The sequence below is a fragment of the Camelus dromedarius genome, chromosome 2, assembly GCF_036321535.1.
Source record: "Camelus dromedarius isolate mCamDro1 chromosome 2, mCamDro1.pat, whole genome shotgun sequence".
Taxonomy (NCBI): Eukaryota; Metazoa; Chordata; class Mammalia; order Artiodactyla; family Camelidae; genus Camelus; species Camelus dromedarius.
The window spans coordinates 25,640,154-25,712,242 of record NC_087437.1 but is presented as its reverse complement, the minus strand read 5'-3'; the positions used below and the strand labels follow the sequence as shown (position 1 = coordinate 25,712,242).

Below are 72,089 nucleotides of genomic sequence, written 5' to 3'. Positions count from 1 at the left end.
TGTTTTTTTTTATAAACGGATGAACACTGGATGATATTCAGCAATAGGGATTCAGCAATCCCTCTTACCTCCTCTACCTGAAGACCTAATGGAATTAGAAATATTTATTAAATTTTGAGGTTATAATTTCTTCTGGTCCTTTGTGTAGGTAAGTATGAATGAGTGTATAATTCCTATATGGCATTTTTGTTTGTTTGTTTGGTGGGGAAGGGGAGGTAATTAGATTTATTTATTTATTTTAACAGAGGTGCTGGGGATTGAACCCAAACCCATATGGCATTTGTAATGGAACACATTTACATTCCCATGTTCTGAGCCAGTTTTGAAATATTTAGATATAGTTGTTGTATTTTTTATAAGGGACAGTTTAACTCTAGAGTTTTATCTTTTACTTTTTTGCCTCTGTCACCTTTCCCTCCCCCACCTTTAAAGTAATGTTACTAGTTTATATTGGTTTCCACTAGACAATTTTGCAAGGAAAACTTTTACCTACCTCATAACTATCAGAAATACCATCACCTTGTAGATTTGATGGCACTCTTCCTTTTATGGGCCCCTAAAGCAGTCATGAGGAATGGTCCAGATTACTTGTTAACCTGCTTTCTGAGGCTTTTTTGAGATCCTCAAAAATTTTATCCAGATTGTTCTGAAAAGTAAGTTTATAGAAAGTCTCTACTTGTCCATCAAATTCTCGTCAGGCATCTGTGTTCTGGATTTCTAGAGTGTAGATACCATTGTTGTCACATGATGAAGTACTGAAAAATCAAGTTTGGGGAAAAGATATTTTGTAACACTATCTTCTGCAATAGGATTATAGAGAGTATAAAGGTAATAAGTTACTCTGATTACCCTTATTCAACATGACTTTCTCTCTTCAACTTGTACTCTATTTCCAGACTTCTTTTCTACCCTTTATGAGGGCAGGGTGCACAGTTTACCAGGTGTCCTGGCCGTGTCTGTAACTGCCAAGAGATGTTTTGGCAGGTAGTTCCCTCTGATTGTGGCAGGTTAAATTACAGTATTTTGAATTTAATGTACACTATATTGATGAGAACTGGGTTGGTTGTTTAAAGGACTGAGATTCATCTCTAAATAAACTACTTTATTTCCTGATAGGACATCCTTTTACTATTGTGAAGATACAAGCAATGTCTACTTGTGTTAAAGATATAAATGTAAGCAAAATGTTTTTAAAAATAGATGATATTCTTTCTTATAAACAGAATGCATTAGAAGCATTATTGCATGATTATTAATGATAATAGAAGAAGGTAGAGAATATAATTTATAAAAACCAGAAGGTACATTTTGAAATATATCTTATTTTTATTATATTAGCACATGAAATGATGAAGATACATGGTGGAAATCTGATTCTGGAGAAGGTGAAAGTTCTCATTTCTTTCCTGTGATCCACTGCATATCACCTTTCAAAATACTCCATACTTTGTGCCAGGTTCTAACTTGGTTAAAACTTTCACTTAAAGCTATTTGTTAAGGTGGTTTTGAGAGTAAATAAAACAAAAAGAAATAACATAGGACTTAAGTGAGCAAGCGAGGGACCTAGTTGGGTGATAGGGAAACTGCATCTAAGGATAAAGTGAAGATTGACTTTCTAGTGGAAAACAAGGGAAAGGATTAATTGGCTTATCCCAGACAGAGGGCAGTTCTTTAGGAAGAATGCTTGAGGATATGCTTGGCAATAAATGTGACAGCTAGCATGGTCTCTTTACAAGTTGACTTTATCTGAGATTCTGGAAGGAGAAAACCAAATTTGCCTTTATCTCGGGGCCCAAAGGCAAATGCATGTTTGATGCCCAGGCTGTAAGCCCAGTCTATAGAAGAGCCTGATGTCGGGTCTGTAAAACATAAGCAGTAAATATTTAATTATAAACAAATGCTAACATTTTTCTTGAAATGGAAATTCACTGGTATAAAATTAGCAATAAAAATAATTATGTGTATGGCTAATCGCAGTAATGAATGGGAGTAGTGGTCTGTGTGGAGTAAGAACAATCATGGCTTTGGAATCCACCACACATTTTAAATATGTGCTGCATTTTCAAAATTCCATTTTTCTTGGATCATTTTAAGTCTAAGTTGAGTTTGTCTCCTGGGTGCACATTGTCATAGATGGAGATGGTCTGAGCAAATGCAAGCAACCGAGGAAACCAGCTGTGGGGGGGGGGGGGGTCACTGGTCACTGAAAACCTACCAAGGAAACCTATACATACAAATGATGCAAAGTTACATTCTTTTTAATAGTTCAGGCCTCTTTCCATTCATGTTGCTAGGGTAAACTATTTTATAGTTAAAAGACCAGGAAAGCTTAAACCACTTATTTAAAGGGTATATTTAATCCCCTAATCCAACTTTTGCATGTTCATTTTTAAGAATGTTATTTGTTAAAAAGACTGAAAATATATGCACCTAGAGATTATATACATATAAGATTTGTACAAGTGTACATAATACTATAAACATACTTATGTATATTTTGCTTTACATAATACAAAAACTTTTTGTACATAAAATTATTTATGTTTTAGAAAAAGTAATGAATTTAACTGATACTAAGATTTTAGGTTTGAAAGACAAGAATTCAAAGCTGTAGTGAAGAAAGAGAAGGAATATTTTGGTGGAAAGAGATAGGGTTGGCTCTAAAATTATTCAAGAAATCTTTATTAAGCCTTTAATATGCATAGTGCACATTCCTTGGCACTGTGGAGGGTGGGTGGTGCAGGTTGCAACGATGAAGATGCTAATTGTGTCTTTGGGAACTTACAGTTGAGGAGAGAGAAGTCAAATATGCAAATCAAGAGACATGGCAGAATATAAAAGTACCATAGAAAAGGTATAATATTTTATGAAAATTTAAAGGGAGAAGGAGATTATGCCTGGTGAGGAGGATGGCATTTCATGCTCAGTACTTGCTGAAATACCACCTTCATGATGGAGTATGTATTTGAGTATTTTTCCATTTGGAGATTGAAGAAAGGCATTCTGGCCAGTGAACTACAAGGACAGAAAAGCATGGAGGCATTTTTAGAGACCAATGAGATCCAATTGGACTGGAACAAATGGAGCAGTAAGAGTTTGTGGGCAAAGCTCAGAAAACCTGATAAGTCAGGAAAGATGTTTTGTTTGGGAAGCAGTTATAGCCATTTCAGTGCTGTACTTAGGACAGGTTATCTGAACTGGAAAAAGTAGAGACGAGCTAGCAAGTATTTAGAAGTGAAAGCCTGAACAAGTGTAGATACACCACATTGGGAGTAGAATTGATTGGGCTCTATGTAAAAAACTTTGGAATGGAACAGTTAGAAATTTGATGCAAATGATTGAGGTTTCAATCTGGGTGACTGAAAAAAAAGCCCACAGATTATTAACAGAAACAGGAACTCATAATAGTGATGGGGAAAAGAAACGGTAAAGGAAGGAAGACAAAAGGATATATTCAGCATCAATGAGACATTCAGGAAAGAGCTTGGGAAAATGGATTTTGAAATTATTGGCATCATAGGTGAAATTGGCTTGCACACATCCAGGATCATTATGTCTTCTTGGTGGATTGATCCTTTTACCATTAATGTTCCTCTTTGTTTTTAGCAAATTTCTTTGTTCTGAAATTTACTCCATCTTGCATGGTGATTTAGAGTGTGCTAGACATTTCAGTAAATGTGGCCAGTTTCTAGCTGTATCAGCTTTCCATTTGACGTTAAGTAAATTGCTGTGATTTCAAAGAATTAAAGAATATGGGTATTTCATTTTGATAAATTTACTTAATGTGAAATTTCTTATGATGATTAATAGTGGTAATTGAGAATATATGTAATTTGTGATTTTTCATAATTGTGTGATGTTTTTGAATGTAATACATTTTCCTTTATGATACCATTTTTGTATCTTTGAAACCTTAAATTTGCAAACAAAACCTATATTAAGACAAAATAAATACAACATTGAAAGCTTTTTACTTGTAAGAATATATTATTGTACAACTTAATTTATTGAACATACTACTTAGCTTTTTGTTTATCTCCATCTGTACCCTCTAAAATATGTGTATATATTTATAAAATATAATAATAATCACTTGCTAAATGCCAGGCACCCTTCTCAGTGCTCTATGTATGCTAACTCATTTCACTAATTCCTGTCACAGTCTTATGATTTAAGTACCAATTGCTGTTTTACAGGAGAGAAATTTTCTCACAGAGAGATGAAACAATTTACTCAGACACATAGCTAGATGTATAAAATAGATAATGAGGATATACTATATAGCACAGGGAATTATAGCCATTATCTTATAATAACCTATAATGGAGTAAAATCTCTAAAAATATTGAATCACTATGCTGTACACCTGTAAGCTAATACACTTCAGTTTTAAAAAAAGGGCACATAGCTAGAAGTGGTTGAGTCAGGGATCAAATCCAGGCTGCCTATCTTCGGAGTTTGTGCTGCTAATCATTGTACTGTACTGCCTACCATATGTGAATCTATAGTCCTCTCAGTAAAAAGTTTTCATTGAGTTTTACAAGATAATTTTTTTGTTGACATCTTCTTAAAATATTAAAAATAGGAAAAAATCTGCCACTCTTTTCAAGGCACATTAAGTGCAGGGAACTCACTGTAATACAGTCAAAATAAGTCAAAATAAAACTGAACTGATTAGCAATCTGGTTTCATCCCAAAGAAATCCACATCAAGTGACACTGGTGACTTAACTTGTGTGTTTTTTTAAAAAAGTGTTATTGCTATGCATTAAACATAGTAACCTGCACTTTTATATCAACACTAAACGAAAATTCTATTTAAAGCAAGAACAGGAGCTAGAGATATATGGGCATAAACTGAAATATTCTCTTTGCACTTTTGCTGCCCTTAGTATAATCTAAACTTGAACGTCTTTTAGTGGATACATATTGGGTGTTGTGAGCTACAAATTCAAGGGCTTGATTTTCTCCTTTTCAAAACCACTGTAGAGTGGTACAGAGTATAGAAAACAGTACGGAGTTGACAAGGGAGAGCAGAGCTAGCAGTTCTGATACGTGGGGAAGGCAACAAGAAAGCACATTAAAATTAACTTTTTAATTCATGATGTGACGCATATATGGATGACATTACTGATGTAAGCTCCCTGGTCCCTATCAGTTCAGTGAGCTAGTCTTGCTAACTAGATACTATGTTCAGTTATTTCTAAGATGGTAAAGGATTGGATATGCTGCCAATATGCAAATATAAGCATTTCACAATCTTTTAATATCAATTTTTGCTCCATCTTAATATTGCTGCTTTGTGGCAAAGTAGTTGGTATACAGTTTGTGGCCGGAAATGCTGATGTTTGTTCCTGCTCTGCCCCAAAGTGATAAAATCTTTCTGTGTCTCAACTGTACAGTCTATAAATGAGGGATTTAGCTCAGATCAGTGGTTCTCATGCCTGGTTTCATCTTAGAATCACTTTGACTACTTTAAAAAAATTCAAGTGCCTGGGCCCCCACAGACTAATGAAAGCTGAAACTCTTGGGTTGGGACCTGATTGTGTGCATATTTTAAAAGCCCTTCAGATGATGCTAATGGGAAGTCAGGCTTAAGAACTATGAACTAGATCATCTCCTAGGAAACTCTCTGGTTCAGATTTTATGGTTTTAACTTACTTGCTTATTACATTCAAATTGCAAACATACTTATATTTTCTGGAGGTCAGAGATCTCTCCATAATTTGGGTTTTAAAAATGCTCCCCCAGTCATTTTCTTTTGTCTCCATTAAATCAAAGAGATAAAAATATTGGTAAGTGCTCGATGGTTTCCCCAAATCCTGGAGCTTGTTAAGTGACACTTAGGATATTGGAATGACTAAACTTTAATCGTGAGGTGCTCCTATTTTTTTCTGTTCTTACCAAGTCAACCACTTTGCTACCCTCTGCCTCTCATGAATGTTTGATTAACATTTAATCAGCTTTATTAAAGCAGTCACTCCTAAAATTTTTGAACATCTATCAAGCTGCTGCAGGCCCATATGGAAGAGGCAATTCTAAATCTGAATTGCTTGAAAAAAATCTTTTAATATAATATAGTAAAGAAGTTTAAAATACGACTACACAGTTATGCAGAATACTAATTCCTCTTCTCCTGTCCTCCCATTGTGAAAGTGACCCATGATAGCATGGAGCTGTGTCATCTTTGCTTGTCTGTTCCTCCCAGTTACAGTGTAGCCCTTTGAGAGCCGTTATTGTGTCTTTACTCTTCTCCCCTGTCTCTCAAAGCTCCAAGTGCTGGACTATTTATTAGGTAGGTGCTCCATAAATTCCTGCTCATTAAATGACTGTGATGCAGTGCAAATGCGTAGCTCTACTATGCACATAATTTGCATTATATGCAAATATACATCATATGTATAGTCATACATACATATATATATATATATATATATATATAAAGTGTGAGAGTAATAATCCTTTGATGCCCTAGCTACCATTGCAAAGCTTGTTCCTGTTTGGAGCCCTTTGTTCTTTGCTACCAAGTATATCTGTGTGTTTTTCCTGCTTATGGTATAGAAGTTGCTCATACATCATATTGGGGTGCCTTATCTGGCCCTGCTATTTCTCAGTATCCACTAAGTAGGGTGCCATTTTAAAGTAGTGTTCTGGTCTATCCTCTGGTTTTTCTACTTTGCTCGTGTTTTTTTTGGTCCACTCCTGTAGCTGGGTATATCATCTTTTTTGAAATCGTGTCACCCACTTGTATGTGTAATGAATCTCTGGCATGGCTATGTTGCAGCAAGATCTATTTGGATGCTGGAGATTAGCTGTGTCACTGTACTTTCTCTTCAGCCCTTTAAAGCACACAACCGGTTGACAGGTGATTGCTGTTAAAGTTCTCTGGGAATGGGACTTGTCTGGTTTTTTAAGTCATTTTTCCAATTCCGCCATGGGACCTCCAATAAATGGGCTCCGGAAGTTGTTTGTGATGAGTAAAGCTTTTTCAAATTCCATAGCAATTGTTGAGGGTGTAGACTTTTAGTTACAGTTTATACTTTCAGATTGGATTAGGGAAGTGGTTTATAAAGTTTGGCCAAGTAGAGTTACTGCAAGAAATCCACAGATTCATGTGCGCATATTTATTTTTTCAAACCACACATTCTAAAAGTATAATGGAAAATAATCATGTGTGTTTTGTGGTGGTGAATTGTGCATGAAATGTTTAATAGTTAAACAGCAGTCTTCGTGCCAAAATTGTTGGATATTGTGGCTCTAGAGAGTGATACCAGCTAAGTCAGTCTAATTCTATTGTGGCTTTAATCCACATTCACTCCTTTTGAACGAGTTAGAACACTATTTTCACTGAGCAGGTTTATGGGAATTAATTCTGCTATTCTTCCCTGACCTGTACTAGACAGTGTACGGTCTGAGAGGAGATCTGAAGTGTTATCCTTGCTTTTGAGGAATTAAATTTTGTTAGGAAGTTGATGTTTCATAAGCAGTTTCATTGGAATTTTCTGTGAAGTCTGGGCCTGAGAACTGAAGCTTGGAAATGGTTTGGAGAAAAGATGATTTTTACTGAAGTATTTCCAAACTAAATTCAGTGAGATCTGAGCAGAAATGATCCCATTTCCCAGGGTCTGCATTAATGGTCTTTGGTGAAAACCAAATGAACTTCTTTGTATTAATTGCAAATAGAAAGGCCTGGTTATTTCAGCCACAAAAACCAAACAGGAAAGCAGTATGCACAGTGGCAAAGATCGTGGACTTTGGGTTTGTTAAAACCTGGGATTGAATCCCAGTTAAGCTAGTAACAAGTGCTGCCCACCTCATAAAGTGTGGTGAGGATTAACTGAGGTTGTGAAAATCAAGCTAAGCACAGGGTCTGACTTGTAAGGAATCTTAGTCAATAGCTGAAAATGCAAAGACAGTTTAAAAACAGTGAAGAATAAGAAATGGTGCTGAGACACTAAAGCAAAAGAACCCAAACTAGAACCTTGTGACCTCCTTTCTTAATCCACCATGTAGATTTCAGCTGAACCCAACAGGAAAGGGCTGAAGAGAGTGACAGGAGACTGGTTTTACACGATCAAAGTGGCTGAAACTGTTGGCCTGCCCATTTTCCCACCAGGAGCTAAGGAAAAGACTGCGTTGCAGTGGGAATGAAGCCAAGGGAGAAGGAGTCCATTTAAAGTTAATGGTTAAAAATAATATATTAACTCTGCCGCAACTAATTCTTGTTAGTTCCTGCGAGGATAAAATGTTAGTGGTGGTGGTGAAAACAGGCAGGTGGAAGAATTAAACTGTAAATCTGTCTTGGTATAATTACTTCCATTGACCTTGTAACCCTGTAAAAGTTCAATATAATTTGTTTCTAGAAAAATCTTATCCTCCCAAAAGGGTGGAACCTCTCCCCTAGATTCATACAATCTCTTGTTTGTTTGTTTATTTATATTGAGTTGTAGTCAGTTTACAATGTTGTGTCAGTTTCTGGTGTACAGAACAATTTTTCAATCATACATGAATATACATGTATTCATCCTGTTAAAACTGAAGTTTAAATTAGCAATTCTGGATGTTCTAATCCTAATTTACAAATTCTGTAATTTTCTTAAATATCTATAAAAAAGAATTAGGGAAAATGACATAGCAAATGATAGGAGAAACTTACAAATTGTTGATGCTGTTGGGCCAGAGGTGTAGTTTGTTTCATATAGAGTTGATAGCACATTGATGCCAATCTTTGCAGCTTTGGCCTGGAGAGAAATAGAAGTTAGAGTGGAGTAACAGGGTACTATGTAATGCCCTTACTGGGGATTAAAAAAGGCAGCTTACTGGTTATTTGTCATTTGAAGATCAAAATAAAATAAACGATTAAATGAGAAATTTATTTTCAGTAAGAGATACCTATTGTTATTGTAAAGCCCTCTAAATGTGAAATCAATTATATACAATAATGTCCTATCTCATTTTGTGTTTCTGCCCTTTATTTACACTCTCTCCTCTTTCCCTCCTTTTCTTCCTTTTTGTCTTCTGACTTTCCTTCTCAAAAAACATATTCTTCCTCTCACATTTTTTGGCTTCAGATATTTTTCTCTTCCATGCCTCTCCTTCGTTGGTTGTCATAGGTTCCACACTGCCACAGGTCTTTCTCCACATAGGATTTTAGAAGAAATGCAGAGGGAAGAAAATTTTTTGACTCCTCTTTAAAGTCGTTCTGTTAAATTAGAGTTTCTCTTCTAGAGTGGAATCTCATCACCTTTAATACACATTAGTGTTCTGTGCTGTGAGAATGAATATTTGAATTCGTTTCAATGGAGTATAGTAACTAACATATTTATACTCTAAGTGAAGATTTCTTTTTGTCTATATGTATTATGTATATAACCAAAAAAAAGTTATTTTCTTAATCAATTTAGCTGTTGTGTAAGGACACTTACTTTACTCAGAGTTGTTTGTTTTGTATATTTGAATTTTTTAATCCGTAATACCATTTTCCTAGTGATAGATTGAAATTGCATTGCTGTACCTTTGCATATACTAATCAGATTCATGGGTTCAGATTCTTAACTAGATTAATTAAATAAATGACTTTATAGGCCACATATTACTTGTGTTTTTCTTTGTTGTATACACAGAAGATTTTAATGACTGAATCAAATCTCTGCTCAAACTTAAAATTGAATGCTGGAAACAGTTGGCTGAAGTCAAAATGATAATTGTGACCTCTTAAAAGATTAGAAAAAAGTCTGTGAGGCAGTATTTGAATTACAGCTGTCCCTGCATGTTATATTTGCCAGCCTCCATGGGATCTGGGGCACTGAACATTATCTGCTTTATTTCTTCTACAGCAATTACAAATATTTATCCGCCATATGCAGACTTTTTTTTTTTTTTAAAGCTAACTTGATCAAATTGTTTTCATAGAAAGGAAAAGGATGCTTAGTGGATCGTAGTTTTATAAAGAGTGTACTTTTAGTGCAGAAGCTTCACATTCATGATATCTTTCGTTGGTTAGTAAAAGAATTAATATAATTTCCAAGTTCATCAGGAGGAGAAAAATACAATGGATCTCCTTAAATCTGGTGTTTCGGGGGTAGAATAGCAGATGTCTTTGCTGTTGTCTTTGGCTTTTGCGGTGTATGGTTTTATGCTATGATCCATGTTAACTGTTTAACTGCAGAACCATCTGGATAGTAATGGAATTCTACTCTGGATAGCCTAGACATTTCTTCCTACTGGCTTTATCTTAGAATCACATCAATAAAGGAATATACACCTTATTATCCATATACTTTTATCACATGAAAAATTAATCTAAGGTTATGATTTTAACTCTAAGGTAAACTTCATTAGTTCTCTTCTTTAGTTTTAAAAAGTGAAATTCTTTCAAGATAACCCAAGTTGTTAATGACAAACAGACTGAAATCAGTAATAGTGTCAATGCATAAACCACAGGCTTTTTCCTACATACCAGGTCCTCGTAGTTAGGTGGCAGTTCTGATGTATATCCGTAGGGAAACAATAGCATCTGGGAGTAAGAATGGAAGGTGATGTAGGCCTTGATTGATTTTAGGTGGCTTTGAATGAAGTTGGTGACAGCTTTGGTCTCTTTCTCGGACTCTGGTGCGGGGCCCCGATAGGTCTCCTCACATGGGTCTTTGGTGTAAGGGAAAGCTGCAGAGGACATGGATGGATGAGATCACAATCTGCCCCCCATCAGTACAGCCCCCTACCTCCATTTTTTGTATATATATATTTTTATTGAAGTATACTCAGTTTACAATGTTGTGTCAATTTCTGGTATACGGTATAATGCTTCAGTCGTATATGAACATACATATTCGTTTTCATATTCTTTTTCACCATAAGTTACAATACGATATTGAATGTATAGTTCCTTGTGCTAAATAGTATGAACTTGTTGTTTATCTAATTTATATATAGTAGTTAGTATCTGCAAGTCTTGAACTCCCAATTTATCCCTTCCCATCCCCTTCCCCACCTGGTAACCATAAGTTTGTTTTCTATGTCTGTGAGTCTGTTTTTGTTTTATAAATAAGTTCATGTCTTTTTTTTTTTAGATTCCACGTATGAGTGAGCTCATACAGTATTTTGCTTTCTCTTTCTGGCTTATTTCACTTAGAATGACAATCTCCAGGTCCATCCATGTTGCTGCAAATGGCATTGTTTTATTATTTTTTATGGCAGAGTAGTATTCCATTGTATAAATATACCACAGCTTCTTTATCCAGTCTACCTCTTTTGACATAGATGCACAAAATATTTATAACATTTTAGTCTCCCAGGTTTACAGGGCTGCCTTTATGTCCCTGGTGTCACAGTCACTGCGGAGTAACTTTGTACACATAACTCAAAGTATAACAGACTTAGCCCACTTGAATATTCTTATTCTTAGCCTTGTTTATTTTCCCTCCATTTCCCAGGGTCACAGGAATAATACATCAGAAGCAGCCCAGGGACTGGAGCCAGTTCCAACTCAACCCCAGCTCGAACTTGCTGGATTTGGTATAAATTACCTGCTTTGAACATGGGTTTCTTCAATCTGTTTCAGTAGGCAGGTCTCACTTAGGGATATATGCAATTGTATTCATTATAGTAGAATAGAATTAGATGCTGAGATGGTATTTTCGACAACATTAGATAAAGAAGAAACTTATGAATTGGGGTAGTGGTGATTTCTCCTTGAATGTAAATAATGATAAAGTCATATTTGTGTAGCAACTGCAGTATCATCTGATGTAGCAGGCCTCTCTTATCATTGCCATTTCCATTAAACCTTTTCACTTTCTTTCCCCCAGTTGTTTCTTTTCATTGAACATCTGAAGAACTACCTATATGTTGGTTCTAACCACTGGTATTTCTCAGATTTTATCAGATCAGAAAGAGGAGGGATCTGAGACCTCTGTTCAGATTACCTGAATTTCTGGGTTGTGCCTGATTTTTAGCGAGCTAGATATATTAAGTAAGAGATGATTTGATAAACAGCCCTACCTCCACTTCCTCCTATTCAACCAAACATTCAAAATACTTCTATAGGAGTGATGATTGTCCTTCATTTTTTAGATTAGAAAATTAACACTTAGGCTATACCTATCTTCACTGAAATAAGTAGGTGGTTTCACTAACTACAGTGTGTAAGCACTCTTTATAGCTGTTTCCCTTGGGCTCCAGTCTGCTACTCACAGTTCCACGAGACGTTAAAGTTCCTGTTGAGGTCAGTTCCGACACAATTAGAGTTTTGGTTTTTGGAACGATTTTTCTTCCACATGCGGTTCTGCAGGATTGAATGATGAAAGTATTTACACAGATCAGTTTGCGTTTTTCAGTTTGGTCATTTCAGATTCTCTCTGCAGGTATCTACAGCTTTGTTTGAAATTTATCTAGTTAACCTGAGGCCCATGATTATGAAGAAAAAGAATCTCTTTTTCCTACAACCTGTCATATTTTCAGAAACATTCTTTTTTGGGTGGGTTGTTTTTGTCTTTTTTCAGAAACATTGTTTTTAATATTAATATTCTAAGGCCTTCATAAAAAATTCAGTTAGCTTTAAAAACTTGATTAATTCTCAGTATTAGAAAATGATGAATGATGTTCTCAAATTACCTGTAATTTGAATTTTAACTGCATTACATCTTTCGCCATTTACAGACTCAGGTATAATATGTGTCAGATTGTGACTGTTGGAGCATAATTTTCAGTAAAGAACTTTTTGTGATAGTGTCTGTCTCAAATCTCAAAGTTAATTGTATTTAGCAACAGCAGGACATAAAGGATTCTCTTAAAAGACAGACATATATGTGTCATTGTTAGTTACTTTTTGATGCAATTTTTCCATCCACAATTCTATCCCAAGTTGATGGAATACAATGACTGTTGTTATGAAGTCAATATATTTGTAATGTCTCTAAACGACTTCTATTCTTAGCTAGAATATACTTTTGCCATATCGTATAACATACATCTCCTTTATAATTACTGTTTCATTTCATTTTTCCACATTTCTAGCTTCAGCAGCAAAAATTTCATATTATTTCAAGGACTCTATGTAACCAGAAAATCATGCTTTCCTTAGTCAGAAATTGAAATTTTAAAATATATATACTTTTCTGAATTAAATTAACTGCTTAACCAAACCTCAAACTTAATTCATAACAATCAGTGTGCATTAAACTCAGTAGATAATATTATCTAAATGCAAATAAGAGATTACAGAGCAGTACCTGTGTCCATGACCAAATATATCCATCAACATTGAACACGGGAAGAACATAAAAATTCATTCGGTCCAGGAGTTTGGTCATAATTTTGTTTTTACCGCAAGTTTTGGTTGCCTGTAGGGGTAGGAAAAGAATTAAGCTGTTGGTGTAAAGTTCAGCTACTGTGTGGAAAGCTGTAGTTATAAGCTACTGTGGGGAGAATTCATGAATTAATTATAAGTAGGATTAAAGATAACCTGTAATAAAAAGAATATGAGGAAGAATATGTATATATATAGATGATGGAATATATATATATAGATGATGGAATCACTATGCTGTACACCAGAAACTAATACAACATTATAAATCAACTATATTTCAATGAAAAAATTTAAAAAATTAAAAAATGAATAAGATTAAAGAAAAAATACCCTATTAAAAAATTAGATTATTTAGAATGACCAACTTTTTTCCTCACATCGGATTGACATTTCTCTAATTATCAGGACTTTCTATGGCTACCTAAAATCTCTCATTATTCTTGGAAAATCTCTTCCACGTATATCTGTACTGGAGCCAAGATATTTCCTGTAGCCCTGTCTTGTGTGTGCCTTTATGGCCTGAGAAGGCAGAGCTCCAGGCCCTCAGCTGGAAGAACTCAAACAACTGCGGGGATAAGTCAGTTCTGCTGGCAGAGTCATTCCTAGTGGAAGTATCCTTGCCCTGAAAGGGGCTGTGATGTTCCCGCAGCATGTTGTATACAAAAACTGGCAGAAAAGAAAGTTAAAAGATAGTAGGAGTCAGAATACAATAGAAACAGAGCGAGAGAAACAACGAACTTATAAAATTGATTTACTTTTTTTTTTTAAAGTGAGTTATTTTTCTCTTGGAAAAGAATCTTAAGTATGAAAATTCCAAGTGTGTGTGTAGCCAATTCAACATCTAAACAGGAATTAAAGTTCTGTGCTTTGGACTCATTGAAGAAAGGCCAAATTTGTAGGTTGTAATATATAGATAGTTTCAGATTTCCATTAATAACTAGAGGAAAAACCATATTGTAGGGAATTTTTTTCCTTAGTTTTATGAACTGTCAACTGGAGTTTAAGAAGTTAGAAGGAAGGTGTCAATTTTATAAAAACTTCAATGGTGAATAAAATCCAGAGCGTTTATTTCCTGACAGCACCAAATGTGGGCTCTTCTAGTTAAGTGGAACTGTACTCATTTGTAAAGGGGTGTTGCCACTTGGAATAGTGCTGGAGCTTGACAATCAAAGAAGTGTGTGAATGTTCCGATTGACTTACGTGATGGACAAACCACTGACAGAATGCTGGGGAGATCCATTCTCATGCATGAATGCCACAATCCATAAAAATAGCTTTTCTTCTTTCATCCTTTTCCCCAATCTTTAAAACAATAAATTAGATGTATTATTTTACATGAACTCATGCACTGATCCTTTGTTGTCCAATAACTCATTCATAGTCTCAAAGCAATTCTTTCACCTGTCTCCTATTGCATGAGTAACTGTGTACGCACATATTCTCAGGGAGGACCATGGCGCATATCCTTAAAATAAATAATTCATAATATATTTCATAATCTATTTTTCAAAAATTTTTCTTAGTGTCCGAGTTGCTTTTAGGGTTAAAAGTCACAATATTGTTTGTCTTATTTCATTGCTAACATCCTTTGGTCTGAGAAATAGATTATAAAGTTGCTTGTTTCTGCCATTTCCTTTTGTTTTTCTTACTTTATAAACACGGTATTTAGTCTGGAGTGGAAAAGATTTTGTATTGGTGTTTGCAGCGAGGAGGAGAAATAGTGGCTGGATGTTTGAAGGGCTGTCATTCTGAAGAGAATTTAGATTTGTTTTGGGTGGTTGAAGAGAATGAATGGATGGGGATTCAGGATAAGGAAGGGCTTCTCAGTTATTAAGGGGATGCTTCAGGGAGCAATGTCTTTGGATGTACAAAAATCCAGCAGTAGCTGAATGGCAATTGTTAGCTTGGTTATAGAAGGAAATTCCCTCTCAATACAGAGTTGAAATGCCTCACTCACTGTATGGGGATCCTATAGTTATATAATATTTAAATTTCTCTTTCTTCCTGACATTTAGTCATCAGTTTCACTGGATTTTAATAGATGGAAAGCTGTTTTATACACCAGGGACATCGTAAACTCTTCTAATAAAGATATGGGATGAGAAACTTGTCTGAGTTTGTCCACTGTGTCTGTCAAATGGCTTATTCAGGGGTTTTCTTGGTTCCACCTAAAACCACGTGCTGCTTCTGTTCTTGAATGGATTTCTAGAGCTTATATATTCTTCAGAAGGTTAAGACTTTTTATTGTCTAAAAATTAGCTAGTTTTGTAACTTTTAAATTCATATTTTTCAACAATAGTAAGAATCAGTAGTTCTTGGATTCTTTTTACCTTGAGAACATACAGTGGATTGTTTTCAGCAGTAGTTCCAATTTTAATTCGAGACACCATTTTAGGATTCTTACGCACCATTTTTTCAGTCCAAGCAACAATCTTAAGAAAAAAAAACCAATGTTTGAGGGATTAGAATAAAAGAAAACTAAGTGACATCAAATGTTTTGGGTGACATTTTTCTTTTTGGAAGCACTGGCATTTTATACTGTACCTTGTCCCAGTTATTGTATTTTGCATAGCTGTGCCTGCCTGGGAAATCTTCTTTAACATCAAACTGTTTCTCAACCTCTTCTTGTACATCATGCATCAAAATTCTGTTTGACAGGGGAATGATAAAACACACATTTACCAGAGAAAGAAAGAAAAACAGTTATCTTCCCTTTGCAGAAATTTCTTCTTCCTTCCTGTCTATCTTAGATTGTTTGCCCTGTTTGTTCATTATTCTCTAACCACCTCTTTTAAACATGTCTCATGCCTGGCTTCTGATCTTCCCATTTATCTAGAACTGTGCTGTTCTCACTGACTGACTGACCAGAGTTTAGAGGAAAAGCATAAATGAGGTATATACTAGGTATACTGTATTCAGAGCTTATTTAGCATTGAGACCAAGTACTGCTCATGAATATTGATTCCCATTAACATCGCTGAGAAGCACATTATTATGCATATTTTATCTAACTCACTATATGCTTGGTTTTGACTTGTGATGAATCTGGGATTTCTAAGAAAAAAACTGTAACAATGAATTTGGAGTCAGATGGGGTATGTTGCACTGAAACTCACATGGAGTTTGAGAAGTTGGAAATTATACTTTGGTTTGTCCCTACAGAGATAATTAATTGTTTTAAGCTCTAAAGAGGGCATGTGGCTTTTGCTCCACCTGCATTAATAGAAGTAGAGGACAGGCAAAAGAGATTTTATGATCTCGGAGGTTGATTCGTAACATAAGGCAGTATTAATTAGTCACAGGAAGCGCCTGTCTAAGAATATTTTTAGACTTAGCACGTATCAATTTAGCTCTTGTGATAACAGCAGCAAAAGAAAGTCGTGTGAGCTGAAATACGACCTTTCCACAAGTGCAGCTGCTTGAGGACATCAGAATAGTGCCAGATTGTTGCTGATAGGGACTTGAAATTAAGCCTAAGGCTGGAAATTAAGAACCACTGCCAGATGTTATTTTCATGAGCCTTTCCACTAACTAGCAGTCATATTTAAGTAGACAAAACCAAATTATTTTCTCTCAGATATTATTTTAGCACTTCAAGATTTGCTTAATTTGTTTAAAAAAGTTCCTAAATATAGATGAAAGGATAAATAATTATCACTGAGGATTTAATTTTATAAATGGCTAATGTTTATTGAGTTTTTCTTATGTTCCAGGCACTCTGTTCAGCATGACAGTTACATTTTATCATTTAATCTTTACATCAACACTGTTAATTGAGTACTATTATAACTCTCATTTTTATAGAGGTTAGGTAGATTTCCAACATTGACACAACTGGTAAAATACAGAAACTGGGATTTGAACCCAGAGATGTATGACCTTCAGTGCTCTAGCTGTGAACCATTACACAACAGTGCCTCCAACACAAGGAATGAAATCCCTGAGTGCTGCCATCAGACCGATAGTCTTCTTAATTTCCTGAAGTTTGTGCAAAGTTTGCCCAGTTGACCAGCTCTCCTGGAAGCCTTAGTCCCAAGATCAGGAAGAGGTAGACTCAGAGAAGAGGCAAAATGAATTCTGTTTTGACAACTTAAAGCCTTCCTCCTTCTGCTGCTTTTAGAGAGTAATAAAGAAGGAATGGAGATTGCTTTGGCAATTTGGGGTCTTTTGTGGGTCCATATAAATTTTAGGATAATTTGTTCTAGTTCTGTGAAAAACGTCATGGGTATTTTGATAGGAATGTCATTAAATCTGTAGACTGCTTTGTGTGTTATGGCCATGTTAACAATAGTAGCGCATCCAGCCCAAGAGTGTGGGTTTTGTGTCGCCCTCAGTCTCCATCATCACTGCTTCATAGGTTTTGGTGTGTAGGTCTTTCACCTCCTTGGTTAAGTTTATTCTCAGGTATTTTATTCTTTTTGATATGATTTTAAAACAATTTTTTTTCTTTCTGATAGTTCATCATTAGTGTATAGAAAAGCAACAGATTTCTGTATATTAATCTTGTATCCTGCAACTTTGCTGAATTTATTTATTAGTTTCAATAGGTTTTGGGTAGAGACTTTAGGGTTTTCTATATGAAGTATCATGTCCTCTGCAAATAGTGATAATTTTACCTCTTCCCTTACAATTTGGATGGCTTTTATTTCTTACTCTTGTCTGATTGCTGTGCCTAGAGTTGCCAATACTACGTTAAATAGAATTGCCAAGGGTGGGCATCTGTGTCTTGTTCCTCAATTTAGAGGAAAGGCTTTCAACATTTTACCATTGAGTATGATGATAGCTGTGGGTTTGTCATAAACTGCTTTATTATGTTGAGATATATTCCATTTCTACCCACTTTGATGAGAATTTTTATCATGAATGGATACTGAATTTTGTCAAATACTCTTTCTGTGTCTATTGAGTTGATCATGTGATTTTTATCCTTCCTTTTCTTAATGTAGTATATCACATTGATTGACTTGCAAATATTGAACCATCCTTGCACCCCCGGAATAAATCTCACTTGATCATGGTGTAAGATCTTTTTATGTATTGTTGGATTCAGTTAGCCGGAGGCTAACTGAACTTCCCTGACTTCAGACTATACTACAAAGCTACTGTCATCAAAGAACATAGTACTGGCACGAAAACAGACGCATGGACCAATGGAACAGAATAGAGAGCCTAGAAATACACCTATGCACCTACGATCATTAATCTATGACAAAGGAGGCAAGAATGTATGATGGAGAAAAGACAATCTCTTTAATAAGTGATGCTGGGAAAACTGGACAGCTGCATGTAAAACAGTGAGATTAGAACATTTTCTCACACTATATACAAAAATAAATTCAAAATGTATTAATGACCTAAGTGTAAGACCTAAAACCATGAAACTCCTAGAAGAAAACACAGGCAGAACACTCTTTGACTCTTGCAATATTTTTTGGATCTGTCTCTTAAAGCAAAAGAAGGCAAAAATAAACAAATGGAACCTAATTAAACTTAAAGCCATTTGCACAGCAAAGGAAACTATTGAAAAAACAAAAGACAACCTACTGAATGGGAGAAAATATTTGCAAATGATATGCCTGATAAGGTGTTAATATCAACAATGTGTAAACAACTCATACAACTCAACATCAAAAAACACATAACCCAGTCAAAAAAGGGGCAGAAGACCTAAGTAGACATTCTTCCAAAGAAGACATTTGGATGGCTAACAGGCACATGAAAAGATGCTCAACATTGCTAGTTATTAGAGAAATGAAAATCAAAAGAACAATGAGATATCACCTCACATCTGTCAAAATGGCCATCATCAAAAAGAACATAAAGAACAAATATTGGTGAGGATGTGGAGAAAAGGGAACCCTCCTACACTATTGGTAGGAATGTAAATTGGTGCAGACACTGTGGAAAACAGTATGGAGGCTCCTCAAAAAACTGAAAATAGAATGACCATATGATCCAGCAATTCCACTCCTGGGTATATATCCAGGAAAAAAAGATAAACACTAATTTGAAAAGATACATGCACCCCCAGTGTTCATAGTAGCACTATTAACAATAGCCAAAATATACAAGCAACCTAAGTGTCCATCAACAGACAAATGGATAAAGAAGATGCAGTATATGTATACAATGGAATATTTCTTAGCCATAAAAAAGAATGAGATTCTGCCATTTGAGACAATGTGGATGGACCTAGATAATATTATGCTACGTGAAATAGACAGAGAAAGACAAATACTGTATGATATCATTTATTTGTGGAATCTGAAAAATAAAACAAATGAATATGTATATAGCAAAACAGAAACAGACTCACAGATTTAGAAAACAAAGCAGTGGTTACCAGTGGGGAGAGGGAAGTGGAGTGAGGCAAGATAGGCATATGGCATTAGGAGGTGCAAACTACTATGTATAACATAGATAAGCAACAAGGATATATTTATAGTGCAGGGAATTATAGCCATTATTTTGTGATGACTTTTAATGGAGTATAACCTATAAAAATACTGAATCATTAAGCTATACTCCTGAAACTAATATATAATATTTTAATTCAACTATACTTCAGTTAAAAAAAGAAGGAACTGTGGGCCAGTGTATGTGATTGCTAAGGGCTTTGGGTGTGTGTGTGTGTGTGTGTGTGTGTGTGTGTGTAAGTGGGGAAGTGATGTTGCAGGAAGGCAGAGTCATTGTTGTGGTGCCTTATAAACTGGTCTGAACTGCCCTTCCCTAATGCTTACATTCCTGCAGGATAGGAGCTACTCACAAAGCATGATTTCAGGTTTCCACAAGATCTCATTTGTCTCCAGTAACTCCCTAACTGGTTTACTTTGTATCAAACTTGGCACAGACGTGGATTTCTGACCATTTGAGGCATACCTCTGTGTTGGATAATAAACTTTAAGGCACTAAATGTATTCACTAGGAGGGAAAGGGAGCATCTGATGATAGTCTCTAGTTATCCTGTTGCGCAGTGTGTGTGTGCATGCACCACTCATGTAAGCACATGTATAAGTGGTCTTTCCTCCACTTGCATTAACAACAGTAGTAAAGGAACCAGGCAAAGAACAATTTTATGGTCCCAGCCAATCTTCATGGAACCCCTATGAAACATCATCTTAAAAATGAAGAAAATGAGATGAAGAGAAGTTAAATAAATTGTCAGTGTTAAATAATGCATGGTTTAAATGGGACTAGACTCAGACACTCTCACTCCAGAATCCACATTCTTATCTACCACACTCTTCTGCTTTCCACTGTGACCAACATCTCTTCGATATTTGTAGCAAATATTAATTTACCCATTTTATTCTTGGGTAAGGGATGTATAAAAATGTGGAGTAGAAGGAAAAATGAATAAGATGAAACATTAGAATGATTTATTTGCTTGAAACACTTATTTGATAGGACCATGTATATACTTGGAATATGAATCTATATCTAACTGAACATTATTAGGTAATTAGACATTATTATGAAGTGTTGATGATCAGTTTGGTGTAGATATCTGTGTTTCTCACATAATCTTTATGTGGATCTCAGTAAGATTTTACTTAATTGTATAATTTGAATTTTACTATTAATAGTTATTTTCTGAATTACCTTTAATTAATAATTATTTTCTAATTTTAACTTTTGGTCAAAGAAAAGATAATCTAAAATATATCTAAAATACAAATATCTACAAATGTAAAAAATTAGTAAAAACACTGGTTTTCAACTGCTGACTCTAAATATGGCATCTGCTCCTTAAGCCTCAATCCAATAGGTGCTCATTCCTTTAGACGTTTATTAAGCCAGTCTATTCAGGTTTGTTAGTATATACATTTTATTTGTTTTTTGGACTTGGCCTTTTGTGATTCTGTAAAAGTATAAATAAAAAAGGGAGCAACATGCAACTTTAAAATCAAATGTCTTAGTAATTTAATTTTCTGAAAATTATTAAAAAATCACACAGATGCTTTAAACTAAGTAGTGGTTTATATGCACTGTGTAATGAAGCTGTCTAAGTAAATCATTGTGTCAAGCCAGTCTCTTAATGTGGCTTTATTCAGACTGGTGCCTGGGTCCAACCAGATGTTTCTGTTCTTAGAACCCTCTTCTGTTACTGACACCAAGTAGCACGTGTAATTAATATGCAAATAAAATTATCTTATAATTAGTACTTGGAGACAAGATTTTAAATAGTTCTTATCTGTGCAGACCACTTTACATATTTATATTTCTGAGGAAGGTAACTACCTAATTATGTGGCTTTCCCACAACTGTGGCTAATTTGGGCCAATTTCTAGAAATCATGTTCTAATTAGATAAAACTAATTTTTATAGGTAGTTTAACGCTTTGGTTCTTGATGTAGGTAGCAAGGAAGTATTTGGCAAAAGACAAAGTGAAAAAATCTATTTGTTAGGATCTGGATTTAGACCTCTGTCTGAGTCAGAATTGTTTCAAACTAGGAGAGGACCAAATAGAAGGGCTGATGTGAGCTATTTGATAAAATGGAAGGATGGTAGCCCCCCACCTAGGTGTCTTCTGTCACAGTGATTTATTCTGCTATCTACACTCAATGTCGGGCAACTAGCTTCTTGTCTACCTAACCAAGACATTAAGGAAAATGTACTACATTTTTATCCTGCCGTTCAAACCAGATTATATGAAGTTGACCAGCTAAAATTTATTTTAGCTTGTGCTAGATACTTTGTAAGAATTACTTAATCATAGGAATCTGGGCCAGGTTTATAGTAATGAAGGAAAGCAAAGATTGTAGTAATCGAGGCATACATTTGAGAAGTCTGCTGTGAAGTGAATCAAGAAACACAGTCATCAGGGAGTATGTAGGGAAGAGGGGTGATTTCTTTTCAGATGAAGGAATCAGACATCAATGTTAGCATAAGCATAGAGTCCACAGTGCACTACTAATTTCTGCAGTCTTGGAGGCAGAGTTACAAAGTGTCTATTTCTGATTTTAGTGGTGTAATTTATAAAATCATACGAAAGAACATATTGATACATTAATTAAAAAGGCTTAAGTGCTGGTATAAATTAATTTTGAATATGTTCTCCCCATTTATTCACTTCTGCATTTGTTTCACAACCCTCTTGAAACAACAACAAAAACAAAGATAGTCAGCAACAGCAATCACTTTTTAAGCCATTAAACCACAGTCAAGAACATTGTTTATTTACTTGTCTCATGTATGTGTTTCCTTCGTTTCAACATTGTTTATATGTATTAGGGATACTGTAGCAATGTAATAAATACAGTCAAGTCGTATGACCATCAGTAAGCCCCACTCTGTAATATGACATAGGATCCTTGAGCCATGTGAGTGACAACACTAGGTTAGGTGGCAGAGGCATGAAATAGCAAATCTAAAAGATAGAACTAGTGTTTAGCAGTGTTTTGAGTGGTGGGGGGCTCAGTAAAGGGGACTGCTGGAATAACAAGGGCTGGGGGATTTAAAACAGGACCCCTCAGTACATCAAACTGCTACATGTTTTAAAGGATAAAAGCACATGTTGTTTTCTGTATTGTGTGCTGATTTGTGATGCTCATCTCTGGGCTCCCTTCTTATTCGTTGGCCCAGGGCCCAGACTGTGTGTGCGTGACCTGTAATTGGTGCTCAGTAAGTTCTAATTTCCCCTTATTTCTCTGTGGGACCACAACGACTCATTTCTGCATCTCTGGCAGTTCGAGAAATCTCTTCTCTTAGATTTAAGTCTTATTTTTACTGCATTGTTTTTGTTTTCTCTGAGGAAGAATTTCTTTCATAAAGAATTATTTATTTTGTTATATATTTTACATTCTTGCATCTCTGACTCAAAGATGAACACTGTTATTTGGGTCTCCTTTTATGTGTCAGGAGAATTCAAATACAAGAGTGTGGTGCTGCCAGTCATCAGCAGTGCTGAGCGCTGCGCTGATTACCTGTAGGGGGCGTTGAATGTGCCCAAACCATCCATGCCTGCTTAAGTGCACTCTGTCCTTACTAGGGGCTGGTTTTTGGAGATGGAAGATGAACGTAATTGTCATTCTTGCAGATCGCAGCAAACATATGATGGGAGTTGAGTGGCCAAATTTGAACTCATCACTTTTAAAAGCAGGTTTTCATAGTTAGTTTGGAAGTAACTTTAAATTTTATTTCATAGATAGAGCTTTCATTCTGGGTGGGCCCAATTTAAAAATAGTACTTCCCTCTCAATTTCAAGACTCCTCAAACTTTGAGTATCCAATACATTTGAATATTTGCATGGGACTTACTCGTAGTGCACTTTATTTTGATCCAAGGCAGACTGAATGGGCTGGGATTCCTTTTCACTAACTCGGAAATCCACTGTCATGTTAGCAGCTACATGGTAGGTGGCGTCTGGATACCAGAAGTCAAGCTGTGGAGATAAGATCAGTGTTAGTCAGTTGTTTATTTGCTCATCCAACACATTTATTAAGAACTGACTATGTGTCATATGCCATGAAAGGAATTTCAGTGTGACTAAAGTATGGACCCTTCTCTGAATAAGCGTATGAGATCTTAAATATATTTAAGAACTGTTGAATATTAGGGAGTGGGGAAAAAACCCCATTGTATTGATCACTTTTTTAGGTCATGGTACCTACAAATACAAAAAGAATGGACCACTTTTGGTTAATCTGTTTGCTTCCACCACCTTGGGGTTGGTTGGTGTTGTTTCACAGTTGATTTAGCCACAGCAGCTGTTTCCCCCTCCCCAGTCCCCACTCCTGAAGCAGACCTCAGAACCAGATGTCCCTGTGAACTCTGGAATTCTTAGAAGGTTTGTGTCCAATGAAGGCATAACTCCAGCCCTGTCATTTTTCTAGCAGTGTGTCTTAGGGCAAATTACTAAAACTCTTTGAATTTCAGCTCTCTCCCCTAAAAACTGGGACTAACAGCTCTCTACTGGGAGTGTTGCGAAACCTGAAATGGCTGTGACGTCTGGGCCTTGCAGGCATTCAGCAACTGCTGGTTCCCTTCTCTTCCTCTGGCTCAGAATTTCAGAAATTTGGTGAATGGGACTATAAAGATAGCATTCAGATTAAAACAATTCGAGAAGATTCCAATACTTGTTCTTCAAAATCGTACCCAATTGTGAGACCAAATGAAGTACAACTTCCCAACCTAGGAAATGTGGAGAAAATGCCCACTTTCCACCCATTATGCCAAACTTGTGGACACATCTAAGTCTATGGCTGTTTTGTAGTTGAATCCCACTCTACCTCTAGGTCAGTCAGTTATATGCCAGTATGAAGCTGTGATGAACCAATTGATATTTATTGGTTTATTTTGATGAAAAAGAACAGCGTGAATTAGACATATGAAAGATAGAAGTGTGATTTAAAGGTGAGTTATATAGGGCCATCTAATCACAATAGCAGTTTCTCTGACAGGGTAAATTGGGCTAACAGTTTAGGGCTCAGTGAACTTTCATGAGCATTTATTAAGCACCAGGCACAGAGCTGGGTGCCAGGATTGTAGAGACTAATAGAAGAGAAGCAAGAAGTTTAGTGTGGGAGACAGAGCCGTGTATGCATTTCCTGTATGCTGACCAAATGCCAGGGGCAAGCACAGGTGTTCTAGGAGCACAGAAAGCTATCCAAACTGGCTCAGGAGAGTGGATGAACAGAGAAGGACTTCCTTCAGGAGACACTGCCTGAGCTGGGTCTTGAAGAATAAATAGCAGTTAGCCAAGTAAAGAAGGAAATGCATTCCTCCTGAGAAAAAAGTGAATAGGGCCAAAGTGGGTGAGTTTTTGGTGTTTATGATGATTGAAGGGTGAGAAAGAGGGTGGGGGGTGCAGAGGTTGGCAGGTTATGAAATTCTTGGAATGCCACACCAATACGAATAGAAAATACTTCTACAGTGCTTGTTATGGCTAGGCCCACTTCTGAAGATTACTCAAATATTAGTGCATTTAGTCTTTACAGCAGCTTTGGGAAGTAGATATGATTATTATCCCCACTTTACAGAGGAGGAAATTGAGACCCACAGAGGTTAAGTAACTTGCCTGAGGACACAGAGCTAGTGTAGAGCTAGGGTTTCAACCTCTGAAGACCATGCTTTTTCCATACAAGGCCACCTCTTGCTAAAAAGCTCCAAATGGAGGAATGTAATTGTCCGGTTTTAGAGAGAGCAATCCGGTTACAGTGTGGACTTGGCTTTGTGGGAGGCAGGATGAGAACCCAGAACACCAGAGAAATCGAAATTGTCTATTGAAATTGTCCCTGTAAAAGACAGGGCACACATGAATTTGGCACTGACAAGGGGATGAAGAGGAAAGAATGGATTTGAAAAACATTTGGGAATTAGTATAGGCAGAACTTTTGATTGATTTGATGTGACTAGAATAAATCCCAGATTTGGTTCTGGGTTTAAATCTGATGTATCATCTTGGTTATTTAATTTACTGTCTTTGAATTTCAGTTCCGTTTTAAACAAGTTTAATTATGACAGTGACACTAAAAATCTGATGGAGAATTTGAAATGATGTATGTAAGGTGGCTGGCATATGTGTCTTGTGTCCAGGAGCAGCTGAACAAATGATAAAATGTTTATTTTAATCCGTTGGATTTTAAAAGACTGATCTAACTTTAAGAGTTTACTTTTAAAATGGACCTTCTCTTGGAAGGGGTCACATCTTGATATTATCAACTAGTGCATTGATGTCATCAGTCACCCAGTACCTTGATATTATCATGATTTTAACAGAAATTATGCTACTTTACAGATCAGAAGAGAATGGAGCTGGCAATGAAGGAGAGAAGCCATGATAAACGTGTCAGGAACATCTCCCTATTTCACAGTTTCACCTAGAAAAAGCTGTTGTCTGTAGAGCCTTTGGGCAGGAAAACAGAAGGGGTAATTTGGGGAAAAATAAACAGAAACAAGGAAAGTATTGGCGATTGGCTGAATTAGCCAAGTAGCTCCTGCCACTTCCCCCTGCCTTTGTCTTTGGGAGCTCCATGGGCATTAAAAATAAGAGACCAAAGAAGCAGTTGTCAGGGAACAGAAAGGAAAGATAGGATAGCCCTCTCCATGCCTTACCTGGTTGGCTTTGGCCAAGTCCTTTATGACGTTTGCTTGCTTTTCATCCTGGGGCTTCACACGGAGCACCTTCTCCCTGTAAGAATGCAAAGGATGAAAAATGTGAACTGTACAAGAAGCATTTCTTAATCCTCTGCCCACACAGAGTCTGGAACACAGGGCGGAGAGATTTACCTGTCAAAGCAGACAGGAGCAATTGCAAGGGTGGTAGCGATCAAACCCACAGGCAGGATGAACCGCATGGTTCTTCTTTGCCTGCCTGGAGACCATCTGGCAGTTTTATGCCTCAGCTCTTATCTGAAGGAGCAGCTGATTTCCTCTCAGGGTTCTGGTGGGTGAAATGTCCCCCCTCCCCTGATGTTTTCTAGTTGGGGAGAGGGATAGGGTGGCAACTGTAGCACTAAATGCCCACTTTGTGACAGGCGAATGCCATGCTGCTCATAGACCTTTTACAGTTGGGAATACCCATTTTACAGAAGGGATGGGAGGCAGAGTCCTTGTTTAGCAAATAACTTACCCAAGGTAGCAGAGCTAGTATGTCCACAGAGTTAAGATTTGAACCCAGGTCTTTGTTCTAAAATATTACTCTACTGTATGCTTGAATTTAATGATGGAAGGAATTAGTTTAAATTTGCACTTGCAACCTGAGATGCGTTTGGGTATCTGGCCACGGAATCTTGATGGATGGTCCTTAATAAAAAAAAATACGTGTTTGAAATTTTGTTGTAAATTGTTAAGTTAAAAACATTTAAATTACAAAATATTTTGAATATACTAAAAATACTATAAGTTATCTGGAAAACGATGTGTCCTCTGTCTAGATTTTATACTTTTACCATCAGTGCTCAGAGCCTCTCTTGGTAAAGTAGTGAACGTTGCAGAAATTGCTAAAACACTCACATCCCCACTCGTCTCCACTTTTCCTCCTTCTGTCCTTCGTAAAGCTATTTCCTCCCTCTGCTATTTGTAAAGCAACCCAAGGACATTTAGAAGCCAAGATAATATGGTTGCTCAAATGTTTGTTCACTGGCTGCTCTCTTCAGGGTCCAGATGATGTAGGTGCCCCATAAATGCTTTTTAAAAGTTGAACTAATGCAAGTCATTTATAAAGAATTTTAAACAGTGCCTTGGCAGAGGAAGGGTCTTTAATCTTTAAACACAACTCAGTTAATTATGGATTGTTTGGAAGAAGGCAACACCATCACCCAGAATTATAGGTAACTTAACAGAGTGAGTGAATTTAATCAGGTAACTTATTAGAGTTTCTTTTTAAAAGCTACCTCTTTACGTTGACAAATGTATAGATGGTCATATATGAAACTTCTCAGTACCACGGTTGTATACCTTTCTTATCAAAGTAATATTATTGAGGAGATGACCCTGTTATATGCACAGCAGTGATAGTTTCATTACTTTCCATCTGATATGTAATATGGCATGTATCCCTTGCCCCAACCCTGCAAATAAGGCAGAGGATGGGTTTACAAATGCCTTCATGTTCTTGACATTGGACAAACTTACCAGCACTAGAAAATCCCAAAGCAAATGCTTGCTTCATTGCTTCAAAGGGTGTGTTTGGCAGGGATACAGAGGAAAAGGAAGAGCTTGACTTTGGACTTAGACAAATGTAACCTCAGAGTGGCTCCCAAACACCGGCTACTTTACCTGGAGCAGGCTGCTTAGTTATTCTAGACCTTGGTTTCCTCATCTGTAAAATAGGGATGCAAATGGGACTCTAACAAGTGGCTCTAAGGGCAAAATGAGATGCATGTGTAAGGGACTTGGTGGATGGTCGGTACTGAACAACATTTCCATGTCTTCTCGGTAGTTAGTACAATGTCAGGCTCTATAGATGAGCTTACTGGCCACTGTCAGGCTGCAGAGCTGAAGAGTGTCAGCATATATCATGTGGTAGATTCAAGTGGTTGCTGTGTCCTGTGGGGGTAAAATATCTCTCTGTGTTTGTTTTAATGTGAGCTGCTTTGAGAAGAAAAATTATGCTATAGCTTTGATTTTTGGAGTTTTATTTTCTGATTCTAAAAGTAATAAATGCCTACTGAAAATCATTTAGCAAAATATGAAAGAGTTGAAAGAAGAAAATAGAAATCTCTCAATTCTAACTTTCTGATATATTTTCTATATTAAAGCCTTTTTCTGTGCGACCAGTTTTAAAACTGTGTAGAGAAGGCCTCTGGTCTGTTTTTCAGGTCAGCTAGGAAGGACACTTTTATTTTATCTGGGGATCTAAGTAAATGTTTGAAGGATCCTGGTATTTTTCAGGATAAGACTTTCATGATAAATAATCTTTGGCTTCTTAACATCTGTTGCATGTTGACAGTCCCTTGTTTCTGGGAGAAGACATAGGCATGTGATGCTTTAAGACCTCTTCCTCCTCCCCAATCTATTTAGCCTCTGAAATACAGTACAATAGGTGGATTTCAAGAATATTTTGAAGCTTTTTCTCAGAATAGGTGTGATTTCTTGGCGGGCATAGTTCTGTACAACCTTACATTACTGCATCAAGATTTATGAAAGGCCTTGGCATATGTATAGAGTAGGATGAATAGTTGTTAGACACAATATCATTTTAGGATTGATTATGTAGGATGGTATGATGTTTCATAGGTTAGATTAATTTCTTTAAAAAGATACCTAAGGTTGAATGCTTCACAGACAATGATTTTCCATCTTTCTGGATCTTTGTACTCCTAGGATTTTTGTATGTCTAGACACAGTTAAAAATGTCACTTTGTTTTTTTAAGCTATGCATTTTTGCATATTTTTCAAACATCATCACTGTAAAAGAAATGTCCTAGAAAATGGAAGTGAAAGTTCTCTTGTGATTTACTAGAATCTTTCAAATAATACCCAATCTTCAAATCAAATCTAGTAAACTACTGGAATACCTCTAGGTACCTCATAAAGGAAATGTTGAAAGAAAAATTTTTTGCCTTTAGTTGTGGATATTGGATTTTTAACATTGAAATGAAACTGCCCTGTGAAATGCAGAGAAACTTGTCTTCATTAGTTGCAGGAAAGGTGGCATTTCTGGACAGAGATGTGGCTGTGTGATTCAGGCGGTGTCAGAACTGTCTAGAGGGGGTGTGACTATTTGCTCAAATAAGATGACCTAAGAGGTTCATCAAGACCCCATTTGCCCCCAGATAACCTCATTAACTGTCATGGTTCCTCCTGTCTTCCTTCTGTGCCTGAAATACTCTCTTTACCAATTCAGACAGGTTGTCTGGCCAGAGCAGGTGAATACATGTGATGCAATTCTAGATTTGTAGAACTCCCATGTCCCACACTGGAAAACCAGTCTTACTATTTTAAAGCAGAAACACTGTTTGAGATAGAAAATATTCAGGGGGCCATTCCTGTGCTGTTCCTTAGTTGCTGCTTTGGAGTGGTGAGAGCTTGAGACTGAAGAGAGAGCTTAGAGCCTGTCCTAGGTTCTCAGGGTGGGATTAAGTCAAAGGAAGGAAGAGGAGAGGTGCCCTCACAGCCAGGGGCTCCTGTGTGGGCAAGGCTGGGCTGAGTCTGGTCTGGCAAAGCAGCAGTCTCTGGTCAGCCAGGCAGAAGCGCATACAGTACTACTACACTAGAAGGGACCAAAGCAGGCGTCTCTTTCTGTTTTTTCTCAGTTAAGCTCAGGCATATGGCTACTCCTAGCCTGCTGGCTGTTAACTTTCAGTTGGCAAAAGAAATAGCAAAAATGTCTCCAGTGCAGGAATTCTCAGATACGTGGGTTTTAGGAAAGAATACTTGCATATTTGCTTTCCTTATTCTTCCCAAAAATTCCTTGGAATTTTAGAAAAGCCCATGCATATTCCTAGTTTCTGTTTTAAAGCTCTGAACATTGGGCTACAGCATCCTTTAGTTAGAGGTTGATGCCACATACTAGAGACTGGTAACGGAGTGTCCTGTGGAACTGTCTGAGTTGAATGATACACCTCCAACAAGATAACTTCACTCAGCTAACTATGGTTGAGTTAGCCCTCCAATTCACATGGATGTAACGTAAACATAATGAGGGAAAGATAATTTTGCTAAATTACATCTGTTTTTAAAATTAGCATCAATGCTGCTTAAAAATTCACAGGAATTTCATTCTTTTTCTTCCTTTCTTTTTTCCTTTTCTTTTCTTTCTCTTTCTTTCTTTTTTTTTTTTTTTTTTGCACTTAAGGCTCTCTTTTTCTCTGCCTATTTAAATGATGTATTGCTAAAGATGATTGCTTGACAAATTGTAGCAGCTGCACTGCTACCATCTAGTGGACAATTAATGAAATTAATCATTCTTTGGGTTGACAGCTAAGCAAATCATTGTGACTTTAATGGATTGTTTTTGAATAGAACACTGTTATAGATATTTCAACATATTATGCTAGATATGGAATCCTGTTTTCAGTCTTGAATCCACATGGAAAATAATGAGGTAATCTTTTGTTCTATGATTTTAAACTAAGAATACTCCCAAATTACAATCTAAATACATATTATTATATTTTAAAATTTGAACTTTGCACAATACTCTTCAACGTTAGCACGTTCAATTCTAATTCTGGAAAACTTCAAGTCATGTTTGATATACAAGTCATAGAGTGATTTTTGCCTCTTTCATTTTAAGCCCAACTGATCCAGCCAGGGTCCCTGGCATCCTCTTGTTTCACTTCAATCTACTTTCCACACCTTAGCCTGGATGGTGTTTAAAAAAAAAACCTCTGATCCTGTCATTTACAAGTTAACATCTTTAATGGCTTTTAATTGTTCTTTTTTATTGAATGAAAGGTTCTTTAAATTCTATAGTGCTTCATAATTTTCAAAAGTTTCACACACATGATTTCATATAATCCCATAATAACCTTTTTTTTTCCCTTACCACTATAATGCCCCTCCCTCTTTCCTCTCCCCATTGGTAGCCACTAGTTTGTTCTCTGTATCTGTGAGTCTGCTTCTTTTTTATTTTATCACTAGTTGTATTTTTCAGATTCCACAAATAAGTGATATTATATAGTATTTGTCTCTCTCTGTCTGACTTATTTCACTTAGCACAGTGCCCTCCAAATTCATCCATGTTACTGCAAATGGCAAAATTTCATCCTTTTTTATGGCTGAGTAGTATACAGTTGTGTGTGTGTATATATATATAAATACACATCACATATATATATATATATATATAAATACACATCATATATATATATATATATATATATATACACGTACACACATACACATCACATCTTCTGTATCCATTCAGCTGTTAATGGACACTTAGATTTTTTTTGATGTCTTGGCAAATGTAATAGTGCTGCTATGAACATTGGGGTGCATGTATCTTTTTGAATTAGTGTTTTTGTTTTTTCCAGCTATACATCCAGGAGTGGAATTGCTGGGTCATATGATAATTCTATTTTTAGTTTTTAGAGAAACCTCCATACTCTTTCCCATAGTGGCTGCACCAGTTTACATTCCTACTAACAGTGTAGGAGAGTTCCCTTTTCTCCATATCCTCGCCATTTGTTTTTTGTGTTCTTTTTTGTTTTCTTTTGTTTTTCAGCTTTCAGTTTTATTAGGTAGAATTGTTATAATTTGACTGCACATGTACAATATATTGCATATAAATACATATATAGAATATCCTACACTTAAAAAATTTACATGTGTACTGTTCATTGTTCCTAAGAATGTTTAGAGCTTTAACTTTTTAAGTTTACATAGTTATCAAAGGAATAAAGCCAATCACAAAATAAGAATTAATTTAAAAAGATACATATACCCCACTATTAACAGCAGCATTATGTTTTCTGTTTTTTAATGACGGCTGTTCTGACAGGTGTGAGGTGATATCTTATGGTTGTTTTGATTTGCATTTCCCTGATGATTAGTGATGTTGAGCATCTTTTCATGTGCCTGTTGGCCATCTGCATTTCCTCTTTGGAAAAATGTCTATTCAGTTCTTCTGCCCGTTTTTAAGTTGGGTTGTTTGTTTTCTGGTGTTGAGTTGTGTGAGTTGTTTATACATTTTGAACGTTAACCCCTTATTGGTCATATCATTTGCAAATATCTTTTCCCATTCTTTTTATTTTGCTGATGGTTTCCTTTGCTGTGCGAAAGGCTTTAAGTTTAATTTGGTTCCATTTGTTTATTTTTGCTTTTGTTTCCTTTACTTACTAATCTGTGACAAAGGAGGCAGGAATATATAATGGAGAAGAGACAGTCTCTTCAATAAATGGTGCTGGGAAAACTGAACAGCTAATCGTAAGAAAAGATGAAATTAGAACATTCTCTAACACCATATACAAAAATAAACTCAAAATGGATTAAAGACCTAAATATAAGACTAGATACTATAAAACTCCTAGAAGAAACCATAGGCAGAACACTCTTTGACATAAATTGTGGCAATATTTTTTGGATCCATCTCCCAAGGCTTCTTATTGTTCTTAGACCAATGTACTGAATCCCTAACATGACCTCTAAGCTCTGCTTGACATGATCCCCAACTCCCTCCTCGGCCCTTACACGTACCCCTCTTCCCTCAACTGTCTGAGTTCCACCCTCTCTGGCTTTCTTCTCATAGCATCTGTATAGTTACAGGGCCTGGAAGGGGTGCTCCCTTCGTCCAGCTAATTGTGAATCATTCCTGAGAGCAGTTTCTCCCTCACGAGGTAGGTAATGTAAATTAAATCACTAATTATTAAATAACTAGTTAGATAATTATTTGTTTCGTGTCCATCTTCCCTAATGGCCAATACAGCCATTGAGGGCAGAAATGTTATCTTTCTCTTTCATTGCTCTGTCCAAATTGCTTAGCAAAGTGCTTGGCATGTAGTAAACAGCTCAGAAAATAACTCAAATGAGCTGAGATGAAAGCTATACCACACTTTACAGTCTTAAATTTCCCCTATGTTTCTTCTTCCTCATCAGCCCCCGGCTCTAACCTGTGTACCTCTGCACTCTGCCAGGACTGGCCAGCACCCCAAGGACTGTTAACACCTATATTGCTGATCTACATCATCAGTTTTGCATTGCTTGTTTAATCCTTTGTTCATATCTTTTTTTTTCCCCAAAGAAGTGGACAATCTGTCAGGTTTTTCAATTATAATGATTCACTTTTATTATGATCAGTATTAAAGATCCAAGTAGTTTCATAGACCCAGAAGCTTAAAAGAAAGATTGGGGTCTGGAAAATATCTAGGCAAAAGTAGGAGTTCAGGGTAGAAAAGAAAGAAAGAGTGAACATTTAGAAATAAGGCTCTTAGCACTCTGGACTAGTACAGATGTTCCAGGACATAGCTGGTAACATGGTTGATCGCCAGCATTGTCTCCTCACAGGTTGCCTGGATCTGGGATTCAGGGAGGGCAAAGCCATATCTCCCTTTGTCTCGGAGTTCAAAGGTGAAGGAGTATTTGATTCCTAGGTCATAAGCCCAGTCATCAGAGCCCCCAGCAGCAGGGTCTGAAATGAGCAAACAGAAGAAAAAAAAGATCTTTACATCTAGGAAGGAGATTAAAAAGCCCGCCAACTTCCTTTTACAGTTACAGATGTTTCACTGCATAAAATTGCATAGGTAGGTGAATTTCCTAGTAAACTGGATCATAAAAGCTATGGGGGCTATCTTAAAAATTAGCCCAGCTTTACTACTAAGTCTGCTTTGTGGGAGTGGTGTCTTTAATATCCCAGGAAGTATATACTTTATAATATTTAAACTTCTCAGTGTGCTTGTGTGCTGTGGTAAACTCTGCTGTATAGTGTGTAATTTGTTTATGAAATATATACAATTTCTGGGAAAAGAATGTATGTTCCTGGAAGAATAGGAAAAACTGCATGATGATTGTGAGAGGAGAGGACTCCAAACCCTGCTGAAACTTGCTGAATAACGACATTGGAGCAGCTCCAGGGCAGGGCTGTGCCTTCATTTTTGTATCCTCAGGCTCTAGCATATGGCCTGGCATAGACGAGGCACTCATTCAGTTATTCATTCAATGACAGTTATGATGTCATTCATTTATTCAATCACTTGCTTATTTATTCATTTATTTATTCAGTCAACAGCAGTAAGGCTCTCACTGAGCAGCAGGCCATGTGCTCAACTCTGGAGATGCCAGGACAAAGGAAAGACATGACCCTGCCCTCCAAGGGCTTATGGTGTAATGGAAAAAGGAGCCTTGTTGAACTAGCCTGAAAAAACCTACAAGAAGTTCACAATATGTGAGTAGGTAGGTGGGTTATTTCTGATAGAAGCCCCTTTAAGAAAACAGTATACCCCATCTGATACAGAGAAGTTCAGTAAAGGACAGGAATACAGAAGGCTGTAGTCTACATGAAGCTTTTTAAAAAAGCCCTCAAGATTAGAGCCTATCCTCCATTGGAGGCCCCTTGATGATAAGAGTGGCCTTTTTTCTTGCATTTCTTGTCCTTTAAGGCTTGGGACAGAAAGAAATCATGCAAAGGCAAAATATATGTAGAAATGGAAAATGGGGCCTGCACAATGTGCCTTCCCAGTGGAATCCAAGCAGCAGCATCCAAGGCTCTGGGGTCTGGCCCCTACCTAACCCTCTTGCCACTTACCTCTTTCCCTTGCAAGTAGCTTGAGCCTGAAATAGCCCTTGCAACCTGCAGTCTGTTTAGCCAGGAAAACCTTCTCTCTGTCCTTCCAGATAAAGCTTCTGTGTCATCATCCTGAGAAATCATCCCTGATACTGTGGGAGGGGTGCTTAGTCTTTGAGGGTGCTCTTTTCTTGTGCATCCTTCTGTCACAGCACTTAGCACCTGTATGACAATTGACGGTACCTCTTCCTGCTTCCCTGCTGTGGGTGGTTTGAAGATTGCTCCCTGGTCCCCCACCTTCCTTTATCTTCTCTTGTCTTCCCTTCATCTTTCCTCCCCAGCACCTAATGAGGGCTGGCACGTGGTAGATGCTCAATAGATGTTCCCAAAGAGCAAATGTTTCTGTGGGCTAAAAGGGATATTTCCCTCCCTGCCTCCCCGCCCTTTTCCTGAACAGAAAACCAATTACATATTTTGTAAAAAAATTCACTGTCAGGCAAAAGCCACATGCTTTAAATGATAGAAAGGAAAGACTCTGGGAACCATTTGTCGCCTTTTAGCCACGTGGATTCTTTGCACAGTTCTGAAGCCAAAACTCACAGATTGTTGAAGCTCCTGGGCCATATGTGTACTTGGTGCCATGCAGGGTGGCAAGTTCTTCCACGGCAGCTTTGGCCAGGGTATTCTGCAGAAGAGCCAGCAGTGAGTGAGTGAAGAAATAAAAGCACACACTGAAACAAACAGACACCTGTACATTATTTTTAAGATGAAGACATGTAAGTCACAATTCAAGAGAGTGCCCATCCCTATTTAGTCGTGTGATCCAGGTGATTCTTGTGGGATGTCTTTCCTAATCCCCTCATCCAGCACTCACTCTGAGCTTCCCTTTGTCATGTGCACAGCGTGTCATATTGTGTCAGTACCATCAGCTGTCCTCTGGGTTCTCAGTGACTTTCTGTCCTTTATCTCAGTGTCCCCAGGGCTTCACTCCTAGTGGTTACTCAGTAACTCTTTGTTGAAACTCTGAGGATGTTTGGCACACTTCTTATGCTATTGTTTGAGAATTAGGTCCTTACATTTATTTTAAATCATTGTTGCAGTAAAATCTGGGTCCTAGCTCTAAGTTCTATTTTAGTCAGAGGACAGTGATTTACTTCATCTTCTTTTCTATTTACATGGAATTTAGTTGCTCTTTTTTTTTTTTTTCCTGGACTTACTTAGTCTTGTTAAACTTTTTTTTTTTTTAAACCTCAGTTCCGGCTAGAGAAATGAAGCTATCCTAGATACCCCATTTATTGACATAGTAAAATGTCTCCCCCTGTGAAGAACTAGGTTATAACAAAGGATTAGTTTGGCAAATTTATCTTGTCTCTGGAGCTTGTGAGAGAAAAGCAGGAGGCAGGGTCTTTATGGCTGTGCAAAGAGGTTGTCTGCCTAGTACAGGCAAGCAAACACCAAATGCATACAAAATAACCCCAAACAAAACAATGCAAAAAGCACCTGGAAATATAGCAGGTTATAAAGCCAAGATTAAGTCATGATAGGATTATGTGAGTTGGGGCAGGAGTGTTAGAACCCACTCATAGGAATGATTGATAGTCAATGCAACGTTCTGTGGTAACAAAAATGCTCAAGACTGGACAGTTCCAAGGAGGAGTGGTAGTTCCAGCATGGAAGAATTTTTAGACTGAAAAATTGGAGAACATTTGTTTCATTTCAAAATGCAGAACATTTGAGTTCCAGAATTTAAAAAGTAGCAAGTATTAGCTTATGTGTTTTTTTTTTTTCTTAGAAGCAGCATCAGACTTGTTGCCCTCCCACCCCCTACACCCAACTCAAGGAGAAGGGCTCTACACCACACCCACTCCCTGTGCTGTCAACTCCCGAATATTCATTGACATACTGTCTATTTAACAGAATCACTTGAAAAGCAAGACTTGACTTAGCTGTCTCTGATTGTTTACTGCAGGAGAATTAGCTATGATTCATTCTGGCTATAAAACTAGCTATATTTCATATGTTGGCATTGTAATTGTCTTGTACATATGCCTGGAAGCTGTGAGGCAGGTGATGACATCAGAATAATTCTCTTTTTACAAAGTAGCAACTTCCCTTAATTCTTGTTCTAATATTAAAACTGGTTTAGTAAAATCTTAAGTCAAATTGATGAGGGCGTGGCTGTAAGATTTCAAGGATTCTAGCTCTCAAAGCATTAATGCTTCATCAACCAAGTGGTAAATTTGAAAATTTAAAAGGAATGATTAAAACTTAAACTGTGTTTTTCTGGTCTGGTCCACTGAAGTGATGCAATCAAATTCTTGGAATTAATTTATTATTCCCAGAGTTTTGGGACAGTAACTTGAACATTTTAGGCTTTTAATTCCCTTTTTTTTTTCCAAACTAGTAAACTAATATGTGCTTTCTCATACTGTATGGAATCTTTACTGCTGTGATCTAAAGGTATTGTTTTTGTTTAATCTTATTCTAACCAACATACTAGAATTAGGTCTTCTCTCCACCCTGCAGTATGGGGCTTACTGCCGGTTGAAATCAGAATAATCTGTAAACATTGCACAATGCTCAGGACAGATTTAAAACCATCTTTTAGAGTTGTGAAACATAGTGAGGTACCAGTTCTTCTGGTAGGTAAACAGCCCGTTTCCTACTGTTCTACAGTTTCTTTAACTTGCCATTCATCCAAGGGAACTTCTAGTTATGTTTCTGTGAGGCAGAACCTCTGATCCTAGAGTACTCTTACTTCTTCTCTAGTTACCCTCCTCAGGCTTTCTACTTTTCTGTTTTTTATTTTTTTCCCTTAAGCCTTGAATTCTTACTTTTAGTAGAAATAAGATTCTAATAAGTTCCAGGTATGTCATGTACGGCACTGTGACTATAGTTAACAATACTGTATTGTGTACTTGAAGATGGCTATGAGGGTAGAGGTTTAATGTTCTCACCATAACAACAAAATGATAATTATGTCAGGTAGAGGGTGTGTAATCTAATGTGGTAAACACTTTATAGTGTATCAAGTCATCACATTTTATACCTTAAATTTACACAACATTATATGTCAGTTATATCCCCGAAAAACTGGGAAAAAGGGAAATGTGATTCTTCAGGATTGGTTCCAAACGTGGGAAGTTTTGAAGACTAGAGATGATTTAAGACAAGATCACAGTCATTATCTATTAACTTCTCATATGTCAGATGACTTTCAAGTCTCTCAATATCTTTATTGGTGTAATGTAATATTTGAGTTATCTAACAAAACCGAAGGGGCTTACTCGTAATCTGTTATCTCTTTTGGCTTACCAATTTACCCGTTTAGTCATAGCTACAGTTAGGGCCACACAAAAATGTTTAGTTTGCCTTTCCTCAAAGTGATAACCAAGTGCTTTCTAAGCCTTCAGAGACGTATTTTGGAAACAGTTGCTCTGCCTTTGATGCTAAAGCAGTGTCTAAGGTTGATGTTAGCTTAAAAAGGCAGTTATTTTGTTCCTGTCACTGGTGCCCATTGAAGGAAGTTTGTGCCTCAGCCTTGGCTCTCCCTGTCCTCATTGCTCTCTCATCTTGATGCCTACCTCATCACCGCATCCTTCAGTGGCTCTCTCACCTTCTACTGAAATCCAGCCTCCTCTCTTGTCATGAAGAGTCTTTGTGAGTTAGTCCCTCCCTTCTCTCCCAGGCTGCATCACTTGCTGTGTGACCCCATGTTCCTGAACTACTTTCCTGTACACCCTTCCCTGCCTCTCCTTACCTCCATGGCTTTGGGCATCCTTCTCCCTCTGTTGGAATCCTCTTTCTCTCTTTGTTCACAAGGAGAATTGCCATTGTTCTTCCAGATTCAGTCTAAATGTCCCCTTCTTTGCAAAGCTGCCACGACTCTCTTACGGAGCACTGAGCCTCCCTTCTTTGTGAGGGCTCACATCTTTATCAGAGTTTCTATCACTCTGTGCTGTAATCATTTGTTTTCACATCTATTTATTCCCCAGGTGAGCTCCTTGCGGCAGGGGTGGGGTTCTTGGCTATTCATTTTGTATCCTCAGCTGATTGCATAGCACCTGGTTGGTTGATTGAGTCTTATCATAGGACTTCAGGTGGGCTTGATTTGGATTGGGGTGCAGAGTGCTGAGCTCTGCAAAGGCTGGACTGGGATCCTCCCTGAGTGGAGATTGGGGATGCTTATAGGTAGGGTGGTGGTACCATGTAGTGATGGTTGGTGGGTTACCACTTTTAGACATTGACCTCTGCTGTGCACTTTACTTACTTCCATTAATGAAAAAAAATAGTGAAGTCTATTGACTCTTTCTCTCAGCCCCTCCGAGGCCAAGAGACAAAAAAGTTAGAAGAGACATTAATCAACCAAAATATATTTTAAATTCCAATTATCTTAACAAAAATCCTTGGAATCAGTGTGGGTTTTTTTCTTTTGAAGAGTTCAAATACTTTTACAAATGTTACTCATTTATCTTCCTAACACTATCTGTCCACATTTCATCAGCACAGAATTTTCTAGCAGAATGGAATGCCAAGTGGGGCAGCACGCTTGGTGGGAATGTTCCAGCCATGCTGGGTGACTGACCCCTGCCAGGAATGGCAGAGAGAGGTGATTCCTACATTTGCTAAATGTTAGAGAGGTAACTCCTTTTCCTCATGTGTTTCTGTTAAAAGGGACTAAGATAGCTGACAAAAGACTGGCAGAAACAATAGAACATCAGAGAGTATGATCCACATCTTGAAACCCCAATTAATGACACTTTCTATATAACCTGTCATTTGAGGGACATCTTACATAGTTGCTCAATGGCTTCAGAATAAGAACTAACATTTACATAAAACCTTAGATTTATAAAGAACTCTTGATAAGAGCTAGATATTTTTATCCCCATTTTACAGATAAAAGAACTGAAACTCAGAGAGGATAAAAGAATTTGCCCAAGGGCATGCAGCCCCGTAAGTGGCTGACTTGAGCTAGGTTCTTCTTGCTTTAAATCCTGTGCTCTTTTTCACTTCTCCTTGTGGCCTTGAAATACTTCAAAAGAAGTGTTGCTGGAGCTGGTTTTACCAATTGTAAAGAACAGAAGGAAGCTAAATATAAATCAGCCTCAGAGAAAACTTTGCTTTCAGTCAAGGCCAAACATGGCCAGCCTTTATTAATCCTTAGATATGAGTTTCCGACCACGTCTTATGCATGTTCTCTTTTGTCACCTGTTTTCTTAAAAAGAGGCCTTGGTCATAGAGCAAAAGACAGAGTCTAAATTGTCACATCTAACTCAAAGCCCAGGAGACAAAGGACCAACTAGTGTAATGTTTCCCCAGGCTCTGAGCTCCAGGGGGCTGGTGAGATGAAAAAGGCAAGGGTGTTCTTTTCCGCTGACCTGCGTTCCCAGGTAAGGTGATCAGGAAGCCCCTGTCTCATGACTGTGCTCATGGTCCTCATTGCCACCTCTGTGTACACGGCCAGTGTCACGACAGCGGGGGCTGCCTCTTCTAATCTTCCACTGGCCCATTATTACAATACAAGAAAACAAAAGCCCCAGACTGACTGTGGGGTATAAACCAATTCAAAGGAAATTTTCTTCAGAACTTTGTTTCTAACTTGAGGTTCTGAGTTTAACCATCCCTTGGGGTGAAAACACGTGGTAATGGAAGCATCAAAATGATCTTTAACTGCAGTTTCCTTCCTTCTGTGATAATGGGTAACTTACACCAAGGGAACAATGAGAAATTTACATTTTTACATTTTGGTGCAAAAGGAGAAGCCCCCAAGGCCTGCAGGCAGGACCGAGGAGAATGCTTTCGGGACTTGAAAAAACAAATATGTTTCTGAGGAGAAGGAGGAGAGTAAACCAGTGCTGGCTCTGGTTGCAAAGACCCGACTTGAAAGTAAGACAAGGAGTTGGGAAAGGCGTGCTTCAAGAGAGCGAGCCTGTCTGTCTTGGCAGACCCCACGGGGAGCGTGGCAGTGCTTTCCCTGATGTAAACCAAATTCTTTCTTTGGCTGATCTGCATACATATTTTTACAATTCAAGTAAAATGTGAAGCATGAGTCAGCTGAAGTTGCAAAGTTCATATAATTTTTTTTTTTATGGCAGTGGTGCTTCTTTCAAATAAATGTTAAAGATAAATGCTGTGTAATGGGGATGTACAGTCTCTCTTGCACTTTAAATTTGCAGAAAATTGTAAACTATTTGTGAGGAGGTGTACGATCCTGTGAAATACAGGGACCTCTGGCCAGGAATGAGACTCTATTTATCTTTGTTTAAAACAGGGTTTCTCAACCTTGGCACCTTTGACACGTGGGCTCGATGATCCTTTGTTGTGGGGGCTGCCCTGCATGTTGTAGGGTGCTTATCAGCATCTCCTGGCCTCTGCCCACTACATGTCAGGGGCACTCCCACAACCAAAACATGAAATGTACTATGACAACCAAAAACATCCCCCCAACATTGCCAGACGTCCTCTGGGGGAAGGGCAAGGGGCAAAACTAGCTTACAGGGAAGTCAAATAAAAGACATAATTATGTTAAAGAAGCAAGTATTTTTGAGAAAAAATTGGAAAGGAAGACAGCGGGTTTTAAAGGTGCTCCGAATGCCTCATTTCCCTCTGTTGACGATAGTACAGGTGCCTCCTAAACACCGCTGCTAGGTCATTCTTACTAAAATAATGCTGCCTGCAGGTTGCCAGATTTAGCAAAAAAACAAAAGCCAGTAAAATTTAAATTTCAGGTAAACAGTGAATGCTTTTCCAGTATAAGTCTGTCCCATACAATGTTTGGAAGGTACTTAACCAAGTGGTTATCTGAAATCAGATGTAACTGGGAGTCTGTATTTGACCTGGCAATCCTGTTTACCAGGTCACTGGCTCTGGGCGCACTGTGATGCAGGATTCATTCTGACATTCAGGTCCCTCCATAGCCTGGTTACTTCACTCCAACTCTTCCCTCGCGAGAACACTCATAACAGGCTGACCACCCCCCCGGCCAACTCCATTTTTCAGTCCCACTGTTGCACATTTGTTGGCTCTTCTTTATGCCTAAAATGCTTTCTTCCTTCCTCTGCCACCTAAATTCTGCCCATCCTTTAAGGCTCCGAACAAATGGCATCTCTTCTCTGTAACCTTTGCTGAACAGCTTCATTGCACATTGCTGTTTTCCTGCCCTGAATTCCTGCTACTGTGCCTAGTTGGAGACTTCCAATTCTGTACTTCTCTTGTGTGGTTTCTGATATCAGAGTCTTGATATTTCAGTATAATCCTGCATTCTCAATGGCAGGAACCATGGTTTGCACCGAGCACTTAATAGGTGCTCAGTGGAATTTCTGGTAATTGCCTGATGTGTCATGTATTGACTGGGCCCTGCAGGAAAATTTTAACAGGCCAAGAAGTCACTTAAAGTGTATAATGGTAAATCAGCAACTGGTTTCTCTAATCAAAGAAATTTTACAGTTGTCATTTAAAATATTTTTGTCTTTTAAATGAGATTAGAAATTCTGAGAAAATTGCTGAAGCAAATGTTCTGTGCCTCAAGTCCTGTCTGCCTTAGTTGCTGGCAGCCTGCCTGGCAGAGGGACTGTGACCCTTTTACTCTTGTTATTAGGCAGGGACGTGGTGACAGCTGTGACTGAGTGTGTGTGTGGCTCTGCAATTGTCCACCTCCTAATCACACAATTTCTTCCTCTGATTTTTATGTTTATCTCTAATCACGCACTTGCTTCATGCTCACATGCTTGGGTGGAGCAGTAGGTTTCCATCTTGGTGGCTCGTTAAGTAAAACACTTTTAATTAAGAGGTAGTGAGGTGCCATGAGACAGGACGATGTTAGATTTTAGAAAAGGATTTCTATCTTTTGGTCAAGTTGAATAATTTTTCAGAAACTATTAGACTGTCATATTTCTCTTGGTTAATGTATATAAACCCATGAAAGTATGGGCCAGAATCATAGAGACTGGGCCCTGAGAAGTCAGGGATCTTAGTGGACTAGTGTGAATCTTTAGATATGTCCAGGGACAGAGGTAATAATCATGTATCTATAGGATAAAAGACTTTATTCATTAATATATGGTCTTTTGCAGACCAGCTGCATGGTGTACTGACATGGCCTCACAGATGTGTGTGAGTGTGTCTCTGGAAATTGGGGCAGCCTAGGAAATTCTTCAGGACCCAATAGCTCCAGGCTCAGTGCCACCTCTACTGCTGGTATTGGCTTAGTCCAGTCTCCATTGTCTCAGCTGGAAAATGAGAAAGCAGAACCAGAGAAATTCCAAGATTTCCAGCTGTAAAATTCTGTGCTTCTAATGCAGGAATGTACTGATGGATAGTGCCCTGGATTGGCACCTTTGTGTAGTGTACATTGGTTTTCCATCTGGTCAGTCTGGGGAATGGGTCAAGATACTTAGTGATTGGTTATTATTCTGAGTTCCTGCTTTTGAACTTAGAAGTGGTATTATAATAATTATTATTGTTAACAGAGCCATGGAGGCCTCTTTGGGGGAAATGTAGACCAAAGATTGGGAGCTTCTCTGTTCTCAATAAATGCAAAGGTATGGATAAGTCTGGAAGCCTTTTCAATTATGCATCCTAATTTTTATTTCCTCTGATGATGAAGAGGTCATATATTTCAATATTTCATTACCTTTTAGAATTTTGGAAATGTAAGTATATTCTTTTTTTGGGCCTTAAAACTAATTTTGAGGATACTGATAGCTTTATATCAAAGAAGTCAACACTGAGGAACTGGACAGTTTATGACGCATTGGAAACTCACAGTGCAATTTGTATTCTTTCTTTAAATAATATAATGTGCGTAAAAGCAGTTTGCAATCAGGATAGCATTGTACATGTAAGATACTCTTATGATTCCTTGTACTTTTTACTCATCTGCTGAAGATATATTTTTTGGTAGCCTGTGTAATCCATGGTATTACTTTTCTTGCATGTTTACTTCATTGGTCTTTTGCATTCCCATCTCTGCCTTTCTTCCCTGTAAAGGTTGTCTCATGATATAACTGTCAGGTAATCTACATGTAAGATCTTTCAGAAATGAGGCCATGTACATTTTTATCATGACTCAGATAGCAAAGGGTTGCTACTTATGGTATGTCCTAAATTTGGACTGAGAATGCTGATATTATTATATAGAATAATTTCCTTCTGATTATTTCATTGAAGCAATTTTTTTTTGCTACAAATATGATCCTATAGATTTTATAGGTATAAAGAAAAATAAGAATCATATATATATATGCCAAAATCTGTATATGACAAAGTCCATTTTACATTCCTTTAAGAAAATTCTGAGTTATCTATGATGTGGTTTGGTGCCAATAATTCATCTTATTAATCTTTTACTATCTTTTGTTTTCTACAGTGGGTTCATATTTTTCTAATTGAGAATTAATATGGGGCCACTGGATTTGGATGGAGCACTCATCTTTCTAGGGCAATACTTTTATTTTTTTAGTGATATCCTTATTGCAAATAAAAACCATGAAAAAAGTAATATTTTTATTTTTGAGAGACTCAAATTCTATTTTGGCTATACATGTATTTATAATAACACTATAGTTATGAGTTGTTCTAGCAAAATGTGCTTAGGAAGTAAGTGAATTGGATTTATACAAAATAAGAAAAAAGATTGAAAGGCTCTCTAGTCAACTATTCAAAATATGTGAGTTGCTTTGGGGTGCCAAACTAAACTCAGATCCCAAGTGAATCAACTAATCAAATAACATGCATCTTAGATTTTACTAATGACATTCAAGTATTTCTTTTAAGATACTAGGTAAAAGTTTAATCATAGGAAAAAATGATTGGAAGTTAAAGTAACTTTTAAATCAATGTGTGTGATATAAGCACAGATAAGTTTTGTATTTTAGTCACCTATTTTATGCTCTGGCAAACGTATGACATAGCATGTACTTTTCATTCAATTTATTAGTTTTTTGAGTATAAAAATAAACACCCAAAGTAAGATTATTTTGTGGTTTGTGGTTTTTTTTTGAGAATTGATTATGAATATTTTACTTTGATATAATTCTGTTTCACTTCTTTGTTAGAATTTAAAACAATTTTGGAGAATTTAATTTTCTAATTCTTTTCTTTTTCTAATTTTTAAAAAACTATTACCACTCTTTCCTTGCTTTTACATGGAGAAGTGATTCTTAGGGAAGAATGTCAGTGGATCACATTCTCCTGGAATGGTTTCACATCACTTGGGGCACATGTGAATTGGCCCACTAAACTCACTCTGAGTCTTGGGTCTTTTCCTGGAGAAACTGTAGGAAATAGCAAGAATTATTCATGAGATTCCAAAGGTAGAACTTACTTGATTCTTTTTTTTTTTTTTTAAAGGATAATTTGTAAGACTTTTAGAGCAGCCCAGATACTATGTTATTATTGTATGGAGCCAGTGGGGCAACAAAGATTTCAAGATTGCTAAAAGGGTTTAATCTTATTCACCAAATAAGAAAAAGTATTGAAACTTTGTGAAGCAGCTCAATTCCAAAGAACACTTTCAGCTTTTTTGTTCAGCTTTTTTGTTAGACTAAACACTTTTAGTCTTTTATGTTTAAAAAACTAGTTGATATTGAGCAGACTGGATATATTGGTTGTTGTTATATTTAATATGGCTTCTAATTTTATTCTCAATATTTTACTTATTAACTCATTAATGCTTGGTTTTTACGGCTTTATCTCTTCTGATGTACAATTTAAACACTCACAGGAATTAAGCAAACAACATACCCATACCTCTTTCCTCTGGTGACCAGAAATCTAGGACTGAAACAAGGACCACACCCATCTCTGGACAGCAGGCCTATGAGCACCCACTGCTGGGAACACTTACAGACTGAACAGAATTGGAAAACTCAAACATTTAATGGTTCCAACTAATGATGTTCTCCTTTGTTTTTTGGCTATGGTTAGGGAATATGGAAAGCTTTTTAAAAAATAGCATTTCTTTTTAAAGAAAAGTTTAGCTATCAGTTTTCTAAGAGACTGAGTTATTTTTTTGTTTTGCTCTTCAAAAAATATGTAAACATTACATGTTTTATTTGGTCTCTGAAAGACTGCATCTAAAAGTCCAAAACAACAGTTTTCAGTTTATAAAGTTACTGGGTCTTTGAATTTATTCATTTAGGTAAGCCAAATATCTATGTCATGGGCTAACTGGAATAATTTTTTATTTTTTTGGCATAACTCAAATGCTTTAAATCTTATACTTACTCTTTTAAATCATTGGTCCCAACTTCTGGCAGCCAGATGTTCATAAATTAAAAAAAAAATTGTTTGAAAGATTCAAACCTGCTTATTTTAAAAAAATATGCATAGATCTAGGGTATTTGTTAATGTGAATATTATAAAACTCTTATATTATTTAACTGTATGTGGTTAATCTTGATTCTCCAACAAGATTGCTAATTTTTTTTTTTCAGTTTTGGGAGTCTTCTTTATTGTTTATTATTTACACTGTTACTTAATGTTTTTATGGTTTTATTATTAATAAAAATTTATTTTATTTATATTTTATTTATTTTTACTTGAACTGTAGTCAAGAAGAATGCTAATTTTTTGAAACAGGGATATTTAATTTTCTTTGCATTATTTCTCATATCTAGTAAGGACCCATTCATATCATTTGTTCATTGATTAATTTGCTTCTATGTATCGCCTAATCCAACAGCGAAATAAGCAATTTTAGGATCTTATCACTTAACCCAGTATCAACCAAATACGCCAGATTCCTAATGACATCTGCCATACTCTGCCTGTGTCAAATCCAGCTCAAGGGCAACTTGTGAAATTGACTTTCTGATTAAGATTAAGTATGAGGTGAAGGAACTTCATTGATCTGAAATCATCATGTGTGTCATTATTGCGGTGAAGCAGGAGGAAGTGGAACTATTATCATTTTGAAGACTAGTGAATTAATCATATATTGGGGATCATTACCTGCATCAAAATCATATTTCTTCTAGACAATTTATCTAGCCAATTTCAGATTCCTTGTAAATCTATAGTATTAAGTTTTTTGCTTCTATTACCAAAAATCAATAATGGAACTTCCAGAAATTATTCTTATAATAATTTTTTTCCAGAAATAGAATTTAAAAAATCTCAACAGTGAAATAGTAGATCTACTACCATGACTACTTACCAACTCCTTGTTGTCCTTCGGGAGTGCATAACTGTAGGAGTAAGGGTAGAGCATCATCTGGGAGTATGAGTGGATTGTCAGGTATGCTTTGATGGAAGAGAGGTTGTCACGGATGAAATCAGCCAGGGCCTTGGTCTCTTTTTCAGACTCTGCAGTAGATCCACAGTAAGTTTCATCACAGGGGTTTTGAGAGGCTCCAATTGCTGGAAAAACATATATTGTTGTTAATGGCAAATGGTCGTCTACTGAAATTCTCCCAGGGCATGTTTCAAAATTTCAAACTACAGAGTTCAAAAAATAAGTTGTTTTCACAATAGTTTATAATCATCCTCGCATGTATATGCATTATAAAGTACATTTAGTCACAAGATTAGGTTGGTTTTAAGCTAACAGTGTAAGAAGTTGCATGTGAAATCACCAATGTGTCCCCGTGTAGTACTAAACAATGAGATCAATAAAGTGTAAGAAAATTAATAAGTAGGGGGCAAACTAATATCCAGGAGAAATTTCTATATTGTTGTAATCATTTACTGAGAATTGAATCACGAAAGTATAATTATATCACAATTTTATTTAAATAATTATTTAATGGTGGTCTCCTCTTGATTGTGCATTCCACAAATAGGATCATGTCTGGTTTGTTCAATCTCACGTTTCCTGCATCTAGCATAACTGGGAACACAATAGAGTAAGCAATACATTTTTATTGACTGAATGAGTAAACTGTTTATTGTCTGTGCTTTCAGAAAGTTAGAATTCTAAAATATAGAATTTTATATTTTTTTCTTGTTTTAGACACTTGTGTTTTCCTCTGTAGTTTTTCTTTGTATGCTTTTCAATAGCTGCATGTAGAATGGTCAGCCAGTTACTTACAGCACCAACGAGCATCAAAATTTCTGTTGGGGTCTGTGCCAATGCAGGTAGTTCCAGCATTGGTGGAGCGGGTCTTTCTCCACATTCGGTTCTGAAAGTGCACTATATGGTTAGGACAAATATGATAGAAAGTCATTAGTTTTAATTTTATCAGCCCCTCCTGGTATTGGTTCATATACCTTGGTCCAGGTGTAGATGTAGCCATCAATATTGAGCACAGGCAAGACATAAAAGTCTAGCTTGTCGAGAAGTTCTGTCATGTGGCTCTCACTTCCATAGGTGCCAACAGCCTGTGTATAAATTACAAAGCAGAATTTCATGGAGAAGTGGAATGTATTATAGTGTTAAAATTTACATAGACTGTGCGAATATTGACTTTAGTAACAAAACTGCTGCCCCTCTTTGAGGTAGATATTATTAATATTTAAAAAGCAATTAGTGAAATACTACTGACAGTTTTTTAAAAAAATAGTTTCTAATTCTTCTCTGTTTCTACAATACTCTATTTCATCCATATGTAACTCAAATAATGATTTTCATTTTAACTTTTTCCCTTAGAGATGAACAAAAAATTTAATAAAATTAAAGACTTTTTAAAGAGCATTTCCTCATTTGATGCAGTAAGCATTACTCATTTCCTTTGAAATAGAAATTGCAGTCACTTTTTCTCAAAGTTAGTAGGATATGAGGGTAAGACCTATTTCTAGAAAGTAAGGAATGTCTACGGATGTCTATGCATATTCCTAATACTGTCATCTAGAAATTGTTTAATTTTGGTGAGACTGCCTGTAGATGGTTTCATTAGAGGAAGTGGCTGACATAGAAGAAGAATGAAAAAGCCTCTCACTGTGAAGTGAGTTTACACTGATGGTTTTTGGAGAGTCTCTCACCAAGGCTCCAACTGCATAATGATGAAAGGCTTCTTCTTACTCCTCTTTCCTGAGAACGGAACCCTGTTAAGGGTCTAGTTCTCCCTAAGTAATATGGACACTTATCTATGAATGACCTCATCCCCCTTTATTATGTTCTCTTAATCACAGTTCTTCAGCCCCAGGATCATATTAAACTTACATTTAACTCTTCCCCAGGCTTGCCTGAGTAGATTTTAAAATATTTACAGCTTCTATGTAGTAATAGTTTTATAGACTCTTTGTGACTCTACACATGTATGTTTGTTAAAATAACACATGATAGAGCATTTTAGGTTGGAGAAGCTATAGAATCCTGTTCTGTTAGTGGTCTATAATTAGAGATAACCCAAGTAATATTGAAAGTCCTTTCCTTCTAGAGGGCAGATGGTGAGATACTGAAATTAAATGGTGCCAATTGGATACATAACATGTCTAGAAACCAAAAACCTAGTAAATAGATACAGAAGTGCTTTGCATACTTATATAGTAATATTCTTATATTTTAAAGCACTTTGATACTTTAAACTTTTACTTTTGAAATCATTTTAGACTTATGGAAGAGTTGCAAATATGAGGAGTTCCCATATACCCTTCACCCAGTTTCCTTTAATGTTGCCTTCTTACATAATCATGGTACAATGATGAAAGTAAAGAAATTAATATTGGTGTAGTACTATAAACTAAACTATTGGCTTTAATTTAGGTTTCAGTAATTTTTCCGCTAATGTCCTTTTTCTCTTATAGGATCCAATGTAGAATCCCACATTGTATTGGGTTGTCATTATTTCCTTAGTCTTCTCTTATCTGTGACAGTTCCTCAGTCTTTCCTTGTCTTTTATGACTCTGACACTGTTAAAGAGTACTGGTGTGGTTATTTTGCAGAAGGTTCCTCAATTTGTCTGATTTTTTTTTCTTTTTTAATGATTAGAGGGAGGTTATGCATTTTGGGAAAGAAAACCAAAAAGATGCTGTATCTTCTTAGTGCATAATATCAGGGGTTGCATGATATTGATTGTATCTTATACTGGTGATGATCCTGACCCTGCTGTTGTTAACCTTGATCACTCGGTTAAGGTAGTTTCTGCTAGGTTTCTCCTCTGTAAATTTTGCCTTTGTAATTTAATGCATAATTTTGGGAGATATTTTGATGCTGCAAATATCCTATTTTTCTTTAGACGTTTACCCATAACTTTTTGCATCCATTCATAGATTTTCCTGAAGCAGTCATTACTGTGGTGTTCTAGTGGTAACTTTCTATTTCACTCATTTGTCTGCCCATTAGTTGCAGTTCTTCTATAAGAAAGAGTTGTCTCTTCTCTCCCTTTTCTGTGTTTATTGAATCATCTATTTATGTCAGTATGGGCTCATGGATATTTAAAAGGGTTTTCAGGTCTATCTTATCATTAGAATTATAGGGAGTGACAAACAGTATCATCTAGAACAGGGACTGCATGTACTGTCTTCTTTCATTCTGAAGTAGGGTGCATTGATTATCATCCAGGGGATAATGCTCAAGTTAGGTGTTTATCCACTACCATTATCACTTTTAAATGACCTATCTATTAGTCTTTTCACCAAAGGTGGGTGAGAAAGTTCAGATGAGTGAAATTCAAATAAATATAATTTGCTAACTGTTTTAAAATTTTGCCTTATGAAGTTCTCTCGGTGACCTTTATAGCTTTCAGCTTGGAATTACAAGTTTTCTTTGTGCGATTATTCTCTTTTATTGTAGCTAGGTTATAAGGGATTGATTAAAAAATGCTTTCTACTTTCCTCCGCCGATAATCATTCTACATACTGACCTCTCTCACAAACCACTGGCAAAATGCAGGGGAAATCCACTCTCTGGCATGGAAACCACAGTCCATGAAAATGGCAGGCTTATTTGACCCAGATGTGCCAACCTAGTGCAAACAAAAGGAAAAGGGAAATGGTGATTCATCACCTTCAGGAGTTAACATTCACTACCCATCTGGGCTTTGGACTCAACAGGTGAAAATTGACAGCAGCAAGAGATATATCCCATGATTAAATTAAAACATAATACTAGCACAGTATGTTCTTGCCTCTAGACAACTCACAATGTTTGAGCTGAAAACTTACATGGCTGTTTATTATTTTTATTAAGCTTGACAAGCTCATATTTTCAGAAGATGCTTGATTACTCTGCTTAATTGTACTCACGTGGAGGTTATTTTCTGCTGCTATTATTAGGTGACATGACCAAGACAACTGGATGAGTAATTAGAAGTAATCATGATTGTTGCTAATCTTGTAAGAATTTTTCCTTCTCTGCTACTTATTCCTTGTTTTTTCATTTTCTTCATTAGAATTGCATGATAAGAATGGCATTAGAGGATGACAGAAACAAATTGTTGATACACTGTGTAATGTTTTCTGATAGACATGAAGTTTATGAACCTCTTTAACAAATGGATCTGCAGATAACATCTGGGAGAGAAAAATTTCATCAAGGTAGATGATCATTTACATTGCTTACAGGAATGTGGTTAAATTTATAGGACTTCTCTTACTTTTATTGCATTTTTCCTTTTGAATAAATCAAAATAATGACTTAAAAATTCACATATCATAAAAGAATCTGGGGAATCTGTTTGATTCCCTAGGGGATATAGGCAGGAAAAGAGTTATAACAGTGTTTGGGATGAACATGTCTGTGAAACAGATGTTAATGTGTTAGAATTCATTGATTTAAAGCCCTTAGACATGTCAAGGTCATGGTTAAAAAGGATTACCTTGAGGAGGTATATATTGTTTCCTGAAAATGTGGTTCCGATGACACTGCGAGAGACGAGGTCTGGATTTTCACTGGTGATTTGTTGAGTCCAAGCCTCTATCTACCAAATGGAATCATTTGTGGATTAATGTGACATTCTTGGTTCAATTCCCAAAGCAGTATCTGTGTAAATCGTGTGCACGTCGTACCGTTTCCCAGTCGTTGTACTTCTCGTAACTGTGTCCAGTTGCGTACACTCTGCTGTCAAGCTGAGCCTCCAGCACAGATCCCAGGTTGCTTATCAATACCCTGTAATAAACCAGAGAGGGTGCTTCTGTGAACAGAGCCATGTCTCCCAGTGAATATATGCAAAAGCCCAGTCTCCACTTTAGCAGATGGCACAGGGAGTCAGATGTTTCCTCTGATTGTTCTTGATGCTCTTCAACTTGAGCTACTCATCACAAAGCGCGAGTAAATCACTGAGAAGGATACTGGAGACTGTGAGCAAAGCAGGCTCTTCTTTGGCTCAGACTTCACATATTTGGGTGTCTTTGTACCTTAAACTCAGAAAATGGTTTCCCTGATACCTGGGGCATTCTGGGTCAGGGCCTTGGGCTGCCACACAGAGGCATGCATTCAAGCCCTATCTATGGTCTTTCTTCCTCAGGACTTTCCTGGTTTTGGTACTGAAATCTCCATGTCACAGGAACCTACTTAGTCCAGGGTAAATTGGGCTAGCTGGTCACCTGAGGCCTTTCTCTAGGCTTTGAGAAAAATATCTTTCTGCTTGCTTTTCTTTTGGCTGGTTTAAAATAATATAATAATGGTTCTGTAGTGAGGTAGTATAAAAATTGGTGACAGAAACTTTGAGGCCTGCTTATTTCTATAAATGACTGTTCAGATTCAAGTTTTTATTATAAGAGGCAGGCATGAAGGTATGGGTATGTGTGACCTTGTTTCTCTTGGCAACTTTTGAGTGGAAACTATGTTCTGAAGGGACAAAATTTTATGAGCATTAATGTCCTTGATCATGTCCTTGGTCACTGTAAATATTATGGGCAGTAGCTAGTTTGTAGAAATGTCTGTCATCCACAGTCAAGCCTTGAAAGGTTTTTATCTGACACACAGAGAACTGCAGCCGCACATCAAAAGTCTACGTCTCCTCTGGCAGCCCCAAGGGCATTTTGATGAAGCATGTCAGGGACATCTTCTGAATCTCTCTCCTGGTCTCTTCTTCATTTGGTTAACTTGGACATGAACTGGTGTTTATGGGAAAAACAGTAAATTAGTACTAAATGATATTTGTTTCCTAGCAAGAGGCAAATACTATCTTAAGGTAGTATTAAAAAAAAAGAAAAGGGAGAAGTTTTAAAGATTTATTTCTGTGGAAAGAAAATTTCCCATTAAGTACTTTCGTTAGTATATTTGTTTCTCTGTCTGCTGTAAGTTACCACAAATGGAGTGGCTTAAAACAACGTGAATTTAATATTTTACAGTTTAGAAATCAAACACGGGTCTCACTGGGCTAAAATCGAAATGTCAACAGGGAGATGCCCCCGTCTGAAAGCTCTAGGGAGAATCTGATTCCTTGCCCTTTACAGCTTCTAGAGGCTGCCCACATTCCTTGGCTCTTTGCCCTTCTCCTCCATCTTCAGAGACGGTACCAGCAGCTCAAGTCCTTATGTTTCATCACTCTGACCTCCTCTTCTGCCTCCCTCTTCCGCTTGAAAGGACCCTGTGGTCAATTTGTATTTATCTGGACAACCTTGGATAATCTACATATTTTAAGTACAGCTGCTTAGCAACCTTAATTCCATCAACAACCCTAACTTCTCTTTACCATTAACATAACATATTCATATACTTGGGGGATTGGGATGTAGACATTTTGGGGGGATAGTCAGAAACTACAGTTAGGAACAATTGTATTAAGTGCTATAATTAATTATATTCAACACCCAAAGTGAATTGCTAGGGAATAGGGTGGAATTAGAAAGAATCTAAAATTAGGAATCAAAAGGTCAGAGTCATAGTTTTGCCTAACATGTAAATTGACTTCAGAAAAGTCATTTAATCTCTGGCCCTTAATTTTTAAAATTTTTAGAGTCGGATATTTGATTAGCTGGTATCCAGTGTCCTTTTCAGTTCTAGAATGCAATAACTTAATTCAACTCCATAGACCTTGGTAATTTACATAGATGTCTTCCAAGGTTTATCAAAAAAAAAAAGTAAACTATAGTAAAGTTGCTGGTTACCACCCTCATAAACGCCAAGGAAACATCTAGAATAGAGATAATTTAAATATAACTAAAAACAAATGAAAACAAAGCAAGTAAAACAAAAACCTTGAAAATTAAATATCAACAAGCAGAAACCTTTAAGAAAACAACTATATTCCAAGATCATCAATTTGAAAGAACAAATCCTGCCTAACAAGGATGAACTTCTCTGATAGAATGGCAAAACTAAAAATTCAAGAGGAAATGGCAAATGACATCTGCTTTCACTTTAACAAGATTTTCCACTGTTAGTGAGCAAATAAAATGACCGTCTTGGTCACATGGCTTCTTAGAGGGGGCCCAGAGAAAAGAAAGCATCAGCTAACTGCTCCTGGGCATTGTACAGCCTCAGGACATTCTATTGCCTTTTGTTTTCAAGAACAGAAGCACGCTGGTTTCTGACTACCAGGACCGGCTCTGAGTGGAGGGAGAAGTAGAGCTTCTATAGCAAACTGCAAAATCCTATCTTTTGCGTCCAATCCTCAAATTCAAATTATTTGGGAGAATAAGTGACTGTGGAGGTTGCTACTTAGTTTGGTACTAAGAAGAGACATTCCGTTAGAGTTATTATTATGTTAAATATTACATATTTCATCAATAATCAGGACAAAGAAGCATAATAAAACCAGTTAGATTTAAGATGGCACCCAAGAGTAAAAATGTCCTCTAGTAACTTGCAAACGAGTATCAGAAGAAGGTTGAAATGTGGTTGCTGACTTTTGCCTGAAGGTGGGGGGATTGACCGTAAATGATACTTCCCAGTCCTATGATTATTTGATATTATTAGATTTAGGGCAAAGCACTACTTTAACTATATTACAAAATATTATTACTAAATAATGAGCTTCTGTTCTACGAGATTAAAACAATGCCTCTTAATGTAATAGGAACTGCATTACAACTCCAAAATATAGAGGCATGTACACTATTTTATACTTTTGTATGTTTCTTTTATAGTGCTATCCAACTTCTTTTTCTTTTTTTTTAAACATGCAGGCAAATTAGATAACAGGGACTTGCAACAAAGCCCGAAATAACAATGTCTGAGGAGGAGAGACATGACTTAATTTTCTCCCCTTTTCAGATTCCTGAAAAACGGAGCATTTGGTCAGTTCCCAGACTACACACCCATTGCTGTTGAAGAGCATTACTATGTACGCATTGTTATCCAAGGACACTTTCCTGTTAGAATCTGAAATATGCTGAAAAATGTTATAGGCAGATAACAATAATCAGTCTCTTCTTAGATTAGATAGGGCACAGACAACCTTCCTGCAGTTTGTAGGAAGGAATTGTGTGAAGGCCCACCCACTGAAAGGTTCTGTCAACTTGGCTTCAGTACTGTTAAGTTGGCGATTTACATCATCCAATTTCTGGTCTTTCTGTACCTTGGGTGTGACATAAGCATTTAAAAATAGGTTTTTTTTCTTGGTGCACACATTTTAAATTTTTTCCCGTGGTAATTCAGAATCTGATTAAAACTACCAAATGATGAAAGTCTTGGTGAAGGAGGTTGGGACCACTGAAAAACCGGAAGAGCTATTTTGGTGGAACTTGTGAAGTAGATGGTTCCTGTTATATAGAAAAAGAACTGCAAATTCTTGCCGGCAGGAAGCCATCTAAATACACATTAGTTACCATGTGAGGTAATAATGGGAAGCACAGGGACTGCTTGCAGCCCCGGCAAGGATATTGCTGGTGTGCTTCTCCAGGATTTCTAGGGACTTATTATTATTTAATATTTAGAAAATCATATGCTCAAATGTGCTAAGCAAAAATTAACAAGATCTTAGCCCTCAGGGAATGTCCTATGTTCTACGTGGGACAGCATTCATACACAATTCCTCAAAAGTTTACCCACTAAAAAAAGGACATGAATTTTCCACCTGGTAAAAGGAGATTGATATGTGATTAGAAGCTGATTTACTGCTTCGTGCTGTGAGCAGAATTAGGACGTTATTCGGGTGGCTAGAGTTATCTTATGGTCGCTCATCTTCCTTTTGGTTTTCTTAAAGAATTGTAAAGAAACTTATCTTTTTGAGTATTACTGAGGGCTCCTAAAGGCTAGGATTTTAGAAGTCCTTCCTAGTGTAATAAAAAGAGCAAAATATCACAGACATGAATCTTAATCACATGTTGAAACTTAACTGTATTATGTCTTTGTTTTAAAAAGACAGTTGATTCTTAAGGTCACATTTTGACACTTCCCTCAGGCAGAAGCAGATAGCTAAGCTGTGTAAAGCACGATAATGGGGTCAAACAAAACAGTTTCTGTTGACCTTTAAAAAATGTATAATCCACCTCTTTGTACAACAGTAAACCGTAGCAGCACTCACAGCAATAATAAGACCAGTTACGATTTATTTACATATTGTTTTATTTCATCTTTACAATAACCTTCTCTCAAGAGTAGCATTGTATATATCTTCACTTTATGAAGATATGGTTATAAGGATCCTTTCCCTAGAAGGATGAGGAAACCAAAGCTTGGAAAGGTTAAACAAATGATCCAAGGTCACACAGCCAGGAAGTTGCAGAGCCAGGATTTAAATCTTGTCTGATTTTTCCCAAAGCATTTGTTTGTTGCATTATGCTGCACCCCTTCTCTTGATGGAAGTGCACATTTTATAGGTCACAATTCTGACCTCTTTACTAGTATAAATACTATTCTATATTTTAAGATGTGAAAAATTATAGAAAATTTCTGTTAAAATTATGTAGGTCACATTTTCTCAAAATATAATGGAGACTTGAGCTTGTGGTAGGGAATTGGATAAACATTTGAATTTTCAGGACTGGAGCCTGAGACTGTCTCTTTGCTGCTTGCTTATCCACTCTAGAGGAGAACTTCTGCTTTAGACTAAAGACCTCACTTCTTCTTTCCCTCAAGTGCAGATTGAGGGAAGTTCTAAGCCTTAGCATATAGTCTGTTCTCTGCCTAGAGCATGACTTTTCCTTGTCTCTGTCTGGCCCACTCCTTATTTTTCAGTTCTCAGCTAAAGCCTCATTTCCTAGGATGGTCCTCCACGATCCCTAGACTTGATCTATTCCCCAGTATCTCCAGCTCTTTACGTTTCTTGATATGTTATGCATATTGCAATTCTTTGTTTAAAGTTCATTTTCCTCTGAAGGATGTGGGCTGTATCTGTTTTTTTGGTACTTTTTATATGTAGGCCCTCACTATTATTTGTTGGATCAACAAATGGACAACTGCCTCTATTTAGGGGGACATCCTCATCTTAAAAGGCTTAGATGGACCAGTGTGGTATTTGGGGAAGAGATGTGGAATGATCAGCTTAGCCAACTCTACTCTAGGCCTTTGGGGAACCACTTTCCTTTCTTTCAGTCCTCTCCCTGCCTTCTCATACCACTAGAGATAGTTGGGGGCTTTGGGAGGGAAAAGAACAGAAAGACCACTCAGTCTGACTCTAGTCTGGTCCTTAATCTAAAGGAGCATGGAGAACCCTCATGGCTCACAATAGGTCTGGTGCTCACCTGGAAAGAAGACTTGATATGATTTGGGGCTAAAACTGTGTCTAGCTGATAATAGAATATCCACTGGTTTGGCCTACAGTCTGTATGTCACTTGTAAGCCAGTAGCAGTTCAGATATTTGGCTAAAGATTTGGGATATGAGAGTCAAAACTGTTCTTACTAGAGCAATAACTAAACACAAAATCTGCTAGACCTGATGTCTTAAGATCTGGAATTCAGGGCCAACCCTGCCATGCCTTATTTATCAGGCCCTGGGGGAGCCTGGTCTTGGTCTTATTTTACCTTCCCAGGGTTTTTCAGAGACCAGGATGAGAGCATACATGGGAGAGAATTTTTATAACTATGAAACATAAACTTACTCATATTGTAGTTCATTTTGCTTCAGAAAGTCTTCCACAGTGAAAATATCTTCTGCTTTAACATGGAAGTCAACTGTAGTGTGAGTATTGACTTGTATGACAGAATCTGGTTTCCAGAAGTCAATCTAAGTAAGGAACAAGATATATTGTATTAGACATGTATAATTCAATGGGTAAATCATCACCAGCAAGCACACTGTTGCTCTATTCCAGTGAGTTATTTTCAGACTCAAATTATCCATGAAATCTCTTAAAAATATCTCCTTTGAGTGGACAAGAGTTGGAATCAAGCAGTTAGATGTCAATAAAAGTGTTTACACATACATACATACATAGCATTAATTGATTATCAGCAAGCATGAAGAATGTATAATTATCTCCCATAATGTTAGTTAATTGCAGTATTCTACAACTGCTCTTTTCTATTTATTGATTTTTCTAGAGCAGTTACTTACTGTGATAGCAGTGTTTTTGGTGATGGATAAATGTGCTGAATGAATGATGATAAATTAACTGGAGCCACAATATTTAGTAGAGAGAAATTGAGCTTTCCCTTTTACTTTTTGTTAGATTTGTTTTATGAGTTTATCTTGGAGCTCAGCGCTGTACAAGTCACAGTAATGTGTGGAACCAGGAGCATCCCTGACCTGTCAAGGATCCATCAGGGAGGAAAAATGTATCTTTCTGCAGTGGTCATCTTGGTACCGTGGTCTGAAACAAAATATTCTCGAGGATCCAATAATGTGCTGACATTTTCATTTGTTCAAATATTCATCAGCTATTACTGAGGACCTACTATGTGCTAGGCTCTGTGCCTCAGACTAGGAGTACACTAGAGAGCAAATCAAAGATGGGGACATTTTAGAGAAAATTATGCACAAAAGTAGGATGACATATTTGATAATTCCATTGTTTTTCTTTGTGAATGTGTGGTTTCACATCTCCCTTTTCCTTGGGAAAGTACTAACCAAGGACATAGTGCCTTTCATAGGTGTCTTTTTTTCTGTTCTTTCTTTGAGCTGAGTAAAGGCCTAGAAGCCTGTGGTGAGCCTGACATTGGGTCTTTCTTTGCCAATGTGTCTCACCCAATACCTGTTTAGATGTTTGTGAGCTAGTCTCAGGCTGAAGGTGTGACCAGTGGTGATGTTTAGGACCATTGCTTTGGAGCTTAGCAGGGAGTTTGGGCAGACTTAGTGGTTGTTAAATAGAAACTGATGATGTACAATATTAAGATGACCCAATTTTAGATAAACCTGTGGAGAATCCTGTAGCCTATATTCTGTTCTGGTAATCTTCAAACCATTGTAGATGTCTAGAATGTGCTGAATCATGAGTCAGTGTCGTAGGGAATGTCAGGGCAATAGAAAGCAGGGATATTAGAATTACACAGAAGGAATTCCAAAAGTAGTGTGTGCTGTGGGGGAAGTATATGCACATCATGATAAGGACTGAGAAAGCAAGGGGCTGGTGAAGAATTCCAGTTAGCCAATATTGTAAAGAGAAGAGCAATGAAGACAAGCACATTATAAGAGAAAGTATATTTTTAAAAGTTAACTCTGAATTTGTGTTCCTAATAAATGCCTATCATTTCATGGGGGGATGGGAGAGGGAAGTGTGTTGTTATTATAGACACAGAGGTTTAGAATTGGTGAAGCACATGAAGTCCTCCAAGCATCTGTAGTCAACTTGGCCGTGCTCCGCCCGTGCTCAATGCTGCAGCCTTTGAGCATGCTCAAGGGACTGCCAAGATCTGCATCTCAGTGCTTGAAAGCTCCCCCAGACCTGGAAAAAGCCAGGCTAACAGCTTGCAGCAGTCAGGAAGTGCCAGAGAAATGATTCCTTCCAGAGAAGTGCTTAACCAATGACCCTAGAAAGTAGGTGTCTAAGTGCTCCAGTTCTCATATTTCTCAGGTGGAATAATTTTGAATCCTGTTATTTGCGCCCTTTCCTAGAGTTTCTTTGTAGGATTAAGCTCTAGTCAACCTCTGTGGTATCTGGCTTAATAGTGCCCACTTTGTTGGCTGCTCTCCCTTTTCTGTATCTCTACTTATGCTTCCTGTGCTTTCTAAATGAAATCTTTCTCCTGAATATTTGTCTAAAGGTCTACTCTAGAAGAACCTATATTAAGATGCTAGCTTTCCACTTAGAGTAAAAAAAATGCCTGCACAACATCCTTGGTGATGGGTACTTGAATATATCTAGCACCGCTTCAGAACAGCCTAATTGCCTTATGGATGGTTTTATTTCTGATATTAATTGAAAGTTGCTTTCCCTAGACTCCTGACCTCTTGCCTATCTATCCTGGCTTTGCCAGCGAGAGAGAGAGAGAGAGAGAGAGAGAGAGAGAGAGAGATTGATTGATTGATTGATTCTGTGTTGAAGAAATCTCATAGGCAAGTTTGACAGAAGACTCGTAGACCCTAACCTGAAGTCCCTTAAAAATTTCAGTTTGACAAGGAGAAAATTGGTCAACAAACATCCTAACATACAATGTGATGGAGTCTTGCAAAAATGATGCAGACTTGCTGACTTGGAGTTAGTCCCCAGTGCATCTTAGGAGAAATGGAGCCCCAAATCAGGAGCAGCACTATAGCCTCATAGATGTTTACAATGCATTAAGTAGGGCTACAAATAATAAAATATTGGTACAGGGGATAAATATAAATTTCAGAAGTTGCCAACACCTTGTGAATGAGATCTATGTTTAAAATATGGAAGTGAAGTAAAATATAGGATATGAGATGTGGGGAATTGAATAATATGTTGAAGAATTATAAAGCTGAAGTTATAAAATTATAAATCTAGGAATCTGAGTGACAAAGAACCATAAAGAGCATTTGTTGGAAGATAAAGAAGTATCTTTAAGTGATAGCACTGTGGGAATGTCAACTTAATCAGCCAGCTGGCTAATAACTACAGAGTCCTTCCTAAAATATATTACAAAACCAGCACAAAAGCAAGATAAAGTAGTGTATTGACCTTAAATTCTTTTAGGAATAAGATGGATATATAAAGATGAAATACTAGTTTTGGGGATTTTGGGTTCTTCACATATTTACACAAATTTATTACTTCACACTGCATTTGACTATAAGTGGAGCACATAATAGACTCTTCATTCATCTTGATGGAATTTTCCTTTCTTGTTGGAAAGGAAAATGGCTTCTACTCGAGGCCTGCTTCCAGACAGCAGGGAAGAACTTACAAGCATAATGGGAGTGATGGAAACACTGGAAGGCTGTAACCATGTTACTCTGGGCATAGATAAACATGCACCTGAAACTGGAGAAACAGAGTTCAGGAAAGTACTGAGAAAAAAGAACAGGTTTTGTGATGAAGATCTCTAATAAAAGAACAAGGAGATAACATAAAATCTTTACTCTACAATTAAACATGAAAAGAGTGAGGCTGCTAGAGTCCAGTGTGGTCACAGGTCTCTCCAATACATTCAGCTTTTAAAAGGACATGTTCAAAAGCCGGAGGAAGGACACATGGCCAAGGATGAATACAAAGACTAGATGCCCTTGTAGTGATCTTATCAGGAAGGCTACAGTCCAGAATATGCTGCACTTGCAAGACTGCTAAGGAGAGTAAAAATCCCTTTTCCAATCATGTGGAAATGCAGTGAATGAAGAAGAAACATGCAGTCCCCCTGCTTGGAGCTAAAGCATGATGTTTACAGCTGGAAGAGAGGAAGTAGCCGTATTTCACTTTTGTTTGGCTTTTGTCTTTTCTTAGGAGTTATACTATCTCTTGTTTTTTCTGTTTCTGTTGAGAGGTGAAATTACCATACGTAAAGGATTTTTCTCATGTTTTGATTTGAGCAGAAATACCTTCTTTGGAAAGAACACTGAGGCCCAGGATGGATAAGGAGAGAGGGGACTGTACCGTCCATGTAAATTGCATTCAAAATCCTGGATCTAATGATGGTAATAACAAATGCTTACATAGTTGTTACTATATAAGTTCTTTCCAAGTGCTTCACTTATAGTAATTCTTTTAAATCTCATAACAATCCTGTAAGGTGAATGCTGTTATTCTCCTTATTTGACAAATGAGAATGTTGAGCTCCAGAGAGGTGTCCAACATCCAGCTAATTAAGTGGTAGAGCCAGAAATTGAACCCAGGAAGTCTGAGTCCAGATTCTCTGCTCTTGACCACCAGAAAATGCTGAACTTTAGGTAACTAAAAAATACTGAGGATGTGATTGCAGACCTTTCTCAGCAATCTTGGGGGAATCAGAGCTTGAAAGGATCACTGAGGAGTGGAAGGGGCACGTCTTGGATTTCATAAACAGGAAAACAGGTGAATCCCAGAGCTCCTGGGGCTGGGCATTGACTCTGGCAAAGCTGCAGAGTGAACTGGAAGCAGATGGATTATGAACGCTCAGAAAAGGAAGCTGTAATCCTTAGGAGCCAGCACGGTGTAAAGCAAGCATAAGTCAGGCTCAGTTAACTTCATGTTATTGAAAGAGACCTCTAGCCTGATAGAATGCTGAATCTGGATCTTAGCAAAGTGACCAAGTCTCTGCATTTATATTCTGTACAAGCCGGAAGGTGCAGTGTTAGCTGTCGGTAACACCACAGTAACATGGGTGGTGCAGCAAACTCATCCGAGGAGAGTTGGTTAATGAATCACTTTCAGTGTTTAACACTGTGTCTAGTGTGTTGGTGACTCGTGATAGATATTAAATGAATGAACCATGGCGGGGGCCTCTAATTCTGTGCTGACCCCTGACTTAATATTTTTCCTTTATCGATAGTGACAAAAATTAAAGTCAAGAAAGCATGTTTATCAAACTTGCTGGTGATGCAGAGTTGGGGGAAGAATTATTTTTCTGGATGACTGTATTCATTTTTAAAACAATTTCAACGTGCTATCAAGGTAAATTTTAGCAGAGTAAATCTAAAATCCTGCACTGAAGTTAAAAGATCAATTAGGCAAGTACAGAAGAAAGAATATCTTGCTTGAGGGTGATTCATGTGAGAAAAAAAATAGCCTAATAGTTTTGATTGGCAATAGGTTTACTTTAAGCTAAGAGTATTTTATAACTGTTCAAGATACTTAAAAGAATCTTCAGCCCCATTAATAAATGTCTGCTTTAAAAATGAAGGCTGGCAGTGGTCCCACAGTATGTATTAATCAGAGCATACCTGGAGGTCCACTCAATTCTGAGAGCTACACTTTAAGAAAGAAATATAGACAGAAAGATTGAGCTATATTTAGAAGTGACGAGAATGATCAAGTGTCTGTAAACCAGTGCTAAGAGAAATGATGGAAGGCCTGGAAAAGATAAATCTTAGAAGGAAGACAGTATTTGGCTCAGCTAGGTCCACTGGGTCAAAGTTAGAGAAGGTAGCTTTCAGCTTTGTGTAACAATTAGAATGATTCGTAAGGCAAATTTACTTCTCTAAAACAGCAGTATTCCTACTATCCTTTTAAGTATTCAAACAGATTTTATTAGGGCTAGAAACCAGGGATGCTGTTTCTACTGAGGAAATTCAAATTTGAGTGGAAGGCTGGAATAGATGACTTCATATTCTCTTTCAGTTGTAACCTTCTGAATCTGCTTGGTTATGACACTCTCTACCTTCTTTATCCCCTCTGTACATTAAAAGCTAAAAAAATGACTACAGAAAGATAGATGGATAGATGGATGGATGGATGGATAGATACTTAGGAGCTAGTAGACTATTTGGTTTACATATTCATGAAAAGACAGTTTGGACCAAGCTATTTGTCATTAGCAATATCTTCCTGCCACACTATGTATATAATTAAAAATGTCAGTTTTCATCCCATATGCAGTGGATTTTTTTTAAAGTAGCCTAGAGATTATGGTTTCTTGAGAGTCAAATGAAAGTATGGAAATCACTCATGCCTTTTTACCTTCCTTACTCATGTCACGTCATTAAGAGGGCCTGAATCAAGGTCATGAAAACTCAAGCTGTTTGATTTGGAATGAAAGAAAATCAAAGAGAACAGATGATACATGGGATGTGGAAATGAATTTCAAGTTGGATTAAAGCCCAGTTTTTCTGTAATATCCAAGTTGATCATTTTTCTCTTTTGCTTTAGAAGAGAAGTTACTGTATGTTAGATGTTCTATGACCTTTGCAACAGTTCCAACTCATCTAGTTGTCATGCCCTGTCAGCTCTTTAAAAAGTTACCTTGGATTTATAATACTGTGGGGCTTGTGGCAATCTAATTAAGGCAGAAAAAAAAAAAGGTATTGCAGTGCTAAATGTTTTTCAAGTTCTTATTTCTTGCTACAGAAGTGCTTTAGCTAATATTTCATGTCATTCTTTCTTTGATGGAATCACAGTGCTATCTAAGATTTAAAAATAAGTGTGAAGGAAACTTAGCATAGAATTGTTATTTACCTGCCTGATGCTGGTCAACTCACGGAGTAAGTTGATGTGATTTTCATCTTCAACATTGACACGGAACACCTTATCACTGAATGGTGAGATAACAGAAGAAGAAGAGAACATTTAAAATTGTGTAGTTGTTCAAGTATTTTGGCTAGCAAGGAAGTTACTTGCTCACTTAAACGTGTTGCTTACTTACCCTTCAAAATGCTCACCAGAATGGTGAGCAGATGCTAGGGTCACGGTTACGAGAATCAGGAATGCCAGCATTGTACCTGACTAGGTCTTCTGGGTGGGTTTCACCTGCTTTTATAATCCGGGTGTTGTTTGTTTTCTTCTCCTGATTGAGAAGAGGCACTATCAAATCTTGATTAATGGTTTTCCTGGCATTGTTGCTTTGGTAGCTGTGAAAAGTCTGAGAGTATATCTCTCTCAACACCTGTGGAAACAGAGCAGCTAATCTGAAGTTCAGCCTGTCTAATTTGGATATCAGACCTTGAATAGTCTGGAGATAAAGGATTTTAAATAAAATCTATTTTGTTGCCCTTAAAATTTTTGACTTGAGTATTACATACAACAAATTCTATAGATTTAAGTGTAAAGTTTGATGAGTTTTGACAAATGTATACACCCATATAATAAATATCCTAATCAAGGTACAGAACATTTTCATCACCCTAAGAAGTTCCTTTGAGCATCTTTCCAGTCTCTTTCTGTACTTCCCTCAGGCAACCACTATTCCCATTTCTAGCTTCTTGCATTAATTTTGTGTGTACTAAAACTTTATGTAAATGAGGTCATATGGTATATATTTCTTTGTGTCTGGCTTCTTTCATTCAGTATAATGTTCCTGAGATTTATTGATAATTTTGTTTGTATTATTGTCTTGTTCCCTTTTATTAAGAAGTGATAGTTTATTGTATACCACAGTTTATTTTCTTGTCGGTAGATATTTACATTGTTTCCGGTTTTGTGTTATGAATAAAGCTGCAATAAATCTCTTATACAAGTCTTTTTTAGACATATGTTTTCATTTTGGGTGGAAACAAATTCTAAGAATGGAATTGCTAAAAATAATGCAGGTGACGGTTTCACACCATCAGAGTCTGCCAAACATTTTTCACAGTAGTTGTTATCATTTTAAACTTCCACCAGTATCGAGTTGCTCTGCATTCTTTCCAACATTTTGGTATTATTAGTCTTTAATTTTGGTAATTCAGTGAGTGTGCTGTGGTATCTAACTGTGGTTTTAGTATGTATTTCCCTGACTAGTGACATTGAACATCTTGTCATGTATTTTTTGGTCATTTGTAAATCCTCTTTTGTGAAGCATCTTTTGTTTTCAAAGTAATTGTTTTTTTTTGCCTTTTTATTATTGTTTTCTTTTATAATTTGTATATTTTATATTTTTTTCCAAGAAATCTTCGACTATCTCAAGGCCTCAAATGTATTTGCTTATGTTTCTTTTTTTTTCCTTTGACGTTTTTAGGTGCTTTTTAATTATTTACACTCACAGAACCAAAATTCAAGATTTAAAATATAGCCTTAGTAATATTTTGAATTTTTGTTTTATTGAAGGAAATCAGTTACAATGTATCAATTTCTGGTTTACAGCACAATGTCCCAGTCATGCATATACATACATGTATTCATTTTCATATGCTTTTTTTGCACAATGTACCAGTTATGCATATGTATATATACATATATTTGTTTTCATGTACTTTTTCATTATAGGTTATTACAAGATATTGAATATAGTTCTCTGTGCTATACAGAAGAAATTTTTTTAATCTGTTTTTATATGTAGAGCTAACATTTGCAAATCTCAGACTCCCAAATTTATCCCTTCCCACCCCCATCCCCCCAGTAACCAAAGGATTGTTTACTATATGTCTGAGAGTCTGTTTCTGTTTTGTAGAAGAGTTCATTAGTGCCCTCTGTTTTTCTTTTTTAGATTCCATCTATGAGTGATATCTTACGGTATTTTTTTCTCTTTCTGGCTTAATTCACTTAGAACGACAGTCTCTAGGTCCATCCATGTTGCGGAAAATGGCATTATTTTATTCTTTTTTATGGTGGAGCAGTATTCCATTGTATAAATATATCACAACTTCTTTATCCAGGTATCTGTCGATGGGCATTTAGGTCTTGGCTATGTAAATAGTGCTGCTGTGAACATTGAGGTGCATGTATCTTTTTGAATTAGAGTTCTCTCTGGATATATGCCCAGGACTGGGATTGCTGGATCATATGGTAAGTCTATTTTTAGTTTTTTGAGGAATCTCCATACTGTTTTCCACAGTGGCTGCACCAAACTGCATTCTCACCAGCAGTGCAGAAGGATTCCCTTTTCTCCACACCCTCTCCAGCATTTATCATTTGTGGACTTTTGAATGATGGCCATTCTGACTGGTGTGAAGTGATACCTCATTGTAGTTTTGATTTGCATTTCTCTGATAATTAGCGATACTGAGCATTTTTTCATGTGCCTATTGGCCATTTGTATGCCTTCATTGGAGAATTGCTTGTTTAGGTCTTTTGCCCATTTTTGGATTGCGTTGGTTTTTTTTTTTTTGTCATTAAGTTGTATGAGCTGTTTATATATTGTGGAAATTAAACCTTTGTCAATTGCATCATTTGCAAATGTTTTCTTCCATTCTGTAGGTTGTCTTTTTGTTTTGCTCATGGTTTCCTTTGCTGTACAAAAGCTTATAAATTTAATTAGGCCCCATTTGTGTATATTTGCCTGGGTAGACTGCCCTAGGAGAACATTGCTAAAATTTATGTCAGGTAATGTTTTGCCTGTGTTTTCTTCTAGGAGGTTTATCATGTCCTGCCTTAAATTTAAGTCTTTAAGCTGTTTTGAGTTTATTTTTGTGTATGGTGTGAGGGAGTGTTCTAACTTCATTGATTTACATGCTACTGTCCAGTTTTCCCAACACTTCTTGCTGCAGAGACTGTCTTTTCTCCATTGTATATTCTAGCCTCCTTTGTCAAAGATTAATTGACCATAGGTCTGTGGGTTTATTTCTGGACTCTTTATTCTGTTCCATTGATCCATATGTCTGTTTTTATGCCAGTACCATGCTGTTTTGGTTACTGTAGTTCCATGGTATTGTCTGAGTTCTGGGAGGGTTACTTCTCCAGCTGCATTCTTTTTCTTCAGTATTGCTTTGGCAATTCTAGGTCTTTTGTGATTCCATATAAATTTTAGGGTTATGGGTAATTTGACAGGGATTACATTAAATCTGTAGATTGCTTTCAGCAGTGTGGCCATTTCACAATATTGATTTAACTAATCCAAGAGTATGGGATATCTTTCCATTTCTTTAATCATCTTTAATTTCCTTAATCAATGTCTTATAGTTCTCCATGTATAAGTCTTTCACCTTCTTGGTAAGATTTATTCCTAAGTATTTTATTGTTTTGGATGCAATTTTAAAAGGGATTCTTTCTTTACTTTCTTTTCCTGCTATTTCATTGTTAGTGTAAAGAAATGCAACTGATTTCTGTATGTTAATCTTGTATCCTGCTACCTTGCTGAATTCTTTTTATCAGCTCTGGTAGTTTTTGTGGGGGGCTTTTAGGGTTTTCTATATATAGTATCATGTCATCTGCATATAGTGACATTTATACCTCTTCTCTTCCAGTTTGGATTCCTTTTATTTCTTTTTCTTGCCTGATTGCTGTGGCTAGGACTTCCAAGACTGTGTTGAATAGAAGTGGTGAGAGTGAGCATCCTTGTCCTGTTCTAGATTTTTGTAGGAAGGCTTTCAGTTTTTCAACATTGAGTATTATGCTGGGTATGGGTTTGTCATAAGTAGCTTTTATCATGTTGCAGTAGATTCCCTTTATACCCACTTTGGTAAGAGTTTTTATCATAAATGGGTGTTGAATTTTATCAGATACTTTTTCTGCATCTATTGAGATGATCATGTAATTTTTGTGCTTCCTTTTGTTGATGTGGAATAGCACATTGATTGATTTGCATATGTTGAACCTTGTGTCCCTGGAATGAATCCAACTTTATTGTGGTATGTGATCTTTTTTATGTGCTGTTGGATTCTGTTTGCTAATATTTTGTTGAGGATTTTTGCATCTATGTTCATTGATGATATTGGTCTGTAATTTTCTTTTTTGCTAGTATCCTTGTCTAGTTTTGGTGTCAGATGATGGTCACTTCATAGAATGAGCTTGGGAATACTCTCTCCTTTTCAGACTTTTGGAAGAGTTTGAGAATGATCAGTACGAGTTCTTCTTTGTATGATTGGTATAATTCCCCAGTGAAGCCATCCAGTCCTTGTTTTTAGGGAGGTTTTTTTTATTACTGATTCTGTTTCATTTCTAGTTATCTGTCTGTTCAAGTGGTCAGTTTCTTCTTGAATCAGTCTTGGTGGACTGTATGTTTCCAGAAACTTGTCCATTTTTTGTAGGTTGTCCAGTTTGTTTCCATATAGTTGTTCATAGTATTCTCTTATGGTTTTTTAATTTCTGTGATATTGGTTGTAATTTCCCCATTTTCCTTTCTTATTTTGTTTATTTGTGTTCTCTCTCTTTTCTTCTTGGTGATCCTGGCCAGAGGCTTGTCAATTTTGTTTACTCTTTCAAAAAACCAACTCTTGGTTTGATTGAGTTTTTCTGTTTTTTAATCTCTATTCTATTTGTTTCCTCCTTGATCTTTATTATTTCTTTCCTTCTGCTGACTTTAGGTTTTGTTGTTCTTCTTTTTCTAATTCTTTTAGGTGATGGGTTAGGTTGTTTACTGTTCCCTTTTTGTTGGAATGGAGGCCTCCAGACTTGTTTCTGAGCTGCAGTGTGTGGTAGGCAGAGTTGGAACGCTTCAAGTACTCTTTATTGATGCTGCCCTTGTCCCTGCTTTGGCCTCAGGAATGTCAGTACTCTGCTCTGGTGTCCTCCAGGTTTTCTGCCCTCAGAGCTACTAGGACAGATTCGCAGACATCTGGGTCACACACCTGGATCGTGGCATGCTGTCAGGTCAATGCTGTCCCCAGTGCCACATCTGCAAACTGTATGCAGGTCTGCTGAAAATTCTGCACCTGCACTTGCTCCTGCTGTGTTCCAGAACTCTGCTCCTTGCTTGTCTTTGAAGTGCAGGTCCACAAAGGCACCCATGGAGCAAATCGGTCCCCTCTGCCTGGGGCTGTAAACAAATCTCAGTACCAACTATGAAGTTGTGGAACCCCTGGGTACAGATTCTGGTTTCAACACCAGCTCTGCCTGGGAGCCGTGCACCAGTGAATATGGTGGCTGTTGCTGAGCCCTGCCTCTCTTCTCTTGAGAACACGCCAGCAATGGTGCTGGGGGCCTGCAGAGACAGTGGCTATGGCCCAGCTGCATTGCACCCCTACCCCCAATGCACACCAGTAGTTTTACCTTTCTTTTTTTCAATTTTTTTTATGGGGGATCCAGGCTATTCTGTTCTGTATACATTCCCAATCATGGCCCACAGTACACTCCAGCCCCCTGAGGCTGCCTCTGTGATGTCGGCCCCAGCCCTCCACCTGGCTCGGGCAGCCAGTCCCTGGCCCACATCCGCCAGCTTGCATCTAGGGCTGGGAATTGCAGGGACCTTTTGTGCCGGTTTATCTGTCAGCCAAGTGGCTGATGTGCACTCCTCCAAGACTTGAAGATTCCCCCTTGGTCCCACTGTCCTCTCCACTGGAGAGGGGGCGTCCAAGCGTCAGAGCACTATTCCTTCTTTGCTGCTCCCTCCCTGTGGGACAGATCCCACACTAATTTTTTTTTTCTTCTTTTTTTCCCCCCTCTTACCATATTTTGTGAGGAATTTTTTCTTTTGAAGTAGGCAATGTTCTGTTAAAGTCCAGCAGGTGTTCTGAGTGAATGAGTGGGTCTGTGGATGTAGCTCTTAGTGTATTCATGGGAGAGCTAAGAGCATCCTCCTACTCTGCCATCTTGGTACCAGCTTACCTATGTTTTCTTAAAGGAGCTTTGTAGTTTAGGTCATTATTTATGATGTAAGGTATGGATCAACACATTTTAAAAAATATGGGTATCCAGTATATCCAGTACTATTTGTTGAGAAGGCTTTTCTTTCCCCATTGAATTACAATTGGTGTCTCTGTCAAAATTCATTTGACCATATATGTGTGGGGTAATTTCTGCACTTTGTGTCATGTTCCATTGATCTATTTGTCTAATTTTATGCAGCTATCACAATGTCTTAATTACTATACTTTATAGTAAATCTTAAGGTCAAATAGTATATAAATCCTACAGCTTAGTTCTTTTCCAAGATTGCTTTGGCTGTTCTAAGTACTTTACATTCCATATATATTTCAGTATCAATTTGTCAATTTCTATGAAAAAATATTGCTGGGATTTTGATTGGTATTGTACTGAATCTATAGATCAATTTGGGGAGAACTGATACAATTACGTGATTGAGTCTTTCAACTTATAAGCATGTTATCTCTGTAAATTATCCTGGGTCTTTGTCAAAAAGTGTGAAGAGTCTGAGATGTTATCTTACCTACAAGATAAAAAGTTATCCAGTCACAGTTACATAGCTGCTAGCAGAAGACACAGTACTCCTGGCTAAGAATCAAAGGACTTTATTATGGAAATACAACAGTCAGTGTAAACTTTTTGTTTGTTTCAGTCCTTTTATTCCTCAGTCCTATGGGGATGATGTGGAGGTGGGCCCAGGTGGATGCTGGGTACGCAGGTTTGCATTACAGTTGAGGTACACCAAGTTTAGGAAGCTCTCAATCTAATGAGTAAGCTGCTGGCAAATCTGCCCAACTCTTGTGCCAGAGGAGACATTAGCTTTATTTTCCTGGATGGCAAACAGAACTTGCCATTGCCCTAGAGGGAGATGTTGTTTCTGTCTTTCAAGCTGTTTGCTATGCAAACATCTTTGAAAAGATAGTCCAAAATAAAACCTGTTCCAAGACATGCAGAAACAGAGGGATCCATGAAGACTTATCTATCCCTTTCTACACACTCTTGACTTCTGGTGAATTTTTCCATAAGTATGCTACTCTATTGGTGGTCACTCTTATTAATCTGACAGGCAGGGGTTGGGACCAATTCTATTCAATTTGCCAGATGTGGCATTTAATTAAGGTAAATATCAATAGGACTCCCAGCAGTATGATGAAACCAATCTGTAATACTGACCTCACCCTTGCCTACCTAGGGTACCAGACCCAACCAGCTGAAGAAATTCCATAAACTATCAGTTCCTGTTTAGAAAATCAGGTAGCTTTACTCTTAAATTGCAATATTGACTGCTCCACTGAGACAATAATACAGTTACAACAGGAAATAGTAGCTATTGCACAAACTCCACCATTGCCTGCAAGAAGAGGGTCGAGAGCAACTCCATCATAACCAACAACCCTGGTCTAAACTAGCTAAATGAAAGAGAGAACTTGTTATTCATGTAACTGAAAAGTTTAGCAATAGTGCTGGCTACACAAGTTCTGTTGATTATGTTTGATAAGCCTGAGTCTCTCTTTTTGGTCAGTTCCACCATGTGATAATAGAATGGCTTCTCATAGGTCCAGTTTTGCATCCTGCTGGATTGGCAGTCCTATTGGAAAGATAGTTTATTCTTCTCTAATATTCTAACTCAGGTCTTCAGATTGGATTTCAGTGGACTGACTTGGTACATATACTTCTCTATACTTGAAGTAATTCTGTTGCCAGGATGATGGGATGTGCTGATTGACCAGGCCTAAGTCACCCCTGAAACCTTGGTATAAGCCCTCCATAAAATACTATAAAACTATGACTGCTGCTGCTACCTTTCCCAGGATAGATCTTGAGCAGTCTTCACTTGTGTTTACTACCAGATCCTAAATCAAAATCAAGATCAAAGGTCAGGACCTAGCTACAAGGGAGGCTGGGAACGTCAAAGTCTGACTTTTAACTTTGGTAGTGGGAAGAGTCTCTGCCTCCTTTGGCTCCTTAGCTAGAGCATTCTCCAGACTTAGAGTA

General features: G+C 37.2%; 2 protein-coding genes across 2 annotated transcripts; both read right to left on the bottom strand.

The window, feature by feature from the left end:
* Positions 1-1,393: 1,393 nt before the first annotated feature.
* CPA3 (carboxypeptidase A3) lies at positions 1,394-26,606 on the bottom strand. Its single transcript, XM_010980569.3, is given in 11 exon segments — positions 1,394-1,859; positions 8,656-8,740; positions 10,459-10,661; positions 12,192-12,282; positions 13,229-13,339; positions 14,509-14,610; positions 15,639-15,740; positions 15,853-15,955; positions 23,568-23,692; positions 26,365-26,440; positions 26,539-26,606. Coding segments are annotated over 11 exon segments (1,254 nt in total). The 3' UTR covers positions 1,394-1,671.
* A 6,971-nt stretch (positions 26,607-33,577) lies between these two features.
* Positions 33,578-64,373, bottom strand: CPB1 (carboxypeptidase B1). The gene is made up of 11 exons (XM_031448930.2): positions 64,303-64,373; positions 64,116-64,191; positions 57,732-57,856; positions 51,809-51,908; positions 51,619-51,720; positions 50,665-50,766; positions 48,131-48,241; positions 47,952-48,042; positions 47,079-47,281; positions 35,519-35,603; positions 33,578-33,826 (listed from the first exon to the last, which is right to left on the bottom strand). Exons 1-11 carry the CDS (start codon positions 64,371-64,373, stop codon positions 33,639-33,641), a joined length of 1,254 nt encoding a protein of 417 aa, XP_031304790.1. The 3' UTR covers positions 33,578-33,638.
* Positions 64,374-72,089: the final 7,716 nt, after the last annotated feature.

Coding starts and splice junctions, on each gene's coding strand:
- CPB1 (XM_031448930.2), bottom strand. CDS start 64,373: ATGCTGGCATTCCTGATTCTCGTAACCGTGACCCTAGCATCTGCTCAC. Junction 64,192..64,302: donor TCTGGTGAGCATTTTGAAGG/GTAAGTAAGCAA, acceptor CTCACCATTCAG/TGATAAGGTGTTCCGTGTCA. Junction 50,767..51,618: donor ACAATATATACCTCCTCAAG/GTAATCCTTTTT, acceptor TGTTTGCACTAG/GTTGGCACATCTGGGTCAAA.